Source organism: Callithrix jacchus, chromosome 1 (genome assembly GCF_049354715.1).
Source record: "Callithrix jacchus isolate 240 chromosome 1, calJac240_pri, whole genome shotgun sequence".
Lineage (NCBI taxonomy): Eukaryota > Metazoa > Chordata > Mammalia > Primates > Cebidae > Callithrix > Callithrix jacchus.
The window spans coordinates 2229712-2301800 of NC_133502.1; positions in this window are offsets into that span (position 1 = coordinate 2229712).

Genomic DNA, 72089 nt, shown 5'->3' on the forward strand with positions numbered 1-72089 from the left:
AACACATTAGCTGAGGAATAACACTACATGGATTTAGTTTGAACGTTCCTTCCTCTGCCAGCCACTTTAGGAATTGACCAATTCATCATTCAATCTGGGTTTTGAAATCTTTCTTTTATTATCATCACACTTCATTGTGATTTGTTGACAGTGGTTTAGTCTGAACCACTTTTTGAGTTACCTTTATTTCAACATTTGATTTTCAGGGTTTCTAATACTATCCACCTATCACTTACCACTTTGCCCTGCTCTGTTCTAATAGGTCCATAAAATAATTTTCAAGGAAATCAGATGTTATTCCTGAAATGGACTTCTGCCTTTCCTATTTGTGAACAATTAATATGATTCCACATATAAAGTTAAAAGAACATTTGGAAATAATATTATTTTAATTAGATGCACTACTTACATTTATGCACCTTCCTGAGCTATTAAGACATAAAAATCCAAATTTGAGGCAATAGCATACAAGTAAATGGCAGCGGAATATAAGTCACATAATACAGTCAAGGAATGGTCATAATTTAGCCTAGGTATAGCTTTACATAATTTCTTTGAATTTCTAAGTAATTAAAATACTTATTTACTGCTAGATTATTTCATTAATTGTTTAAAGCATACTCTGTATCAATCCTTGAATAAAGATTTAGAGAAAGTAGGAACTTATGTATTTCAAAAAACACTGATCTAAAAGGATCATGACATGTATTCAGATACAGCAAGTAGAAAATAATACCATTGCCAAAATAAAATATTTAATGAATTATAGCATGGATTTTAGAGACATTATTTCACGAAAAAAGATCTTTGAGGATATAAGTATAACTGGGCTCTTTATCGGGACCATGAAAAGTTGATGACATAGAAAATCACATTATTGTATTATTTTGATAGAATTTAAAGTTGTTCATTTGTTTCTTGACCCTATTCTTTAACATGTCCACCATTGTCCCTTCCATCAATTTATTGAAGATATTTATTTGAATGACTCACAACTTCATACCTACCATGTCATCTGACTTTAGCTGTAGAGATTTTTGAATAGAATAGTTTCAGTGGAATTTACCTCTTTGAACACTGTGTGTATTATTACATATTTTAATCATATATTACAGAAGGTTTTGAAATGAGTGTTCAAATTCTTTAAAGAGATATGCTCATGAGGAGGAAAGAGCTATACACATATACATAAACTTATAACCCAATTTACACACATGTACATTGTAGATGTGTGGTTGAAATTACATATATAATCCCATAGTATTCAGATCATAATTCTTTAGAAAGTCTATTACCCTCATATTAATAAAGCAAATGAATAAATCCAATCCTTTTACATTTATTATGAAAATATAAACATAAAATAATAGAATCTATTCTGAATGTTGTCAGAAGATTTCAATATTTTAATATATTCTAAGCCTAGAATACAACTGCATATGAGACTATCTATGCATTATTGTTATTTATAATAGTTGTGATTTCCATATACTTGACATTTAGGTAGATTTATTGCTTATACTTATTTCCTAAATATTTGAAACAAAGAATACATAATAATTTTGGTAAAACCTCGTTACTAAGTGTCCCTTAGATGTTATTGGAACCCACGTCGATAAATCACTTGGGAGCTCAAATTTGCTCTGATTTTATGAAAGAATCACATTTCTTGAAAAATGTATCTCCATAGATAAAACTGATGATATATTTACACTACTGGTTTACATAAAGAAAACTGAATTTTCATGTGAAAACTTATGTAAGAGAATATTATAATTCAAATTTATTTTATCTGATATATATCAGGTAAATACATATATGTATCAGATGAAATATATATATATATATATCAGATAAAATATATATATATATTTATATTTAGATGAAGTCTCACTCAGTCACCCAGGCTGGAGTGGCATGTCACCATCTCAGCTCACTGCAGCCTCTGCCTCTGATGTTCAAATGATTCTCCTGCCTCAGCCTCCAGAGTATCTGGGATTACAGGTACCCACCACCATGCCCAGCTAATTTTTGTATTTTTAGTAGAGAGGGGGTTTCACCACGTTGGCCTGGCTTGTCTCGAACTCCCGACCACAAGTCATCCACCCAACTACACCTCCCAAAGTGCTTGTATTACAGCTGTGAGTCACTGCACCCGACTTATCTGATTTTCAGTACAATATCTGAAAGATAGACAAGTACATTCATGTTTAACAAAACACATACAGCAAGTCCTCAGCACATCTTTGATAGGTTCTTAGAAACTGACTTCAACCAAACAACATGTAATGAAATCAGTTTAACCGCAAGCTAATTGAGTTAAACAAAAGTTAAATTTCTATGGCAGGTTTCTGATCACAAAAACATCAACAATTTTCTAAATGAAGACCAAAAAAATTCTAATATTAAAAATTAAAATACATGTGAGCTATGCATGCATTTAAAAAAGATTAATAAAAACAAGATAATTATTAACTTAATTATTTCGGTAAAGGTCTTAGGTGATGAGAGGCTATCCTGGGAATTCAGGACACAAGGTGGATAACATTGGACACACACACACACACACACACACACACACTCATTCAGACCTGGACAGTGTAGAAATGACAATTATCCTAATTTGCAAGCTTTGGGATATTGAAGGAAACTACAGTACCCCCCAAAAAACCCATAGACATGGGGAGAACATGCAAACTTCACGCCAACAGTGGCCCCTGGCAGGAATCAATTATTTTCCTCATCAATTTATAACAAAAGTTGTTGAACAAAATGTTACTTGAGGACCTGCTGTATTTATTACTCACCTACTCAATAAATGGCATTCTACTAACTGAACTGGGCTATAAAAATGATTAAACCACAATCTCTATCTGGGAAGTTCAAAATAATCAAAAGTATTTAAAGTGGTTGGGATATGGACAGACAACATGAATTTAATTTGCATAGTTTGTAAAGTTGAAAGGGCTAAATTTAAGGTAAATTTTATCTTCAAAATGTTTTAGGAAATTCAATTCACACTTGGCTTAAATAAAAGAGAGAATTTCCTAGAAGAATGTCACGAATCAATTGCTTATTGAAATGCAGTAGATTTTTTAACAGCTAGAGATGAAGACTATTTTTAAACCCCTATTCTTCTTCACCCTAGATTTAGGAAATATGAGTATAGTAAGCATTTGGCAAAGTCCCCTGATGAAAGTAGGAGCTCAGTATTCATTTGCTTTATGAATAAATGAATTGCCCGTGTTTAGGATACTTGGATTCTTCATCTGGAAGCAAACATAAAAAAATTGTACAAAATGTGGTCAGAAATTTTTTTATTTCTAAAAAAAAATACTCTGCATACATTTCTAAATGAAAATCTTTAAGGTTAATAAATAAGGCTCTTTCCCAATAGCTATAAGTAATTTAATTTTAACAATTTCCTGTGAGATCTTTTCTTTAGGAAGCTACATCCATGAAAAGTGTGTGATTATATTAAGGAAACTGTGAGCTACCATTCCTTTCACCACTTGACAGCCACATTACATCCATGCTGCAAAACAAAGGAAGCAAGCACAATTTGGAAACGTGGTCTGGAAAACTAAACAAAGAGTTAAAATGTAGGTTACATACTCAATTAATGCATACAATAATTGGAGCCTTCAAAATAAGCGTTAGTTAAGAATTATTTCAGTATTTTATTCTGGCATGGTGCAGTGGCTCACACTTGTAATCTCTACAATTTGGGAGGCCCAGGTGGGCAGATCATTTGAGGTCAGGAGTTCACAACCAGCCTGGCCAACATGGCGAAACTCTGTCTCTACTAAAAGTACAAAAATTAGCTGGGCATGGTGATGCACACCTATGACCTCAGCTACTCTGGAGGCTGAGGCAGGAGAATCACTTGAACCTGGGAGGTGGAGGTTGCAGTGAGCTGAGATGGCACCACTGCACTCCAGCCTGGATGACAGAGCAAGACTTCGTCTCTAAGTAAATAAATACACAAATATTTGTTTCTTTTCTAGAGGTAAACAAAAAAGGGACATTGTGACAACATTTGGAAACTTTATTAGGAAGAATAAGAAATTATAATTGCTTAATGTGATGAAACAAGGCTGTTTTCAGATGAAAACTTAAATACATCTTGCAATTTAGTTGCACTTTGCAACTAAATTGGTTATATTGGTTATATCATGAAAAATATTCAACAAGAATTGAGGAGGCAGGTTATGTTTATACTGAAATGCAGGAAAGAGTACAGGAACACCTGGACACTGACTGATCAGTATAGGATCTTGTCGTGGTTAAACACCTAATCAACAAGAAGATACTGATGTTTTAAGTAGTTCCAGTAAAGGGACTACATAAATTGTTGGTATAATTTATCCAGATTGATGATATAACTATGACATCAAATAAAGAATGCTAGTGCAAACATGGGTGTCCTAACTTACTGAAGAACTTGATACATTGATTTCCCAGTTACTCTCTTTTTAATTCCTAACATATGTTATGATACTTCATTCTTTTTTAATGTTCCCTCTTTTTAATTTTTATTTCTATAGATTCAAGGAAGTCTATTTGCAAGTTTGTTACATGGCTACATTGCATAGTGGTGATGTCTTAGCTTTCAGTATACCTATCATCAAAATAGTGAGCATAGGATCGAATAGATAACTTTTCAACCCTCACCTGTCTCTCATCCTCTCCTCTTTTAAAGTTTCTTGTGTCAATTACTCCCCTCTGTATGTATATGTCTACTACTTATAAGTGAGAACATAAAGTATTTGATTTCCTGGTTCTAACTTATTACACTTAGGTTAATCACCTCCAGCTCCATCCATGTTGTTGCAAAGGACATGATTTAATTTGTTTTTATGGCTGCATAGTGTTTTGTGGTATATATATATATATATATATATATATATATATATATATACACACACACATACCATATTTTCTTTATACAGACATCCATTGATGAACACTTAGGTTGATTCCGTGACTTTGCTATTGTGAATAGTTCTGCAATAAACATACCAATGCAGTGTCTTTGGATATAACGATATCGTTTCCTTTGGTTGGTTACCCAGTAGTAGGATTGATGAGTGATGCTTCATTTTTGATTTACTGCTCTCCAGGTACCTTCCACAAAACAATCAAATACTCTGCTCTTTCCCACCTTAGAATTTGCATAACCAGTGGCCTCTTCTAGAAACATTCCTCCCTCCACTATTGATTTGGTGGTTTTTCCAATAATAAGCTATATTTTAAATGTTATATCCTTAGAGGATTCCTATTTGAAAGTCCTGTTTAAATAGATCATATTTTTCAATTGCAACACCTGATTAATGTATATTAAATGCTAACATGGCATCTTGATCTAGTATGGATCTGTGTTCCCACTCAAATCTCATGTCAATTGTAATTCCCAATGTTGGAAGTGGGGCCTGGTAGGAGGTGATTGGATCATGGGGGCTGATTTCCCCCTTGGTGCTGTTCTCATGATAGTGAAAGAGTTCTCATGAGATCTGGTCAACCTCTTCCTCCTGCTCCAGCCATGTAAAAAGTTCCTGCTTCCCTTTCTGTCTTACGCCATGATTGTAAGTTTCCTAAGGCTTCCCCAGAAGCCAATTAAACCTCTTTTCTTTATAAGTTACCCCATCTCAAGTATTTATTTATAGCAGGGTAAGAACAGACTAATACACATACATTGCACAGTAAATTATCACTGTCATCGTTAAGGCCTATAAAGTTATCACAAATACAGATTTTGTCAAGTAACTTACTTTGCATGTTTCTATGGCTTCCACAAGCTCTGATTGAGTTCATATGAAGGCAAGCCCTGATAATGAAGGTTGTAGAGCTTCCAGACATTAGGTTGGTGACAATTTTGTGGCCAGAAAGCTTTGGGAGAGTTCAAACTCATTCTTCCCAATTCAGTGGTTTCAAAGCTGCTTATTTCACAGCTACTATTACCGTAAGATGGTTGGTTTTCAAGACTATCTTGGTTTTGAGAAGACTGATTGGTAATCTGACAAGTGTAAATGTCAGAATATCACTGTTCTTGCAGAGATTAAGCTTTTTCTTTTCCCTTGGTTAAACACCCCTGGATTCTTGCAAGATTTTGCTAATTTCCATAAATGTGAAAAAGTCGATTGTGATTATTTTTGCTGGTTTTCTCATCACTTTTAGAGTAATGCAGACTTTATGATCCTTGTATTTCCAAAGCTAAAGTGTCTTCATGCTTTCAGAAAAGAGAAAATGTAATGTACACTTCTGAAAGATTTTATTTAATTTGTGTATTAAGAATTAAATCATGATATGGTAAATTGGTTCCAAGAACATTGAAGAAAGTTATTATACTGTTGATCAGAAAAGTATTCAGGTATATTTAAATACACTTTTTAAAAAAATATATACAGATGTATTTGAATAAGATTTCTAGCCTAGATACAAATCTTGTTAATCTCCTAAAAGGCAATAAAAAAAGAAAAACAGAGTAAGTGATTTTTGGGTGATCTTTTCCTCGTAAGAATTTTAGCTCACAACAAATTAACTTTGTAACTTGTAACTTAACTGTACTGCACCCTAAATAAATAGTAAATAGAGGCAAACACATACATGGTCTACTGGAAAACTAAAAATAATTCTTAAATTAGCCTCTTACACCTGTATATTTTTAGCCTACTATTTGATCACTTTTTATATTTCTTTCCCTCTGTTTTCTGATTCTCAACAAGAATTAGTTTTCCAGTCTCACTGATAGTCTTTAATAGATTCACATTTACATTATGCAACTTAAAGGCATTTTGAAGAAACAATGTATGTAGAAAATTATTGACATTCAGATTATGGACAAGATTATGTCCTTGCTTAATCAAAATTATTCTTAATATATTTTAATAAGTAAAATGTGTAACACTGTAATGTATGACAATATGTTTTCACTATAATCCACTTATGTCATTATTATATAAACATTTTTCTAAATGACAAGAGTAATTTTTAATACATGACACTAAGTGCTTTTGGCGTGGTGATAATGAATTAACTCACTGGTAATTCTCTGCATTTCTGTTTTACTTGAAATCTACAGTATAAAAAAGATCTCTGAGATTTTAAATGGTGTATCTAAAATGAAATGTAAACAAGTCAATACTTGTAAAAATTGCATTAAATCCAGTTCTAAAATCTGATTTGTAGCATAATAAGGTACTAACCAGAATGTAATCATTTTTGTTTTAAAAATTCTTCAAGTTGTAAAAGGTTTGAACAAAAACATATATATAACAAACATTACATGGAAATAATTGTGAGATGAATTACCACTATTTGACATGTTCAAGTATATTTTACTTTATTTTCAAAAGGGTTAATTTTGCTCTTCTCTCTCTGTCCAGATCTAACTGCATCCTCAGGCAGGTATGTTCCTGTATACTAATTAGGTGCCCCAAGATCTCTATTAAACTTTGACTATATCTCCAGATCTGTCAGATGAATTAACAACTAGGACTGCATTTTACGTATAAAGGAATATAACCTACTTTCCAAAATGTACTCATTCTTGTATTAGTGTGGATAAACCATATTTTTAAAATTTGAGCCCATTAATATAAGAAAAAGTGTCTTTATTTTTCCCTTTAATGCATTGATTACTTAACTAAATATAGAGCTCCAGTAACCAAATTTTCACTAAGCACTATGGACTCTTTTCTCATGATTTCTAGAAACCATACTTTCTTATGAAAGGGTTTTTTTTTAATTGCATTTTAGGTTTGGGGTACATGTGAAGAACATGCAAGATTGTTGCATAGGTACACACATGGCAGTGTGATTTTCTGCCTTCCTCCCCATCACCCATATCTGGCATTTCTCCCCATGCTATGTCTCTCTAACTCCCCACCCCCTGCTGTCCCTCCCCTATTCCCCCCAACAGACCCCAGTGCGTGATGCTCCCCTCACTGTGTCTATGTGTTCTCATTGTTCAACACCCGCCTATGAGTGAGAACATTCGGTGTTTGATTTTTGTTTTTGTGTCAGTTTGCTGAGAATGATGGTTTCCAGGTTCATCCATGTCCCTACAAAGGTCACAAACTCATCGTTTCTGATGACTGCATAATATTCCATGGTGTATATGTGCCACATTTTCCCTGTTCAGGATATCATTGATGGGCATTTGGGTTGGTTCCAGGTCTTTGCTATTGTAAACTGTGCTGCAATGAACATTTGTGTGCATGTGTCCTTATAGTAGAATGATTTATAATCCTTTGGATATATACCCAGTAATGGGATTGCTGGGTCAAATGGAATTTCTATGTCTAGGTCCTTGAGGAATCACCACACTGTCATCCACAATGATTGAACTAATTTACACTCCCACCAACAGTGTAAAAGTGTTCCTACTTTTCCACAACCTCTCCAGCATCTATTGTTTCCTGACTTTTTAATGATCACCATTCTAACTGAAGTGAAATGGTATCTCATTGTGGTTTTGATATGCATTTCTCCAATGACCAGTGATGAACCTCTTTTCATATGTTGGCCGCATAAATATCTTCTTTTGAGAAGTGTATGTTCATATCCTTTACTCACTTTTTGACTTTTTTGTTTGTTTTTGCAAATTTCTTTAAGTTCCTTGTAGATTCTGGATATTATCCCTTTGCCATATGGATAGATTGCAAAAATTCTGCCCCCCCCCTTGTAGGTTTCCTGTTTACTCTGAAGATAGTTTTGTTTTGTTTTTGTTTTTTCTTTTCTTTTCTTTCCTTTTCTTTTTTGTGTGTGGAAGCTCTTTAGTTTAATTATATCCCATTTGTCAATTTTGGCTTTTGTTGGCGTTACTTTTGGCTTTTAAGTCATGAACTCTTTGTTCATGCCTATATTCTGAATGATATTCTGTAGGTTTTCTTCTAGGGTTTTTATGGGTTTTGGTCTTATGTTTAAGTCTCTAATCCATGTTGAGTTGATTTTTGTATAAGGCGTAAGGAAGGGGTTCAGATTCAGTTTTCTGCATATGGCTGGCCAGTTTTCCCAACACCATTTATTAAATAGGGAATCATTTCCCCATTGTTTGTTTTTGTCAGGTTTGTGTAGATGTGTGGTGTGGTTTCTGAAGCCTCTGTTCTGTTCCATTGGCCTATATATCTGTTTTAGTGCCAGTACCATGCTGTTGTGGTTAATGTAGCCTTGTATTATAGTTTGAAGTGAAGTAGCATGATGGCCCCAGCTTTGTGCTTTTTACTTAGGATTATCATGGCTATGTAGGCTCCTTTTTGGTTACATATGAATTTTCAAGTAGTTTTTTCTAATTCTGTGAAGAAAGTCAATGGTAGTTTGATGGGAACCGCATTGAATCTATAAATTACTTTAGGCAGTATGGCCATTTTCAAGACATTGATTCTTCCTATCCATGAAAATAGGAATGTTTCTCCATTTGTTTGTGTTCTCTCTTATTTCCTTGAGCAGGGGTTTGTAGTTCTCCTTGAAGAAATACTTTACATCCTTTGTAAGTTTAATTCCTAGCTTTTTTATTTTCTTTGTAACCATTGTCAAAGGGAGTTCACTTATGATTTGGCTCTCCATCTATATTTGCATTTAGGAATGCTTATAAATTCCGCATATTGATTTAGTATCCTGAGACTTTGCTGAAGTTGCTTATCAGCTAAGGAGATTTTGGGCTGAGAGATGAGGTTTTTTAAATATACAATCATGTCATCTGCAAAAAGAGACAATTTGACTTCCTCTCTTTCCATTTGAATACCCTTTATTTCCTTCTCTTGCCTGATGGCCTTGGCCAGAACTTCTAATACTATGTTGAATAGAAGTGGTGAAAGAGGGCATCCTTGTCTTGTGCCAGTTTTCAAAGAGAATGCTTTCAGCTTTTGCCCATTCAGTGTGATATTGGCAGTGAGTTTGTCATAAATAGCTCTTATTATTTTGAGATACATTCCATAATACCTAGTTTACTGAGAGTTCTTAGCATGAACACATGTTGAATTTTATCAAAGGCTTTTTCGACATCTATTGAGATTATCATGTAGTTTTGGTCATTGGTTTTGTTTATTTGATGGATTATATTTATTGATTTGTGTATGTTAAACCAGCCCTCCATCCCTGGGATGAAGCCAACTTGATTGTGGTGGATAAGCTTTTCAATGTGCTACTAGATTCTGTTTGCCAGTATTTTACTGAGGATTTTCATATCAAAGTTCATCAGGGATATTGGCTGGAAATTTTTGTTGTTGTTGTTGTTCTTGTTGTTGTTGTTGTGTCTCTGCCAGGTTTTGTTATCAGGATGATACAGGCCTCATAAAGTTAGTATGGGAGGAGTCCTTCTTTTTCTATTGTTTGGAGTAATTTCAGAAGGAATGCTACCAGCTCCTCTTTATACTCTGGTAGAATTCTGCTGTGAATCCGTCTGGTCCTGGGCTTTTTTTTTTATTGGTATGCTATTAATTATTGCCTCAATTTTAGAACTTGTTATTTGTCTGTTCATGGATTCAACTTCTTCCTGGTTTAGTCTTGGGAGGCTATATGTGTCTAGGAATTTATCCATTTCTTCTAGATTTTTTTAGTTTATTTGTGTAAAGGTGTTTATAGTAGTCTCTGACGGTGGTATATATTTCTGTGGGATCAGTGGCAATATCCCTTTTATCATTTTTTACTGCATCTGTTTGAGTTTAAACGCATATCTTAACATGAGTTCACAGTAATGTCTCCAACTAGTCTATATGCTATATGTATGTGTGCATATACACATATGGCAACACACACACATACATACACACACATACATATAGGCACAGTGACACACCAATAGCAACAATCCATCCTGTTCCCAAATTTTGTGTTCTAAATACCATTTTCTAATAAAAATACTGTTCTCTCATCTTCAGGGATACCTAAAGAACAGATTATTCTCGAGCTACAGCTCTAGAAAAGTGGAAGGAAAAATACAAGTTAGGCTTGGAGCATTTTAGAGTACCAGAAAGTAAGGAAGTGCTCAAAAAATAAAATGTTTGGGTCAGCAAACAAATAAGAACACCAACAACAAAAGGAGACAAACTGAAAGAGTTCCCAATGGGAAAACATGGAGCAAAATTAACATCTTAATATTAGCTTATAACCCAAGGTATAAAATAAATATCCATGAGCCATACTGATATAAATAAAATATTATATAAAAAATAAATGCTGAAGAAGGGGAAATCTTTTAAGGAAATGCCAACTAATTTATAATTTACACAGAGACTCCAGTGTTAGGAGTCCAATCTCTTGGGTGTACACTCATCTAACTGAATAGGTTTCAAAGAGATATGGATAAAAAGGGAAATATATCTCAACAATAGAGAAATTCAGCAGACACTCTCTTAATGAAGTAATTAAGGTTAATACCTGTATCACCTGAACTGATATAAAGAAAAAATTACTTAATCTCTGTGATATTCTTTTGAAAATCTCAGACCTCTATAATTATTAGAATAATATCAGTCAAGTTCATATATAGAGACATCCAGCAAAATACCTGGCAGGTATTCCCCAAAATCATCAATGTCATGAACAGCAATGAAAAACAGTCACAGGCCACAGCAGACTAAGGAGGTACTGTGATTAAGCATAATGTGGTATCCTAGATTAGATCCTGAAATGGAAGAATGGAATTACTGGAAAAACTGAAGAAATCTGAACAAAATTTTGAATTTAGTTAACAGTGATGTGTCTTTCTTGAATCACAGCAGTAAGATTTTGTTTTTATAAAAGGCTTTGTAATCTTGCAGATGGATATTAATAAAAGCTATGAAAAAGGTGTTGGATATTGGAAAGAAAGGAATTCAAGAGACAAAGATGAATGATTGGGGTTGAACTTGATAAGGCATATGCACAAAAATTTAAAACCAAAACTCCAAAGTTATAACTCAGGAGGCTTGCAGAAATTACAATAATGTCAACAGCACGAATCTGAAAAGCTCACATGTTTGTAAACACAGAAGGGCGGGTTCAGAATAGGAGTAGGTGACAAGAGCAACATCTTATTTGGGACAGGAGTAGAAGTATGAGTGAGCAATATTTAGTTTGGTTTTCTTGTGTTTTAAGACATCATACCTATTTTTAAGTATAAAAATACTTTTTTCATTTGATGGAAAATCTCTAATGTAAAAGAAAAACAAATGGAGAGATGAAAGTGTTTATGATAAACTAAAAATAAACCAGTTTAACCAGTAATAACTTAATATTCTGGTTGGAGAGATTAAGAATAAAATACAGAGCAATTCAGGAAGGCACTTCTTGCCAACCTGAGGAATTTCTATATTGTGCTGAAGCAAACCAAGAATACTGTAATTCCATACCTTTTGATCAATAATTAGAATTGTATTTTAGATTTTAAAGACTGAAGCGGAGAATGTGTAAAATACTGTTAAAATACAGAACGAATTTATGAATTTGAACTAATAGGGATAATTGAAATGCAAAGGAGCAAATCCATTTGAAAGTAATCAAACACATAAAACCAAGCCAGTGTTTTCTATAATTATGTGTTTATATATTGAAAAGAGATAACTGAAGATTTTATCTCAGATTTCTAAGCCAAGGAGAAGAGTGAATAACCTCAAGAGGTGTGAAGGGGTCTAATATTTGGGGGAAAAAATGCTTCGGGTAGGTCCTTGTTTAGACAGTGTAAAGACACACCCAGCCAAATTATCTCCCAACCCCCTTCTTCCTTGCTTTTTATTTCTAGGAATCTAAAACCCTAAGAGGCAGCTGTAGTTGTGTTACAGCCAGTGACATGCAGGTTGAATTTTCATGGAGAGCGTCTCTTCACAAGAAAGGAAGAAAATTTTCAGTGGAGAAAGTATGCATGTCTCTTTTCCCTTTTCCACGTGAAATACTAACAGATAGCTGCACTGGCTCAGCAATTTTATGAAAGTCAGGTAAGAAGCATGAGAAAAATTACAAGATATTTTGTCAGACTATGCAACCAATGCAGCGGCTGCCTTCGCTCCAAAATTATTGTAATATTTAAGCAACGGTTTGTCGGAAAATCTTTATCATTCAATTAAAATGTATTCTATTTTAGAAGAGATATCAAACACAGAACAGAGGAAATGACCATCAAATCACGTACAAGTTGATAAAGATACACACGAATCCATAAAATGGAAAAAAATTACAGGAATGCTAAAGTAGTTTCTGGTGGCAAATAAGAAACGCTAAAACAACTGAGTTATTTCTGTGTTGGTGCCACTTCAGAATCAAGATATTATTCATAATATACACAAAGAAACTGGCTAAATCATATATGATCTTTATTAAATTGTTTTAGGTTATATTTTCTCTCCAAATCTCCACAAATTAGATATAATTTTTGAGTTGTGTAAAAGTTATTTTGTTTGCCAAATCACACAGAAAAAAATGGAATATAACAAAAGCTAAAACAGGAAAAGGTTTGAAATATTATTCTGTAATACATATATTTTTATGAAGAGATAAAGAAAGAATACTGATACTTCAGAATATTGCAAGGTTTCTATAGAAAATAGTTTAAAAACTAAATTTCATCCTAGGTTTTCTACAAATAAATGAGACATTTCATCACAACATCATTAGTGGCAATAAACACAAATTACAAACCAAAACAAGGAAGCCGGTAACTGAGAGAGAAGAAGAAGGTTGAAATTTCATAAAGTTCCTGTAAATATAAATTTTAATTGTTGCTCTAATAAAGTGTAATGTACATCTTTCTCATCATAACATTATTCTTACTTGGCATGATTGAATAAGAGCACTGCTGTGCATTTGAGCACTTGAAGAATATCAATGATAAACACCCCCTACCCCACATTTTCTGTTTCTTTAAGTCGGGGCAAAGGAAAACATTTAACGTTTTCATATGACATGCAAACATTACCTCCTTATTATAAAAAAGACAAGAACATTTGTATAGGGGGATGGGAACTTTAAACTCCTTTCTCCACCAGGGACTGACTCACACTACTCCTTGCTAGTGTTACATCCCAGGTAAAGAGCAGGATGTTTATCTGATCGATACAAAATAAGTAATTGGCCCACAGTAACTACTGTGCATTGCTTCATTTGCCTTAACAGAAGTGAAGTAGAAAGCAGCTTTGAAAAATGTCCTGAACCCTGTTTGTAGCAGAACCCTGTACTTTTAAATTTGAATTTGTTTTTCTTAGTACTTAACACTAGTCGACGAACATTTTGAAAGTGCCCAGAAAAATAATTGGGGATAAACGCAATATGTTGAAGAATATATATTGTAGGATAACAATGTCCCACATAAAGATATACTATTTTACCATTATATTAATATAGCTTTAATTATAAATATTCTTTTTCTGTGTAGAAATAATGCACATGTTACAACTACTATTTGTCTTAACATCTCATGTAATTTTAATGTCATCATATCCACATTTTCTGTAGAAAATTTGAAGTAACTTTGAGATGGATATTGAAATTTGCACTATCAAAATAGAAAGTGGAGAATGATTTTTACAATTATTCTTTGTTTTGGTTAAATGTTTAAGTACTTCATTCAATTCTAAGCTTCCTGCAAGCCAATGACAGCATAAAAATATGATACAGTATATGTGTCTAATTTTCTAAAAAATATAACAACATTATTTAATGAAGACTTAACACTCTTCAACTGAGAAATGTGTGTATGTGTATGTCTGTGTGTGTTTCGTGCATTCCAACAAAATGTTAAATTAAATGCAATGGATTAAGCCTTCGAAAGGCATACTATAAATATACAAAATCATTCAACTTGAGAGTATTCCTTAGGCCCTCAAGAAACAGGCAAAACATTATTTAAAAAAAGATGGTCATTACTCCGTAGGTATCTGTACTGATATTTGTGAATATTATCTTTATATACTAATTGTAAAAGGAATTAGAGGTGAATATTTTGTGGCATAGCTACATCTAGTGTTATTTATAAGATTTGATATTAAACACTATACATTTATTTTTATAATGACAGCATTAAATGTGGCAGCAGAATGTCCGAGCCTACTTTTCATTCCACTAGAACATTGATCTGTGAAAAAGCTGTAGCAGCAATGTTAATCAATGCATAAAGCTAGCACTACCATTCCATAATTCACCGAGATACAGACAAGAAATGGTGAACCCAGCGTTAATATGTGGCTGCACTCATCTGGATTGCAGTCAGTTTAATTTAAGCAGAAGCTGAGTAGATCATTTATCAGGATTGAATGTATTACTGTAATTCATCGCAGTGATTGTAGGGAAACAGCAGTAGTATAGATGTGTGGCTGTAACTCATAATGACACAACCTGGCTGGCTGCTCTCTGTAGTGCTGTTTTCAGCTAGAGCAGCCTTTCTCTCAGAAATTTTGGTACACCATTGACTTATTCAAAAAATAAGTTCAGATAAACAAAGCATCATCTCCCAGAACATATTGAGAAAGATTTAAAGTCTGTCAATTTATTTCAAAATAAAAGAAGCGCTGGTAAGCTAAATACTTTATGCTGATTACTGATCCTCCCAGTTTTTCCAAAACTATTATGTTCTCTATTCCAGGATGAAAAACTCTGGCCTCATACACTTCTTGATATTTTTACAGCTTCTTGCAGAATTTAAACATTTATATCCAGTTGTGTCCATGCTAGTTAACATTTAAATTCTGTACTCTGCTAGTTAATTTCCTTCCCCTACATCACACTGAGTGTCTCCTATCAGTTAAAATAAAAATGATTCAGTTATACAATATGTTTCTTCTTAATTATTTACTTAAAACAAAATTAAATAATAATATAATTATAAATTATGTAAACCCATTGCAAAACCTTGTAAGTTTGCCTAAGCATACACTGAAGATTATTAATTTTTTTTACTTTGGTAATTAAAAAAAACAAATACAGACACTTTACTAGGATTAAGTTAATATGTGTTTTTAAAATCATTTTCATTTTAAAGACTCACACATTTATAAACAGACTTACTGAGAAGTTACCTCACACAAATGTTTTTTAAATTGTGATACAATAGACACAACACAAAATTTATCATTTTAACCAGTTTTACATGCAAAGTTCAACTTTATTAAGTACATTCATATTTTTGTGCCACAGTAAGCACATTTGAAATAGTAATCAATTTCCAATCTATTTATCTTTTTCTGATCTTTTAAGTATTTTCTTCGTTATGAATCTACGGCATCTCTTCATTTTACTGCTCCAGATCCCTATTAACCCAATGTTTGTAACATTATTTTACATGTTCCTATGATTACAGCTTTGCTATAGACACTCTACCAATAAGTGTTTCCTAAAAAGGCTAATCCAATTATATAACAATCCTATTTATAATTTTCCATCAACACATTCATTGTACAAAACCTAAAACTTAAGGTCAACATTTAAGGGGCCATCAGTGATTCTTCTGTTTTTTCTTACATCTCTCCCTCACTCAAACCTCACTTCTCATCCAGACCTATGCACTTGTTATTGTACCTCAGTGTTTTAGGACTCCCTAAATTTGCACAGGCTGTTAATTTTGCAGAAAGAAGCATCTACTCTTTTAAAACCTCGATTCATCTTTAAATGTTTCCCATATCTTCTTTATTGTGAGTACTTCTCTCAATTAAATCCTCTTACCTCTCAAGTACAATATTAGGGTATGTATATACATAGCAGTGGTTCTCTCTTGCAATATATTTGTAATTATATATTTCCATGTCTTTCCCACTAATCTAAATTTATTTAATTTACCTATTTATATATGATCTCACAATCCCTTCATATACTGCAATTTGAAAAGACAAATTTTAAGGATAGTGTTATAATAACAAAGGTAGCACATCCTTTTCCATTCCAGGAGTTTCAAGTTTATTACTGTATGTATGCATGTCAAACACATGATACATCTTAGTCCTAGGTAAATATAAGTTGGATGAGTACATGGATTAATAATTTTAATCCTAAACACGTTGGATATTAATAATGTCAGCAAATTTCTTAGTTGTGTCTTAATTCTAACACAATTATATATATCGATTTTCTGATTGCTTATTTTTTATATACATATTTTTCCAACTGGACACAATAATTTAGCATAATAAAGGGATTTGCATTTGAGGGAATTACTAAGATAATTTAAAGATTTTATCTATATAATATAGGTTGAACATATAAATTCAGACCCTATGTAAATTATGGAGTTGGTAAATTATATATGACTACATTGATCTTTTCTTTACAAAATAGTGTTGAAATTTTTACATCAGAACAATGCTAAAGATTATATTCCTTAAAAATAAGTCACAAACTCAGTATATAATCTTTCAATTTCATATAAACAGTATTGGCATAACAGTATTCTCTTGGAATGAAATATATGACGGCCATTGTGTCATTATTATGAAGATAATCTGTTATTTGATGAGGCTTAACAAAGGAGCCTTTCTTTATTTCTGTACAATATGACAAGCTCCCATCCACTAACAACATGCATGAAGGACACTAATTTTATGAGGTATTGGCAATGTGATATGTGTATTTTCTAATTTAACTTATACTAAGATTTCATTAATTACCATACTGTAGAATATACACGCTATAGGTAGTTAAATTACATTCTAGTCTGTGTTTCAGACTAGATGTGGATATGGATACTAAAATTCCTTAATTTTGTTTATTAAATGTTAGAATTGTCAGAATAAACTTATTTGTAAAGTTAGTGGCTGTTGATTGGAATCATGGATTGTAGAGGTGGCTTTTTATTGAAACAGTGAGTGGCATGTTAGGTAGATTTCATTTATTTTATTACATTACATTACATTATTTATTTATTTAGTTAGTTAGTTATTTAGTTATGCAAGACAGAGTCTCAGTCTGTTGCCCAGGTTGGAATGCGGTGGTGCAATCACAACTCACCATAACCTCAAACTCCTAGGTACAAACAATCCTCTCAGCTGAGAATCCTAAGTAGCTGGGACTACAGTAGTGCAACATCACACCCAGCTAATTTTTTTTTTTTTTTTTTTGTAGAGATGAGGTCTTGCTGCATTGCCCAGGCTGGTCTGGAACTACTGACCTCAAGAAATCTTCCCATCTTGGCCTCCCAATAAATATACCTAAAATTGTGGGTCATATGGTCTCATTGTGTATTACAAGCCAACTACAGGCATTATGAGCCAATGCCTATCATTTCAGCATGAGACAATGTACTCACAATTTGAGGTATTCTTACTGAGTAATATATTTCAGAGACATTCTCTGCTCTTAGAAAACAAGATAAAAGAACTCATTCAACTCTGTTTTCTATTTCCTTAAAAGTGACTCTTTAGGTTTATATATTAAAGGCTTCCGTAGCTAGAAATAAATTTAGAGTACTCATGAGCTGATGCAGTTTGTAAGTTTAACTGAGAGATATCCCTGATATAATGATGGATTTACTGTGAAATAATTTTTTATACAAAATGTAATAGGGCAAGACAGCTCAATCATTGGGCTTTAAAAAATTGTGTGCATTATTTTATGTCACAACTTGCTAAAGTTAAGAAAGAATTATAATATTTAACTTATTTCTAATAATTGTCATCGACTTATCAATTACTTCTTCATGACTAAATCAGCATGTCATTTACCAACACTTAATAATTCTATAATAGGCAGTTTTTTAAATGATTTTTCTAAGGAAAACATTCATTTTCTAAAATAGAACTAATAATTAATGTGTACAGATTATATTCAATACAAAGAATTTATTTAATTACAGTTCACTTCATTGTGGATCCAAAATCCTTATAACATTAACTGTATAGCAAAAATAGTTCTGAGTTTAGAGAAATAAAAAACAAAAACAAATACTAATTAGTTATTTGGCATGCATAATTATTTCTTTCATTTATTTATTGGAAAGATACTCATTAGTTACCAGGTACTGAGGACACAAATGTGCTCACATTAATCAGGCAGAAAATTATTAAGTGAACAATGATGAAGCAATGTGCTAAGCATTCTGATAGAGGTTTAAGTAGAGTTCTGAGCCAGGAGAGGTGGCTCACACCTGCAATCTCAGCACTTGGGGAGACTGAGCTGGGCAGATGGCTTGATCCCACAAGTTGGAAACGATCCTGGTCAACATGGCAAAACTCTTTCTCTGCTAAAAAATACAAAAGTTAGCCAGGTGTGGTGGCGCACATTTGTAGTCCCAGCTACTTGAGAGGCGGAGGTGGGACAATCACTTGAACTTGGTGAATTCAAGGTTGTAGTGAGTGATCGCACCACTGCACTTCAGTCTGAGTGACAGAGCAAAACTGTGTCTGAAAGAAAGAAAGAAAGAAAGAAAGAAAGAAAGAAAGAAAGAAAGAAAGAAAAAGAGAAGGAAGGAAGGAAGGAAGGAAGGAAGGAAGGAAGGAAAGAAAGAAAGAAAGAAAGAAAGAAAGAAAGAAAGAAAGAAAGAAAGAAAGAAAGAAAGAAAGAAAGAGAAAGTTCTGAGTTGGGCACTGTGGCTCACCTCTGTAATCCTGGCACTTTGGGAGGCCAAAGCCGGGAGATCATGAGGTCAGGAGTTTGAGATTAGTCTGGCCAACATAGTGAAACCCCATCTCTACTGAAAATACAAAAAATTAGCCGGGTGTGGTGGCAATGCTTGTAGTCCCAGCTACTTAGGAGGTGGAGGCAGGAGAATCGCCTGAACCAGGAAGGCAAAGGTTGCAGTGAGCCGAGATCATGCCATTGCGCTCCAGCCCGAGTGACAGTCCGAGACTCCTTTTCAAAAAAAAAAAAAAAAAAAAAAGAGTTCCAAAATAGTAATGTGGAGAGAGGAATTAGGTCTGTTTGAGAAGATCAAAGACAAATTCATAGGAAAGGAAACATGTGAGTTAGGCTTCAAAAAACTAGTTGTGCTGCTAATGAGAAAGAGCTAAAGGAAAAAATACATGAGGAAATGTACTGAAGTATAACAACACAGTTATATTTGAGCATGTTTAGAAAGCCATATCATCCTGGTGAATTGGTAGTCTACTGTGTAACGTGGATTTTGTCATTTTCATTCGAATTCATTTTTTAGTTGAGGCTTCTTTTTCTTTGAGACTTAATACTGTCTCAAAATTTTAGTAGGATTCTTTTATTTAATATGATTGCTGTCAACTCTTCATGACAATAATCACAACCATATTTTGTCTTGAGACATTTCCTAGGACAGCTACATTTTTTGGCTTTGCCCTTTTCAAGTAAAAGTGTGTGTATTTGAGGACTTAAATGCCTTGTTGGGAGATACTCACTCTTTATCTGTTATTTGCTATGTGGCTCTCTTGCTAATTGAGAGGTGTTAACAATAGTTGTGAAAGACATACTCTTAATCAATTATTGTTGCAGACTGAATTGAAATTAAAATTTGTACTTTAAGATTTTTTTCAACATTAAAAGCTGTCAGCTTTTTAAATATAGCAAGAATATTAATTTCTGAAACTTGCTATTACCATTCTCTTCTTTTTCCCAAACCAGTTTATTTTTTTCAGAACATGTCTTTTTCATTATATCTTGTGAAGCATAGTCAATAACAACCAATACATGCCACATAATGTTCAAAATTTGAATTTATTCCCTGGGGCCCCAAGTTAGGTATGTGATTAGCCTACAATTACACTGCTTCGATTACAATATCGATTAAAACATAGTTACATTTATATAAAATTATGATTAATATAAAACATTATTTTTTATATTTTGTTATATATTTATTTTTTATTTTACTTTAAGTTTTGGGATACATGTGCAGAACGTGCAGGTTTGTTACATAGGAATACAGGTGTCATGGTGATTTGCCTCACCTATTAACCATCTCGGTTTTAAACCCCACATGCATTAGGTATTTGTCCTAATGCTCTTCCTCCCCTTGGCCCCTATCCTCCAACAGTCCCTGGTGTGTGTTATTCCCTTCCCTGTGTCCATGTGTTCCCATTGTTCAACTCCAACTTATGAGTGAGAACATGCAGTGTTTGGTTTTCTGTTCCTGTGTTACTTTGCTGAGAAAAATGACTTCTAGATTCATCCATGTATCTGCAAAGGATATAAATCATTCTTTTTTATGGCTGCATAGTATTCTATAGTGTATATGTGCCACATAGTCTTTATCCAGTGTATCATTGATGGATATTTGGGTTGGTTCCAAGTCTCTGCTATTGTAAATAGTGCTGTAGTAAACATACATGTGCATGTGTCTTTACAGTAGAAAAATTTATAATTCTTTGGGTATATAGCCAGCAATGGGATTGCTGGATCAAATGGTATTTCTGATTCTAGATCCTTGAAGAGTCATCATACTGTGTTCCTCAATCGTTGAACTAATTTACACTCCCACCAACAGTGTGAAAGTGTTCTTATTTCTCCACAGCCTAGCCAGCATCTGTTGTTTCCTGACTTTTTAAATAATTGCCATTCTAACTGGCATGAGATTGTATCTCATTGTGGGTTTGATTTGCAATTTTTTAAATATAATTTAAATGTCAATTTTTCAGCTCAAAGAATTCATCAGTTTTTCCCACTTAGATAAATTCTGCAGGCCTCCATTGCAAGAGAACCATAACATAAAATTCCTAGTTACTGAAGGAGTAATTCTTACATTCATAGAGTCTCTGATGGAATGTTCTCTCAAGGGTTTGGGTGTTAATATATGTGTATATTTAGTGAATCAGAGTAAGAGACTATAAAATAAAAATGTCTAACAGCATAATGCAGGGGTCCCATCTGTGGAGGAGACTTTAGACCTAGATTAATCCGGAAAAGGCCTATTGAAAAGCCCTGCTAGAGATGTAAACATGTCAAACAGGAAAGCAATGCAGGGTTGCCTGAACGGGATCTTAGAGCCTTTGAGGGGAGAACTTTGCTTTTCTTCTGAAATTGACACTATGAGAGCATAGACACATTTAAACAAGATCCAGAGTTGTAATGATGATTTTAAGAAATATTTGATGTGACAGTTTCAAAACTAAATTGCTCAGCAGACACATGAACGTATCACCAAAAGTAATAACAAGGACTATGTGGTTGTTTATTTTATGTGTTAATTTGGCAAACCATGGTGGTACCCAGTTGGTTGGTCAAACGGTGGTCTAGATGTTACTGTGAAGGTATTTTTAGTTGCAGTTACTATTTAATTCAACAGACTTTGCATAAAGCAAATTACTCTTCATAATGTGGGTGGGCCTCATCCAATCAACTAAAGTTCTGAAGAGCAAAGACTGACTGAGATTTCCTGAAGAATGAGTTTGGACTGGACTGAACCATGAAACCATACTTGAACTTACAGCTGGCCTGCCCCACAATTTGTCAGACAATTCCTTAAAATCAATGTTTCTCTGGATAACCATGGGTAATATAGAGTACATTTACAAAATAAATAAATGACAATCTTTCTCAAGAACCATTTCTTATGAAGAAAATACACCATTTTCAAATTTTGTACCCTTATAGAATTTAACATGTAATGTTCCATTTTCATATAGATTCAAAATTGTAACAAATTACATAAATTGAAATTTTCAAAAGTGCTCCCTTATATAGTTTCTAGTCTGTTTGTCTGCATCTTGTTTTTTTTTTTTTCTCTAACAATCCAAAAAGAGGAAATGCTTCCCAAATCACTTTACGAGACCAACATCATCCTGATACCCAAACCCTGCAGAGACTCAACAAGAAAAGAAAACTTCAGGCCAATATCCATGATAAACATAAATGCAAAAATCTTCAATAAAATACTGGCAAACCAATTACAACAGCACATCAAAAAGCTTATCCATCATGATCAAGTAGGCTTCATTCCAGGGATGCAAGACTGGTTCAACATATGCAAGTCTGTAAACATAATTCACCACATAAACAGAACCAAAGGCAAAAACCACATGATTATCTCAATAGATGCAGAACAGACCTTCGACAAAATTCAAAAGCCCTTTATGCTAAAAACTCTCAATAAACTAGGTATAGATGAAACATAGCTCAAAATAATAAAAGATATTTACGACAAATCCACAGCCAATATCATACTGAATAGGCAAAAACTGGAAGCATTTTTTTTGAAATCTGGCACTAGACAAGGATGCCCTCTCTCACCACTCCTATATAACATAGTATCGGAAGTTCTAGCCAGAGCAATCAGGCAAACAAAAGACATAAAGGGTATTCAGTTAGGAAAGGAGGAAGTCAAATTGTCTCTATTTGCAGATGATATGATTGTATATTTAGAAGACCCCATCTCAGTCTAAAATCTTCTGAAACTGATAAGCAAATTTAGCAAAGTCTCAGGATACAAAATCAATGTGCGAAAATCACAAGCATTCCTATACACCAATAATAGACAAATAGAGAGCAAAATCAAGAACAAACTGCCATTCCCAATTGCTACAAAGAGAATAAAATACCTAGGAATACAACTAACAAAGGATGTAAAGGACCTCTTCAAGGAGAACTACAAACCACTGCTCAACAAAATAAGAGAGGGCACAAACAGATGGAGAAACATTCCCTGCTCATTGGAATTGTGAAAATGGCATTACTGTCCAAGGTAATTTATAGATTCAACACTATCCCCATCAAGCTAACTATGACCCTCTTCACAGAACTGGAAAAAAACTCCTTAAATTTCATATGACACCAAAAGAGAGCCCGCATAGCCAAGTAAATTCTAAGCAAAAAGAACAAAGCTGGAGGCATCAGGCTCCCTGACTTCAAACTATACTACAAGGCTGCAGTAAACAAAACAACATGGTACTGGTACCAAAACAGAGATATAGACCAATGGAACAGAACAGAGGCCTCAGAATCAATGCCACACATCTAAAATAATCTGATCTTTGACAAACCTTACAAAAACAAGCAATGGGGAAAGGACTCCCTGTTTAATAAATGGTGTTGGGAAAACTGGCTAGCCATGTGAAGAAAACAGAAACTGGACCCCTTCCTGACACCTTGCCCTAAAATTAACTCCAGATGGATTAAAGACTTAATCATAAGACCTGACACCATAAAAACCCTAGAAGAAAACCTAAGAAAAACCATTCAGGACATAGGCATAGGCAAGGACATCATGAGTAAAACACCAAAAGCATTGGAAACAAAAGCCAAAATAGACAAATGGGATCTAATGAAACTCCACAGCTTCTGCACAGCAAAAGAAACAACCATTAGAGTGAATTGGCAACCAACAGAATGGGAAAACATTTTTGCAGTCTACCCATCTGACAAAGGGCTGATATCCAGAATCTGCAAAGAACTAAAACAGATTTACAAGAAAAAAACAAACGAGCCCATTCAAAAGGATATGAACAGACACTTTACAAAAGAAGACATACATGAGGCCAACGAACATATGAAAAAATGCTCATCATCACTGGTCATTAGAGAAATGCAAATCAAAACCACATTGAGATATCATCTCACGCCAGTTAGAATGGCGATCATTAAAAAATCTGGAGCAACAGATGCTGGAGAGGATGTGAAGAAATAGGAACACTTTTACACTGTTGGTGGGAGTGTAAATTAGTTCAACCATAGTGGAAGACAGCGTGGAGATTCCTCAAGGACCTAGAAATAGAAATTCTATTTGACCCAGCAATCCTATTACTGGGTATATATCCAAAGGACTATAAATCGTTATACTATAAGGACACATGCACATGAATGTTCATTGCAGCACAGTTTACAATAGCAAAGACCTGGAACCAACCCAAATGCCCATCAATGATATTCTGGACAGGGAAAATGTGGCACATACACACCATAAAATATTATGCAGTCATCAAAAACGATGAGTTTGTGACCTTTGTAGGGACCTGGAAACTGTCATTCTCAACAAACTGACACTAGAACAGAAAATCAAACACCACATGTTCTCACTCATAGGCAGGTGTTGAACAATGAGAACACATGGACACAGGGAGGGGAGCATCACACACTGGGGTCTGTTGTGGGGGACTAGGGGAGGGATATAGGAAGTTCGAGAGGAATAACTTTTGGAGAAATGCCAGATACAGGTTACAGGGATGGAGGCAGCAAAGTACATTGCCATGTATGCACCTATGCAACAGCCCTGCCTGTTCTGCCCATGTAACCCAGAACCTAAAGTGCAATAAAATATATTAAAATAAATAATACTAATAATAAATAAAATCTGGCTTGGCACGGTGGCTCAGGCCTGTAGTCTCAGCACTTTGGGAGTCCTAAGTGGGTGGATCACCTGAGGTCAGGAGTTGGAGACCAGCCTGGCCAACATGGTGAAACCTCCTCTCTACAAATATACAAAAATTAGGTGGGCATGGTGGTGGACCACTGTAATCCCAGCTACTGGGTAGGCTGAGGCAGGAGAATTGCTTGACCCTGGGAAGTGGAGGTTGCAGTGAGCTGAGATGGCACCAAGGCACTCCAGCCTGAGTGACGGAGCAAGACTCTTGTCTCAAAAAAAAAAAAACAAAAAAAAAAACGAAAAGTAAAAACAAAAAAAACAAGCAGTAGACACCAAATATTTTATAAAATGCATTCATTTTTTTCCTTGAATTTAGAGTGCTTAAACTTTATAGTTAACTCTTCAGTAAAGGCTTAGAGAAATCATAGAGCAAGGCTAAAATAAATCAATTTCAGCCTAGGCTGGAAGCTGGTTTCCTCCTTCTTGAATTCTGCTTGAAAAGGGTGTGAACAAATGAAGGGCTCAAGCTGTGAAGAGCATATTATTTTGAAAGGGGGTAATGGTCATTAGACCTAAATTTAATTCATTTTATTAATATAATATGTTTTAAGAACCATTAGAAAACTATATTTTGTTAAGTGCAATAAATATATAATAAATAGTAATGATATTTCAGTAAATGCAATGAAATTATAAATGCATAGTTAATTTAAACAGAGGGGTAAAATAATGTGGTGAGATTGGAGAGATTATTAAAGAATTACGAAGTCACATTGAATGAGAATGAAAGATAAACCAAGTCCAACAAAAAGCAAAAGATATCAATGATACATTGAAATATAAAGAAATATTAATGCTGAAATTTAAAGACAGAATTGGAATGAACTGAATAGATTTTTAAAAGTGACTCCCATTCATTCTTCCATCAGAAATTAACATTGATAGGCAGAAATAACTTGAATTTATGTTTCTGTACAAATAAACTATATAAAATAAAACCTATTTTGTATATTTTGAAAAAGTACAACCACAAAAGGAAAAGAAGGGAAGGCGACATCACCTTAGTGCCTACTGGAAGACTAAAACTTATTATTTGAAAGCAAATATTGCACAGCATTTATGTGAATCAAGAAAATAAATCTTAATCTTAAAGAAAATACTGCATATTTTTATAAATATTATTTATAATAGTAGGCCCTGAAATGAAATCATTCGTGGAACAAAAATGAAAGATGCTCTAAATCTGCCACCTTTTGATTTATCACTCTGAAATCTGATCATATACAAATTAATGCTTTTAATTGCTTCCCTACCCAGTTGAACTTGAAATATGCTGTAGTGGATATATTAATCTTGTGAGACTAACTACAGATTTTTATTGCCTTTACTTTGTAGACAAATTTATCTCTTTGATGTGAAATTAACAAATAACCTACAGCAAAAATGGGAGTTTCACACTGATGTAGTTATGATATACATTGATAATAATGAATCATCACATCCTTTTTTTTTTTAACGCCGGAAACTGAAACTGAATTGTTAGTGAGTGGAGCAGAACTGATAAACTTCAAAGAAGAAGGACCCTTAATTGTAATCTGTTGTAGCAGGTATATATGGCTGCAGATATACTACTTTTAGATCAACAGAAATACAGCTGGTGGCAAAAAGGAGTCCTAATGGGTATTACATTTTCTCATTGGCGTAAAAGTAAATGCAAAAGAAAAAAGATGAAATGTTCTAAATAAAAATTTCTAGAAATGTATCCTGAGATATCACTCTAGGCAGAAATAGAACACTACAAGTGTAGTTATCCACAAACTGAAATTCTTAAGATGTCAATGTTCACATTGTTAAATATTTCAAAATTTCCCATAACAGATCTAGAACTGAATTTTGAAATAAGAAAGAAGATACGCATTCTAGCTTCTCAGAGTAAAGATAATGTGTAAAGCTGGGATAGTAAAAATAATCTCCTTTTATAACGGGCATATCTTGTGCTTTTCCAAAGTTACAACTCTAGTTGCAATTAATATTCCTGGGCTATGGCAAAGAAATTTTCTGTGGCAAAATTAAAGCATTACCTCACCAAATTTATGATATTCCATCTGTTAACATACTTTGTCAATTAAAAGTTACTAAGCAACAGTTTCTCTTTTGAGTTGAAACTGTTGTGAACAATCAAATCAGATTACAGCAATCCCTAAATAAATATACTACCTTCTAGTTCATACAAGTGCCAGCTTTAATGTCAGTCTAATACCTGTTGGGTTTATTTAAAGGAGGCCATTTTATAACATCTCTCCAGCAACCCCATTGGTCCCCCTGTCATTTATATGAAACAGATAATTTAAGCAATGCATATCTAACTACCGTAGAGGAAGATATTTAGTTGCCACAGCAGGTATTTGTAAAGTTATGTTTATGAAGGAAAAAGGGCTTTGAGAATCATATACCATCTGTCTTTTACGTAGAAACCAGTGGAATTTCATTAGAGAAATTTGGAAAATCTGTCAGCCCTCAGAAGCTTTAATGCTGCTGGGATGTTAAAAAAAAATTAAAAGACAACCAAGGGATTATAGCCGGTTTTATTATCTGATGACATGTCATAGATAAAAAATAAAAGTTAATGTATTGGAATGTGGTAAGATTAAAGAAGCCTTGCTATTAACTCCTCTTTCCCATAAGTCTTCATGTTCTGCAAAAGCTAGGGTACTTGTGGCAGAAGAGGATTGGACCTGGGCAAGGTATGGTAAGAGTACGTATAGAAATGAGCAATGCAGTGGTCCAACACAGTGTTAAAATGCACGTTCTATGCATCCCACAGAAAGGCAGCATTTGAGTTCCCCACTAGTCAGGTCATTGTACTACTGTATCATTAGGCACAGACACAGTCTCAACTCAGACTGCAACCTCTTCTGGCCTTGTAAAGAGGACTTTTATATTTTCTCTTCTCCTCCCCTAAACTTATCACTTTATAAAAGGCCAATTTTTTAAAATTCTGAGAGCCAGACATAGCTGCATGTTTTTCTTAGACTTCTATTTAGAAAAAAAGAGTAGAATCAGATATAAATTTTGAAATTTACAAACGCAAATAAGAGTATGTGAATTGAATAAAGCAGTAAAAAAATATATGTAATCTAGGAAAAGGTAGTTAATAGACTCTCTATTCAGGGCCAAACTAAATATATGTATATATCATGGTTGATGGGAAATTTTTGAAAAATAAATATTTTTTATTTATAGTCTCAAATTTGAGATATCTCGATTAAATATATAGATATATATTATTCATATATTTATTTTTATAGTAGAAGTCTTCTTGTTTATACTCAAAGTTGAGATATCTCAGTTACACACAATCACGTATACACACTACTAGTCTTCCATTAATTTTGTTATACTGAAAGTTAATTGGCTTAAGGAGCTACTTGGCTTAATTTTTATTCTACACTGAAGATAATGTAAATAAAATATAACTACAAACTTTTACTACATTATTTCTGTGGTAAACATAGGTTTTTTTTCTTGAACCCTCTAATTATTCAGATAAATAATACAAATCAGTAAAACTTTTACTAATTTATGGTATTATTCTTAAAGCATAGAGATAATATGACTGGAGAGAGGGAGATTTACTCTTTGTTCATTGTTTTGTCTTTTTGAAATTCATAGTAACTGCTTCTCACAATTTTTCATTTTGAATTAGCTGCCAAATGTTTCTGTAACTCCCTTGTGATTGAATGATTCAGAAAATTCTCATGGATCCCAGCATGATTCACTACCCTACTTTTAACCTTCTTGATTTAAATAAGAAACTTAAGATAGGTATAACTATTATCTTTCTATATTTATTACTGCAATTATCAGATAATAGGTAATTACATTCCCTACCATTCACTCGCCACAAATAGCTATTTTTGTAACTTACAAAAAGATGGAAATGGTTTCCTCTATGGTAATTTATTTATCCTAAAATGCCTTATTTGACAAAAGAGAGGAACCAGCATTAATCATAAGTGATATCTCTCTTAATCTTTTTCAGGATTCTGATTATACAGAGTTCAGAGAGGTTTATAAGAGATATTGTAGCCCCATTTGAAAGTGAGAAATTAAGGAGGCTGAAAAAACGTAATCTCTGAAATAAAAATGATCATTTGAATGAAATGTTTTGATTTCACTTCTCTCTTTCAAGATCCTAGGACTAAACACACTGTGGGATTACATCAGAGAGCACAGTGCCTACATATTTTACTCTGTCCTTCCCAGACAACTTGTTATCATCATTTTTATTTATATCAAAAAATATATGCAAGGATCTTGAAGTTCTGTTAACCATAGTCTTTAAAACCTGTCATTGTTCTCAACAGCTGTTTGCAGAAATCATATATATTTTTCACACTTAGACTAGGAACATTTTTATAATATTAGAGCATTAACTACTATCTGTTTATCACTAGGAGATTTTAACTGTTCCATATCAGTATAAAAAATGAAGACTGAATAGATATAACTCAACTTAGCATGATTGCATATTTATGATTTCATTTTTATAACTTCTATCAATAATTGAATTTATGTGACAACAGTGAATATTTGTGAGCCTAATTTGGGCAGGTGATTGTATCTGAATGATTGCTGAGTGAACGAATATTCTTACTGGTTTCAACCTATGGTAATGGACGACATAATTAGACACCATTCTCGATTGCAAATATGCTGCCTATAGATTAGACTTGCAAAGCCATATAGTCTTATTCTTTTGGGTCTATCTTGTGACACATTCACGCTCTTTAGACACCAATGACAACCAGAAAGCATACAGTGACATCTGCTACATAGTTCTTCTTACAGAAATATAGCCTAAATATATTCTGAAACAGATTGAACATAACTATTCTCAAGATAGACATATGACTAATTAAATGAAAATACTTCATGCTATCTCTCCCCCTTGAAAACTTACATTAAGCTAGGAAGGAACAGCAAGATGTTGAAGGGAGAGCTCAAAATTCATTCAAAATAAAGAAAAGTTATTTTAGTATGAAAACTTAAAATTTATTATACAATCTTATTAAATTAAAATCAATAATGATAATATGGGTTACTCTTCAAAATTGGGGCATTTTCTTAGGAGCAACACTTATTACATAAGCTAAAAAATGAAGTCAAAGGAAAACAACTATTTTCAGTGACGCAGGATATACAAGTAATTATAGTGTATTACTTTAGAAAATACTCCTTCAGAGTAGACTAAAGACTGTTAAGATGCATTTCCCAACTCAGCAAATCAAATTAGTTTATGTTCCTACACATATATATTAATTTATATTTATTCTTTCCTGAATGATGCTTCTTTTCAAGATTCAAACATTTAAGTTTTAGCGATTTTGTCAGCTTTTCATCATGAATGAATTAAGACTCAATAATTTTAGGTATTTGTAATTATAGTAAAGACATATAAAACATTTCTAAACTTTAAAGTAAACGTAATGCTGTTATAGGTATTGTGCGTATTATAGGCAAAATTAGAGTAAGCTTAGGATCTAATAAATTATTAAGAAAATGACTTAATGTTTTATTAATTTTTAGTTAAAACTTCTAAATAATTCAAGTATATGTATTAAATAACAACTCTTCTGAAATATTGATTTTTGTACACTGTCTAAAATAATTCTGTAAAATGAAAAAAAATTCTTTTTTTCTTTTATTTTTTAGATGGAATCTCACTCTTTCACCCAGTCTGGAGTGCAGTGGCACTATCTGGGCTCACTGCAACTTCCACCTCCTGGGTCTTAAGTGATTCTCCTGACTCACCCTTCCAAGTAGCCGGGATTTCAGGCACACACCACCACACCCTGCTAATTTTTGTATTTTTAGTAGGGACCAGGTTTCGCCATGTTGATCAGGCTGGTCTCTAACTCCTGACCTCAAGTGATCCACTGGCCTTGGCCTCCCAAAATGTTGGAATTACACGCATGAGCCACTGCTCCCAGCCCGAAAAATATTCTTAAAAGAAATTGAAATACTACAAAAATTTGAATTGAAAGTAATGTGTAGAGTCAATGGTTTTTCCTCTTTGGAATTTCTTAGCCTTGTGATTCATAGCTGTTTGTCCTCAGCTATGCTAAACTAGAATTACAGAATCAATCTCACTTAACAGCTATTAATTGGACACTTACTTTATTAGTTTTTTATAGTTGCTATAACAAATTACTAGAAAATTAATTGCTGAAAACAACACAGATATGTGATATTAAAACAAAATCTTGAACATTAAATGCTCAAAGTGGGTTTTACCAGGCTAAACTCAAGGAGTGGAGAGAGCTGTGTGTCTTTCTGGAATCTGTTAGAGGGAATCCATTCTTTGCCTTTTCCAGTTTTTAGAGAGTGGATCCTTTACTGCACTAGCACATGACCACTACTTCCATTTTCAAATTTTCTTCTCTGACTCTGATTTCATAACTTTCTTTTTATTGAAAATTACCCTTCTGATTACATTGGGCCCATTCACATAATCCAGATAATAACTACGTTCAAACTTCTGTGTAATTTCTTGACCGTGTGAGAAAATACTAACAGATTTTGGAGATTAGAATGTGGACATGTTTGAAGAGGCATTATATTGTCTACCACTTGTATTATAAAAGATGCTTGGTATGTAATCCAAAGTTAAAGTGATATCAACAGTGTTGTCTTGGACCTTGAAAGACAGAGAACATGAAAAACATTGAAAATGTGTTTATGACTAAAAAGAGTATGAAAATATAAACAGAGGGTATAATTACAGACAAAGCAAAGAAGACATATCTTTTTCTCCTTTAGACAAAGTTTCAGTCTTGTTGACCAGGCTGGAGAGCAATGGCACCATCTCAGCTCAATGCAACCTCTGCCTCCCAGGTTTAAGCAATTATTTTGCCTCAGCCTCCCAGGTGGGATTACAGGCATGTGCCACCGTGCCCAGCTTATTTTTTAGTTTGTAGAGGGGTTTTCAACATGTTGGTCAGGCTGGTCTCAAACTCCTGACCTCAGGTGATTCACCTGCCTCAGCCTCCCAAAGTGCTAGGATTACAGGTATGAGTCACCATGCCTGGCTGACATATCTTTGAGAATTACATTTCAATTGGAGTATTAGGAATAGAGATTATATATATGTGACATATGTCCAAATGTAAGGAAAGTTCAGAACTCGAATGGTTATTTAAATCATTTTATTTCAAAAAGTATTTTATCTCCAGGGCGATTATGAACTTTGGAGTAGATATTTAAGTTTTATGAAGAACAACATAACAGAGCTAATACTGTTACACTAGTTAGGACGGTTGTATTTGTATATGCAAGCTTTGACTACAGTATGACCAAGCTTGCTCTCAGTGAAATGATCAGGAAAAATATAATTCAAGGAATGTTAGAAGTGCAAACTGCTTGAAATATTCATTTTTTGGATGTAAGATTGCAAACAAACACACATATTACAAAAGAGCTATCAGATATTATTAAGGATCAGATATGGAATAACCCTGACTTTATAGTAGCAAGTGTTACTAGACTTTCTTCAGTAGCATTGCTACACTAGGAACCTAGTCAGAAGGAGGCAGGTGAGCAGGGCAGGAGAACCAACCCCTGCCAGGAATGTCAGGCAACCGTCAGGTGTTGATCAGGCAGTGATTAAACTGTCTCTCTAAAATAATAATTGGTCACAGCTAGCTCCAAGGAAAGCACACTCCAATAAATAGGAAACACCTGAAACTGGTGATCAACAGATTTTTGATAGGATCTCAGGAGATGGGCAAGTGGGCTACAGCACATGCAGGAGTTTAACTGGTATATGACCTTCTAGGAACATTCGACTAGTCAGGGAAAAATGCAACTGAGTATGTGTACAACTTTACTGTATACACTGGGCATACAGTCCCTCCAAAGTACAGGCGGGCCGCCATGCAGGCAGAGAGCACACCCCAAGGGAAGAATCAAGGGAGAAGTAACACAAGAGCCTGGAAGCATGCCAACATATAAAACCCCAAGGCAAAGCACAAACCACGCACTTGATTCCTTGTCGCCTGCCTCACACTCTTCCAAAGGTACTTTACTTCCTTTTTTTCCCTAATCTAAAACTTTTTAATAAACTTTCAATCCTGCTCTAAAACTTACCTCAGTCTCTCTATTTTATGCCCCTCGGTCAAATTCTTTCTACTGAGAAGGCAAGAATGCAGGTTGCTGCAGACCCATACAGACTTGCCATTGCTAAAACACTTTGCCACTGCACGCCTTGGATAATTTCGCTAGTGGTAAGAGTACCTATCAGCTTAGATTTCAGCATAGCATCAGCTGTTTCCAAGCAGATATGACAGAAAGAATAATTCCGCAAAGAAAAATAAAATGTGTGTATAAAAGTGGTTGAAGTAAAAAGCCTCTGAGGGTTTAGCTGAGTTCAAGGAAGGGAAGACACAAAAGTTTTTAAGGACACAAAAAATAAAATAAGAGAAGCAGTACCTGAGTTCCAGTGAAACTCATGGGCATTTGCATTAGAAGTAACTCATCAAATAATTGGAAACAATAAGAGGCTGTCCTCAAAGAAGACAAATGGGATTAAAATGAGGGTCTTTAGAGATTAAAAAAACAAACCTAACCAAACCAAACAAAGAAACAAACAGAACACACGAAAATAAAAAGTCAGATGGATAAATGCTCAGTGTCTGGCATGAAATGTGTTGCCATCTATATCCCTCTTACTGGTTCTAAAATACCATACAGTCTAAACAATTATGTTTTATTATATCATGTTTTCAGTATCATACATCCTTCATTCTCATTCTGAACGCTCATTCAAAATCTTTCCCTGGCTCCACTGAAAAACGTATTTTATGTAGTGAAATATGTTCATTTAAGTATCTAAGATAAAAAGCTGCTTTTTATCTTGCTTGGATTCTTCTTTTGCCCTTAGTAGCAAATTTAAAATATTGTTACTAAACCATATTCACAGAGGAAGCTGACCTGTTAGGAAGAAGTACAGGACATAATTTGGACTGAAGACCTCTCTCGCTGTTCTCCAATCTTTTACCCATAAAATTTCTGACATATTTCCTTTCATTAGAAAGATTAAAGATAAAAATAAGGTGTGATAAGAAGAAACTGTAAAAGAAAAAGTGTCAGCAAATATCTAGCTTTTTAAAAACTGGTGCTGGGCGCGACATGCCTGTAATCCCAGCACTTGGGAGGCCGAGGTGGGCGGATTGCCTGAGTTCAGGAGTTGGAGACCAGCCTGGGCAACACGGTGAAACCCTGTCTCTACTAAAAGACAAAAAGTGAGCCAGGCATGGCGGCATAAGCCTGTAGTCCTAGCTACTTGGGAGGCTGAGGCAGGAGAATTGCTTCAACCTGGGAGGCATAAGTTGCAGTGAGCTGAGATCACACCACTACATTCCAGCCTAGGTGAGTGAGACTCCATCTCAAAAAAAAAAAAAAAGAAACAACAAACAAAACAATTGACCAGGTAGGCAGATAAGGGAAAAATATTTTATCTAAAGCACAGGATCATTGAAAAAGAGAAAGAAGCCATGGAGGTCAGATGGAGATCAGTAAGAATGGGTAGTAAATTCCAGCAAACAGGGTTAAGGAGCTTTCATCAATCACTGTGAAGAAAGCAAATGGCAAATGATTTGTTAGCATAATAAAGACTACAGGATGTCAGAGGAAGATTTATTATAGTCACAAAAATGTCACAGAGAAAATAGGACCTAAGTACTCTATGGAAGGATGATTACATTTAATGAAATTTTAGTGTGGAAAATAATGTATATGTCATGATTATGCCTTGGTATTTCAGAATTGTTTTTTGAAATTTCCACTAATTAGCACATCATAGGAGGTGAAAAACTGAAAGGTTTATACATCATGTGACTAGATTTTAAATTTTTCCATATCTTTCAGAATTTTCAGGCTATTACTCTTTCAATTTGCATTACATCTTGTATTTTACGTACATTTGCATAGTTTGTACCAGAATTGGTCTTTTTAGCCACGAGGAGAGGAGTTATTTTAAAAGTTTGTACATTTGAAGACTTTCAGTTTATTTATTTAGATGCTCATAATTCCATCTTATAGATGATATAAATAATGTGTGCTATCACCAGATAAGAGGATTGAGAAAGTATGACAGTAATGAACTTGACCAATGTTACCTAGCTAACAGAGCAAGTGCTAAAATCCTAGATTTTTTTTCGATACTGATGAGAATGCCTTTGGAATGAAAGTAATTTTTTTCTATATGAAATAAAAATAATGACTTTTGAAGCATTATCTTCTCTCTATTGGATATAAAACATTTTTAAAATATATTTTTGTATTGTTTGTAAAGACAGGGTTATTCCATGTTGGCCAGGCTGGTCTCAAACTTCTGGTCTCATGTGATTCACCCGCCTTGGCCTCCCAAAGTGCTAGAATTACAGGCATGAGTTACTGTGCCCAGCTGCCCCAAAGAATTTGGTTCATTCTCTAGAACTGTCCTTTAATGGCTTCATAAGCTTAGGTCAGTCATTTATTTTCTCAAAGGCCCAGGATTTTTTCTATTTATATGAAGTCAATAGCAATATGTGACTTCTCAATATTTTTAAAATAAGAAATATAACTTCGATAGAGATTAAATATGCGTATCTACCAGTCAATCGTGGTTTCTCTAGAGGCAAGTAACTGGGTAAAATATTATGATCATAAGACTTCTTGGTAAGCAAAACATAAGAAAGAAGTTGGTTGTAGAATGCTGTCAGTCTAGTATATTTATCTACAACAAATGGAAAGATTTACTACTTTGACCTGACTTTATTTATTGGTCTTTGATAGATAATTGCTAGAAAATCCTCTGTTTGGATAGACATAACTATATATTGTCACACTTTTTCTCATTTCTTTAAAACTTGTAGGATCTTTAAAACTTATAGGATCCATTAAAAAATACTTGGCACCTTCATATTAGAAATAAGGTTTCTGGCTGGGCACGGTGGCTCACACCTGTAATTCTAGAACTTTGGGATGCTGAGGCGGACAGATCACTTGAGGTCAGGAGTTTGAGATCAGCCTGGCCAACATGAAGAAACCCTATGTCTACCAAAAATACAAAACTTAGCTGTGCATGGTGGTGCATGCCTATAGTCCCAGCTACTTGGGAGGCTGATGCAGGAGAATGGCTTGAACCCAAGAGGCGGAGATTGCAGTGAGCCAAGAGTGTGACACTGAACTCCAGCCTGGGTGACAGAGCAAGATTCCATCTCGAAAAAAAAAATAATAAAAAATAAATAAATAAATAATGTTTCTTTAGATCGTAAACTCCTAACCAAATAAATGGACAGCCATAAAAACTAACAGAACATCCTGGAAAAACAAGTCCAAACATGAAGTGCTAACTAGGTCACAGAAAAGGTTACAAAGAATGACATGCTTCAGTATAACAATTTCAACATAAGAGCACATTTAGTAATCAGATTCAGAAATCAGTTGGTCTGTAAATTCTAATCACAGGCCATGGGGTAATAACTTCTGAAGACAGAACTGAGTAATACATTTTAATCAATGAAGTAAAAGGAACATCTGAATAAAGTAGTCTTCAGTTTTAAATAAAACAAGAAAACATATTAATAGTTGTAGGAGTGAACACTAGATAGGTTTGAAATCTGGGTCTTCTGAAAATACACTTAGGATATGATCTTTGCCTTATCCAGCCAGTATTGCAGCAAATGCTCAGATAATGTTTATAAGTAGTTTATACTGATGAGTGCACAAACACATAGCTAATATACCCAAAACTGTCAGAAAGAAGGGATGCCAAGCAGACACCAAAAAGCCGTTCATGAAACTTGAAGGCAGCTCTCACTTGGCAAAATTGTTACTCTGGTAGATATCTATGAGGAACTTGAGTAACCCAAGAAGGCCATAGGTCTGTATATAAAATTATCATCATGAAAGTCTGTCTAGTCCTAAGAAAATTGAATTTGGAAGTTGAATTCTTTCAACTACATCTATTGGCATCTGTCTATGAGTATGTAGATCAAATTAGCAATTACGAATGAAATAATTTTATAAACTCTTATCAAGTAGATTTAGGAAGATGTATAAAATTTAGAACAACTAATAATAATACTAGAGTATCAGAAGACAGACAAACCCTTTTTGTTGTGCTTTCAAAATTTTGTGCCTAGCAAACATGTGTCATGGGGATTTGTTATACAGATTATTTTATTACCCAGGTATTAAGTCTACTATCCATTAACCATTTGTTTGATTCTTACTCTTCTTCCAATCTCCACCGTTTGGTAGGCTCAAGTGTGTGTTGTTTCCCACTATGTGTCCATGTGTTCTCCTCATTTAGCTCCCACTTATAAGTGAGAACATGCTGTATATGCTTTTCTGTTCCTGCATTAGTTTGTTAAAGGTAATGGCCTCCAGCTCCATCCATGTCCCTGCAAAAGAAATGATCTCATTTTTTATGGCTGCATAGTATTCCATAGTGTATATATAACACAGTTTCTTGATGCAATCTATCACTGATGGGCATTTAGATTGATTCTGTCTCTTTGGTTTTGTGAATCATACTGCAATGGACAAATGCATTATACTAGAATGATGTATATTCCTTGGGAATATACCCAGAAATAGGATTTCTGGGTCAAATAGCATTTGTGTCTTTAGGTCTTTGAGGAATAACCACACTGTCTTCCACAATGGTTGAACTAATTTATATTCCAAACAACAGTGTACAAACTTTCCTTTTTCTCCACAACTTTGCTAGCATCTGTTTTTTTTTTTGACATTTATTAATAACCATTCTGATTGGTGTGAGATGGCACCTCATTGTGGCTTTAATTTGCATTTCTCCAATGATCATTTATATTGAGGTTTTTTATATGACTGTCGGCTGCATGTAAGTATTCTTTTGAGAAGTGTCTGCTCATGTCTTTTGCATAGTTTTTAATAAGATTTTTTTATTTTTATAATTTCAATTAAGGTTTTTATAGACGGTGGGTATTAGATCTTTCTCAGTTCTATAGTTTTCAAAAGTTTTATCCCATTTTGTAGGTTGTCTGTTAATTTTGTTGATAGTTTCTTTTGTTATTTGGAAACTTTTTAGTTTAATTAGATCCAATCTGTCAAAATCAATGTGCAAAAATTGCTAGGATTCCTGTACACCAACAATAGTCAAGCTGAGAGCAAAATCATGAAATAATTCCCATTCATGATTGCCACTAAAAGTATAAAATACCTAGAAATAGAACTAACAAGGGAAGTGAAGGATCTCTACAAGGAGAACTAAAAACAACTACTCAAAGAAATCAGATATGTCACAAACAAATGGACAAATATTCCATGCTTAGGATTAGGAAAAATCAATATCATTAAAATGACTATATTGCCCAAAGCAATTTATAGATTTCATACCATTTTCATTAAACTACCAAAGAACTAGATAAATAACTATTTTAAAATTTATATGAAACCAAAAAATGAGCCCAAATAGTGTAGAATCCTAGGCAAAAAAAACAAAGCTGGAGGCATCATGCTACCTTACTTTAAACTATACTACAGGGCTACAGTAACCAAAACAGCATGGCACTGATACAAGAACAGACATGAAAGAGACCATTGGAACAGGATAAAGAACTGATATGACAGAGACTAGTGGAACAGAATAGAGAACCCATAAATAAGACTGCACACCTACAACTATCTGATCTTCAACAAACCTGACAAAAACAAGCAATGGGCAAAGGATTTCATATCTAATAAATGATGCTGGGATAGCTGCCAAATCATATGCAGAAAATTAAAACTGAATCCCTTTCTTACAGCATACAAAAAAATCAACTCAAGATAGATTAAATACTTAAATGTAAAACACAAAACTGTAAAAACCCAGAAGATAACCTAGTCAATGGTGTGCATAACATAGGCATGTACAAAGATATCATTATGAAGATTCTGAAAGCAATTAGTTGAATAATTAATGTAAATCTGTATTCAGTTGTGATATCAGTTTGGGTAAAAATATATATACCTATGTGTGTGTATATATATGCATATATATATATATATATAAACAAATGCAAAAAAACACAATGTATGCTCTAATAGTAATTGCTATTTACAATAATATTCACAATGAAAAGTAACATTATAGTGGTATTATCAACTAATAAAAATCATGGTCTCCATATTGTGCATGTTTTTTTATAATTTTCTGTTTTGAAAGAGTTCTTTCTTTTACAGGATCGATGAAGAAAACTTTTTATACTTGTTAAAGAAAAATACAGACATAAAACCAAAAGAATGGACATTATTTTTCTGTTAAAGATTTGTCATCCTGGCATTGGGTGTGTGGAGGTGATTGTTGTAACTTCCAAAGGTCTTACAACTGCCTGGGTTTTCTTTTTTCCTCTGTCTCTTTTTGATGTGCTTGTTCTTGATCTAAAAGACTGAACCAACTGTTTTAACTGATCAAAGTACACATTCCTTTTAGAGCAGCTAGAACAGCACATGTCAGTTATGTGTGGGCAATGGAGGCAGGCTTTCTATTTCGTTTAAAAGGTCTCTATGTTAATTGCAGCAGCATTTGGAAATTGCTCAAAAAACATTTTGATGAGATGGAAAGATTTTTGGAATTTATCTATCTCAAAACTTTATTAGAATTCTCATAATCATAGAAAAGTTCAAGTTTCCATTGTCTTTAGTCAATAAGTATCTTTTATTTGAGAAAAAGGTTTTTTGTTTTTTTTTTTTTAAATAGAGCACTTACTGTATATGAAGTCATGCTGGTGCCTCCTACTATATATCTTACAACTGTAGGTCCTTCTGTAATTTCAGCTAAGGACTTTGCCACAGAGCCAGGTCAAACCCTGGTCCCAGAGACATTTATTATCATTATCACAAGGAAGTAAAAGTAAACCTGGAATTGTAGTACTTATGCATATTAAATGACTTTGCCTATATAAATACTTACTGAAATTGATTCTCCTGGAAACATGCAATTATTACCAGTGTGGTTATTGCATTGAAAGCATTTCTGAAGTAGATGTGCCTTGCTAGATTTGAGAAAAGTCTTACTATGATAGGGCGATTTATAGGATAAGGAATCTAAAAGACTATTGTCTCAGCCATAATGCCCTGTTCAAAGATGTCAATTGACATGAGGCTATATACATCAGGGTTGTCCTAACACAAACCTGAAGCAATGTTTCACACCCAGCGCAGGACTTTAACCTCAGTATTAGCTGTCTACTTGTCACTGGTGACACTGTACTTTTTTTAGGTACAAGTTGTTTATTCTAAAACAAACTTCAAATAATAACTGTAATAATTAAGTAATGTTAAACAATCAACTTAGAGCAGAAAATTGTTTTCTAAATTTGAAAAAGTCTTCATTGTTATATACTTTCTCACGTTCTACTTAATAGTGTTTGGAGAATTTGGAGGATCTCATCAAAATAAAAAGAAATACATCAGAATGATGGTAAAACTCAGGGCTTTATGAACTCTGAAAATCTAATGGATGCACTTGTTTAAGGCAATATTCTAAATTTGTATAAGGCAAGCTTACTCTCGGCAAATCAGAGGCCTCATAGAATATTTAAGAAAGAAAATTGAAATCAGGACAATAGCTTTTGGGTAGAAACTTTTTCATCAAGAGAGAGAACATGCTAACTAGCAAGAAAAGGTAAGAAAAAAATATAAACAAATGTACAAGTAACCTATATATATATGCACAAAACTACATATATATATATTCTATACATGCATAAATGTATATATGTTTTTGTACAAATATGTATATATGTGCATTTTTCATTTGGGTGCTTATCATTTCATCTAACAAAAACAATTGTTTTACTCTGGAGTTTTCAGTGTCTATAAGACATTCTTAAATAGAAAGCAATTACAAAATTGGCCAGGCATGGTAGCTCACGCCTGTAATCCCAGAACTCTGTGAGACCAAGGTGGGCAGATCAGGAGGTCAAGAGATCAAGACCATCATGGCCCACATAGCAAAGCCCCATCTCCACTAAAAATACAAAAAATTAGCTGGGCTTGGTGGCGCAAGCCTGTAGTCCCAGCTACTCGGGAGGCTGAGGCAGGAGAATTGCTTGAACCCAGGAAGCAGAAGTTGCAGTGAGCTGAGATTGCGCCACTGCACTCCAGCATGGGGACACAGCAAGACTTTGTTAAAAAAAAAAAAACAAAGAAAGGAAAAGAAAGAAATTACAATATTATTATTTGGTTGCTTATTATTTTATATCTAATCACTTTTGTGTTTATTCTTCTTACATTATTTCAAATGTTTTAAGTTAAAACTTGATTTGCATGCTGATATAATTTATTATATACTTTATTGAGTTTTAATGTAAAATTCAAAAATATTTACAAATACTGAAGACCATCTTTAAATTGACCCTTGAATAGATGAATCTACTCAAACACTGGCTTTTTTTTTTAACATGTTAATATTTATATGTTTGCCTCATGACCAAACAAAATTGATTAGTCCTTTGATTCATCGTATGGTTCAGGAAACTTTACGTAGTATCATGTCTTTTCTCAGAGTCGAAGGTCTTGAGATTCCACTGTGATGTAGGTTGAGCAGGTTGAAGAAGTTTCCATCTTTTAAAAATTTGTAGAGTTTTAAAAAATTTTGAAAGAGTGTTGAATTTTATCATTTTTATATCGGGAGGAATGTGAATGTAGTTTTAGTTCTTTATTCTATAAGTATGGTATATTTTGTTTCTTTGATTTTCATAGGTTGAACTGTTCCTGCATCCCTGAGATAAATTCCATTTAATATAATGTTTAATTATTTGTATATGTTGCTAGATTGTTCATTAGTATTTTATTAAGATAAGGAATGTTGGTCATTAGTTCTTTTTCTTTTTCTTTCTTTCTTTTTATTATTTCCTTTAAGTATGAGTTTTGTATCAGGGTAATAAGAACCTCATAGAAGATGTTGAATGAGAAGTATTTCCCACTTTTCTATTATTTGGAAGGGTTCACAGTGTTAATTTTTTTAACTGTTTGGTAGAATTCACCAGTGACTATCTGGGCCTATTTTTTGTCTTTTTTGTCTTTTTAGGAGGTTTTATGACCACTAGTTTAATCCCTTTACTTATTATAAATTTGCTTATAATTCTGTTTTACTTGAGTCAACTTTTTTTCTTTGTGTATATTGTTTGTATATTTCTTGGGACTTTTCCATTTCACCTAGGATATCTAATTTTTTGATATCTGATTGTCCATGGTATTATCTCTCTCTTTCTTTGTTTTTGAGACAGAATTTTGCTCTAGTTGCCCAGGCTGTAGTGCAATGGCACAAACTTGGCTCACTGCAAACTCTGCCTCCCAGCTTCAAGGGATTCTCCTGCCTCAGCCTCCCTAGTAGCTGTGATTAAAGGCGCCCACCACCACATCCAGCTAATTTTTGTATTTTTAGTAGAAAGAGGGTTTTACCACATTGGCCAGGCTGATCTCAGATTCCTGATCTCAGGTGATCCACCTCCCTTGGCCTCCCAAAGTGCTGGGAATACAGGATGATAACTTTTTTTTAATCTGTAAGCTAAGAAATAATGCTTCCTCTTTCATTACTGATTCTGGTTACTTAAATCTTTCTTCTTTTTTCTTTGTCAATCAAGGTAAAATATTGACATTCTGTTGATCCCAAAATACCAACTTTTGGCTTTATTAATTTTCACTATTGTTTACCTATGATCTTTTTATTTACTTCTATTTTAACTTAAATTACTTCTTTCCACCTGCTTGCATTGGCTTAGTTTTCTCTTCTTTTTCCAATTTCCTAAGGTAGAAAGCTTGGTTGCTGATTTAAAACCTTCTTTTTTTTTTTGATGGCAATTATACCTGTATATTTCCCTCTGAGTACTGATTTGGCTACATCTAACAGGTTTTTGTATATAGTATTTTTTGTGTTTATTTATCATAAATTAGCTTTTAATCACCCTCACGATTCATTAATACATTTGTGTATAGGTTGAATCTGTGATTAACATTGTTGCAGTTACAGAAAAGCCCATTTACAGTCTAATGCATACAGTCACTTGCAGTATTAACACAAGTTCTCCATCATATTATTTCATGTTTTCTCTCATTCTCTAGAGAAATCATTCTCAGAGAACAAAGTAAGGAAATTTAAATTTTAAAGTGATATTTCATTTCATTAGACTTACTGATTTCTTCATATACAATAGGTCATTGACTTCAACTGTTATGGTTTTTTGTCATGTGCATCGAGATGTATATAATCATTATAATAAAATTAAAAACCTAAAGGAAAAACACTTTACAATCACAATAGTTATATAATCCTTTGGCCATGGGTTGTTCTGTTTATGAAAAATTGTTTAACAGAATTTAAATAGATTTTCTGTATTAATCTGCGCTTATTAACCTATCAAAATAATTAAACGGAATATTTCACTGAACCTTTACATTTTTCTACATACGTGATAAGTTTTAAAATCAATAGCTTTCAGTTTTAATATTTAGATGGATCCTTTATTTGTACCTTATAATAAGAAAAGCAGGCCGGACGCAGTGGCTCACGCCTGTAATCCCATCACTTTGGGAGGCCGCGGGTGGATCACAAGGTCAAGAGATCGAGACCATCCTGGTCAACATGGTGAAACCCCGTCTCTACTAAAAATACAAAAAATTAGCTGTGCATGGTGGTGCGTGCCTGTAATCCCAGCTACTCGGGAGGCTGAGGCAGGAGAATTGCCTGAACCCAGGAGGCGGAGGTTGCAGTGAGCTGAGATCGCGCCATTGCACTCCAGCCTGGGTAACAAGAGCGAAACTCCGTCTCAAAAAAAAAAAAAAAAAAAAAGCAATTCCAGATAAAACCTAAAATTTTTTACCATGTTTGTAGACTATAGTGTATTATTGAAGCTTTGATGCAATTAGGCTCTCAATATAATTTCAAATGGGTGATTGAATTCTATTTAATTATCGTATGTTTAGTAAAGTTTTATACTTTTATTTCTGTTTGCCTTTTTTCCCTATATTATAAGAGTAATTCCTTAGAGAGCCGGACCTAATTAGTCAGAACCTTCAGGGAATAATGTGAACATTTCATTAAAATTCTGATTCTTCAAAGACTAATTAGAAATTCCTTTTTGTTTCAATGCTCTGAGGGGGAAAAAAAAAAACATCTAAAACAGAGAACATTTCAATGACTAAGAAGAGTATAATTTATTAATTATTTATGATAATTGATTGTTATGTTTTCTTTCTGTGATCAGAACATTACTTTTGTAGAATAAAGGAGTTTAAACTTTGCAAATACTAATGCATATAATGAATTTATTAATAATTAACAAATGCCATTTGATTGTAATAGCAGTTTTCTTAACCTTAAAAGAAACTTTGAATAAATAGCCGACTTAATGAATATTTTCACTTAGATAAATATTTAATTGAAATTTTTTCCTTTTAAAATAATTGTTTTAATACCCTTTATGATTTCAGGTACTTAATTGCACTCAACGAAAGGTAAACCTACAAATTTTAACTTTAAAATATCTGTTGATCTCCCGAAATCATTTTAAATATCTGTACATAAAAATGCCAGAAAGTATCTATTACATTGCAGTGTATCTGGGAATTTTATTAAAAGTAACTATAGAACCTCTTGTGTAAAGGAAAGTTAGTTATAAAGTGTTTTATTTCAAATTATGCCATAGTCACCTATCAGAGTTTTTAATATTTTTGATTTTTATTTTATATGTAATTTTTCTTCACAGTATAAAATCTAAATTGCATACTTCGTATTAAATATTAACTCTTTTGCTTGACTTAAATTTCCCTTTTTGGGTACTGTATTTGTCTGTCTAGTCTGTCATAACAAGATACAATAGAGTGGGTGGTTTAAACAACAGAAATTTACTTCTCACTCTTCTAGAGGCTGGGAAGTTCAATACCAAGGTGCCAGCTGAGTTGGTTTCTGATGAGGAAACTCTGGCTTGCAGATGGCCTCATTGTTCCTGTGCTCTCACATGGCAGCAAAGAAAAGCTCTGGTGTCTTTTCTTCTTATAAGGTCAGAAGCTCTATCAAATTAGATCTTCTCCCTTATGACTTTATTTAACCTTTAATACCTCTCCAAAGGTCCTATTTCTAAATACAGTTACACTGGTGACTAAAGTCTCAGCATATGAATGGGGTGGGGTCACAATTCAGTCCATAGCATGTACCAAAAATAATCTAGGTTCTAGATAAATAAAAATAAATGCATCCCTGTAGGTTTGTCTTGTGTATACATTCAACTCAAGTGTTTTTTAAAAAGTGTTAGAATTCATTTGAAATATGCACATCATCCAGGACTCTACAAAACAAGAATCATTGTTATATAATTCAGGAGACTTAAAATCTGTTATATCTTTCTTAAATTATAGCAAATAAGATTGGTCCACATTATTCTCCAAATATAAAACAAGTGGTTTTTTGCCAATTATTTTAAATTTTTTGACATTAGAGAACTGATCTCCTGATGACACCACTAATTATGTGAAGATAATTAAAATAACAATAAATATGTGCCAAGACTTTTATGTAGAAGTTATATGCAAAACATTCCATATGAATTAATCCAATCTGTATAAAAATTTATAATTTATGTTATTGTATCAATTTTATTAATTTGATGAGTTGCACAAATGAGTCAAAAGCCCCATAGCAAGCAAAATAGAAAAGTTTCTTTTAACATTACTTTCCACCTAAGATTATGTTCTTAACCACTTATAGTGAATATCCAACAAGTTTTCTAGGTTAAAATTGATACCATGAATTACATCATGCTTGTGGATATTGTATATTTTCACTCCAGGAGTATTTGGTGATAACTGCGTAGTTGAGGATAAGCGTGCAAGGATAAGTTAGTTATTAAAATATATAGGTTTCATCTAAGTAAAATATTTATGCATTATACTTAGAAGACAAAGGCAAGATTATTCTATAAATCATTGAAAGAAGGTATATGATTCTTGAAAATTGCAGAAAATTCAACTAGCATGTTAGAATCAAAAGCAAGAAGAGAGTTTCTTTCCACCCATAATGTAGAAAGGTAAGAACAAAATGGGTCCTGCTTTTACAGCAAGAGAAAGTCAAATGCAACTTTTAAACTCATCAGAGAATTGAACTCACACTGCAACCAAGCAGTCTAAATTCTATGGAACATCAAATATGCCCAAGGAAACATGGAACTGGGGCACTGGATTACTTGTGCTGCAGCATGAGATAAATGGATGTCGAGAACCATAGAAGCAGGTAAGAAGAATACAGCTAAACATTTTAACAAATCCTGATAGTGGAATGTGAGATAGTATAGAAAACCCTGGAAGCCACTGAGCAGAAATATTTGATTCTACTGGCAGTCTACTGACACATAAACTGCCACTAGGCACTCACAAGAAAGACTGGAAACAAGGAGAAAAACCAGAGAAAGCCTTTCTCAGTGGTGCAGGCTTGAAGGAGAAAAGTGGCTCCATTCATGAAAGATTGAGGATCTTCTCAATTCTCATGTCCAGACTCTTGTTCCCATAAAACATAAAAGAATAAAGCCACTAGAACAGTATATGGGTGAGAAGTGATTGTCTTCAAAGTGTCAAGAGAAACTTTTGAAGTAGGATAGGATAAAACTCTTCCGTTTTGATACTGGTTATCTTGTCATTGGTGATGGTTACATAATTATTTTCACTTTTCAAATTTAATAGAACTCTACAGTAGGAAGAGAGAATTTACTGTACATAAATGGTACCTAAATCAGCCTATGCTTTTTTCCGAAATTTAAAGCAAGGTGTTATTCTAGTCAATTTAGATTTATGGTAAAAAGCAGATGAACACAATTCTCTTTTGTTCAGTTATATGTGAAATCTAAATCCATAGAAACTTGAGGTAAAAGAGTGGTTACCAGGGTGGGAAGGAAAGAGAATGGCAGGAAATGGGAAGCTATAGGTTTAAGGGTAAAAAGTAGCAGTTATGTAGGATAAAAAAGTCAAGAGATCTAATGTAAAATGTAACTATAGCTAATATTGTATCGTATGCTGGTAATTTGCCAAGAGAGTACATTTTAGGTACTCTTCCCACACACACCTGAATAAGGTAAACTATATGAGATAATGAGTATGTTGCCTGTGCTTTGGGGTCATAGCCAAAAAGTCATTTCCAAGACCAATGTTATGGAAGTTGACATAATTCAGATGTTGTCCCCTCTAAATCTCATATTGAATTGTAATCTACAATGTTGGAAGTGAGGCCTAGTGGGAGGTGATGGGATCCTGGGGGTGTATTTCTCATATATGGTTTAGTGCTATCCTGTGGGTACTGTCTTTATGGTAGTAAGTTCTCATGAGATCTGGCTCTTTAAAAGAATGTAGCATCTTCCCCTCCACTCTCTCTTACTCCCCTTCTCACCATGTGAGATGCAATTCTCCCTTTATCTTCCACCATGATCATAAGCATTTGAGGCCCACGCCAGAAGCAGATTCTGATGCCACACTTTAAAGTCTGCATAACCATGAACCAATTAAACTACTTTTCTTTATAAAGCACCCAGTCTCTGGTATTTCTTTTTATTTTTTTAGAGATGGGGTCTCGCTCTTTCACCCAGGCAGGGGTGCAGCAGTGCAATCTTGACTAACTGTAGCCTCAACTTCTTGGGTGTGGTATTTCTTTACAGCAATGCAAGAACAACAACGGCCTAACATAGACGTTTTCCCTCTGTATTTTTCTCTAATACTCACGTAATTTCATGCCTTACATTTAAGCAGTCTATTGTATTTTGCTACGGCCATCAGAGCTGTTGGTTTCATTTATTCCTATTTTATTTGTAGCTATTGTTAATAGAATTACTTTCTTAGATTTTTTTTTTAATATTGTTAACTGTTGACATTAGAAATGCTACTACTAATTTGTGTATGCTGATTTTGTGACCTGCAACTTTACAGAATTTGTTGATCAGTTCTAACAGTTTTTTTGGTGGAACTTTTAATTGTTTCCAAACATAAGATCATATCATCTGCAAACAAGGATAATTTGTCTTCTTCCTTTCCAATTTGCTTGCCCTTTATAGCTTCCTCTCGTCCGATTGCTCTACTTAGGACTTCTAGTCCTGTGTTGAAGAACAGTGATGAAAATGGGCATATCTGTATTGTTCCAAATCTTACAGAAAAGGCTTTCAGTTTTTTCCCATTCAGCATGATACTAGCTGTGGGTCCATCATACATGGTGTTTATTGTGTAGAGGAATATTTCTTTTATAACCAGTTTTGGAGGGTTTTTTTGTTTTTGTTTTTGTTTTTTTGAGATGGAGTTTCGCTCTTGTTACCCAGGCTGGAGTGCAATGGCGCGATCTCTGCTCACTGCAACCTCCGCCTCCTGGGCTCAGGCAATTCTCCTGCCTCAGCCTCCCGAGTAGCTGGGATTACAGGCACACGCCACCATGCCCAGCTAATTTTTTGTAATTTTTAGTAGAGACGGGGTTTCACCATGTTGACCAGGATGGTCTCGATCTCTTGACCTCGTGATCCACCCGCCTCGGCCTCCCAAAGTGCTGGGATTACAGGCGTGAGCCACCGCGCCCGGCTGGGTGTTTTTTTATCATGAAAGAATACTGCATTTTATCAAGTGCATTTTCAGCATCAATTGAAGTGATTGCGTTTTTGTCTTTTATTTTGTTGATATGATGTATCACATTGGTTGATTTTCATATTTTTAACCATCTTTGCATTCCCAGGATAAATACAATTTGGTTATGATGAATGACCTTTTGATGCGTTGTTGAATTTTTTCATTGGTATTTTGTTGAGGATTTTTGCATCAATGTTCCTCCAGAATACTGGCCTCTGTCTTCTTGTACTGAGGTGTCTTTGTCTGGTTTTAGTGTCTGAGTAATACTGGGATTGTAGAAGGAGATTAAAATTATCGCCTCCTCTTCTATTTTAAGGAATACTTTGAATAGTATTAATAGTCATCGTTCTTTAAGTTTTTGCCAAATCCTGCCATGAATCCGGGCTTTTCTTTGCTGGAAAGCTTTTTTGTATAGCTTTGATTTTATTATATATTATTGGTCTGTTCAGGTTGTGGTTTTCTTTGTGATTCAAACATGTATTTAGGAATTTACATTTTTATTGTAAGTTTTCCAATTAAGTGACATTCAGTTGCTCATAGTAATAGTCTATAATGAATCTTTGAAATTCTGAAGTATCTGTTGTAATTTTTTTGTTCATCTCTGACTTTATTTCAATCCACTCTCTTTTTTCTTCATCTGTCTAAAGGTTTAACGATTTAGTTTATCTTCTCAAAAAAGCAGCTTTTCATTCCCATTGCTTTCTCATTTCAATTTATAACTGCTCTGATATTTATTATTTATTTTTTCCACTAATTTTGGCTTTAGTTTACTTTTGCTTAGCTAATTCTTTAAAATGAATTGTTAAGTTTTTCATTTAAAGTTTGTCTGCTTTATTGATGTAAGCACTTATTGCTATAAAGTTTCTTTTTAGTATTTTTCTCACTGCGTCCCGTAAGTTTTGGTGTGTTGTGCTTTCATTATCATTTGTATTAAGAAATTAAAATATTTTCCTCTTAATTTCATCATTGATCCAATGGTCATTGGGAAGCTTATTGTTTAATTTTCATGTGCTTTACAGTTCCCAAAATTTCTTTTGTTATTTGTTTCTAGATTTTTTGAATATGATCAGAGAAGATACTTGATAGTTTCAATTTCTTTGAATTTTTTAAGACTTATTTTGTATCCTCACATATAGTTAATTTTTGAGAATGTTACATATGTTGAGCAGATGTATATTCTGCAGCTGTTGAATAAAATGCTCTGTAAATATCAATCAAGTCCATTTGATCTATAGTGCAGATTAAGCTTGAACTTTCTTTGTTAATTCTCTCTGTGGATTACTTATCCAATGCTGAAAGCTGTGTGTATCTAGCTAAAGTATGTAACTATTATGGTATTGGGGTCTTTCTTTTGAACTATAATAATAGTGCTCTGTATAACTGGCTGCTCATGCTAGGTGCATATATATTTACAATTGTTATACCTTCTTGCTGAATTGACCATTTTATTATTATATGGTGACCATCATCTGTTCTTATAATTTTTGTCATGAAATATATTTAGTATCATATAAAAGTACAGTACTTCTGCTTTTTTTTTTGTTTGGGATATATTTTTCTATCTCTTTCTTTTCAGTATCTGTGTATCTTTATAGGTGAAATGTTTTTCTTCTAACCAATAGTTTGTCAGGTCTTTAAAAAAAAATCCATTTAGCCACTCTGTTTCTTTTGATTGGAGAATGTATCCATTTACATTAAAGATTATTATTGGTAAATAAGGACTTACCCCTGCCATTTGTTTATTTGTTTGTTTTCTTGTTCTCCTGTGTGTGATTCTTTCTTCCTTCTTTTCTTCCTTCCTCTTTTTCTTTTAGTGAACAAGATTTTTTTTCTGGTTGTATGCTTTAATTTCTTTTAATTTATATTTTGTGTATCTGTTGTATAATTTTGATTTAACCTTATCATGAATCTTGCAAATAATATCTTACAACCTGTTGTTTTAAATTGATCACAACAATGATTGTATAAACAAACTCACAAACAAGCAAAAATAAAACAAATAAAAATACTATATCCTTTCCACTTTTTTACTTTTTGTTGTTTTTATTTATGTGGTTTTATGCTGTCTATGTTTTGAAAACTTTTTGTAGTTATTGTTTTTGTTAGGTTCATCTTTTATTTTTTCTACTCAAAATATAATACATTTACAATTTACAATTACAGTACTATAATATTCTGTGTTTTTCTTACCAGGAAGTTTTATACTTTCAGATATTTCTTATTGCTCTGTAATGTACTTTTCTTTCAGATTGAAGAGCTCCTTTGAACATGTGTAGTAGGAAAGATCTGATGTTGATGAAATTCCGCAGCTTTTGTTTGTCTGAGTAGGTTTTTATTTCTCTTTTATCTTTTAAGGATACTTTTTACTGGGTATACCATCGTAGGATAGAAGTTTTTATTCTTTGGCACCTTAAATATGTTATGTCACTCTCTCCTGGCCCATAAGATTTCCACTGAGAAGCCTTCTTCCAGACATATTAGAGCTCCTTTATGGGTTACTTATTCTTGTTCTCTTACTGCTCTTAGGGTCATTTCTTTATCTTTCACCTTTGGGAGTTTAGTTATCATATGTCTTGAAGTACTCTTATTTAGGTTAAATCTTTTCGGTGCTCTATAGTTTTTTCTTACTTGCACACTGATACTTTTCGTAGGTTTTGGAAGTTCTCTGTTATTATCCCTTTGAATAACCTTTCTATCCCTATGTCTCTCTCTACCTCCTTTAGAAGGCTAACAACTCTTAGATTTGCCCTTTTTAGGTATTTCCTAGATCTTGTTCTGGCGTTCCTTTTGTTTTGTTTTTCAGATAGGGTATCACTTTGTCACCCGGCTGGAGTACAATGACATGATAATGGCCCACCACAGCCTTGCCACGCACCCACCACCCCACTGGGTTCAAGCAGTGCTCCCACCTTAGCTTCCTGAGTAGCTGGGACTACAGACATACACCACCATACCCAGCTACTTTTTTCTGTTTATTTGTGGAGATGTGGTCTCAACATGTTGCTCAGGCTCTTCTCAAACTCCTTGGCTGGGCTCAAGATATCCACTCTCCTTGGCCTCCCAAAGTGCTGGGGTTAGGCATGAGCTGTCACACACCACCCTATTTTCTAGATCTTGCAAGCATGCTTCATTCTTTATTATTTTCTTTTTGTCTCCTCTGACTGCATATTTTGAAGTAGGCTGTCTTCAAGCTCACTAATCCTTTCTTCTGCTCTGTCAGTTTTGCTATTAAAAGTCTCTGATGCATTCTTTAGTACGTCATTTGCATTTTTTCTGCTCTAGAATTTCTGCTTGATTCTTTTTATTTTAAACTTTTTGTGAAATATATCTGAGGATTCTGAATTCCTTCTCTGTGTTATCTTGAATTCCATTGAGCTTTCTGTAAGCAGCTGTCTTGAATTCTCTGTCTGAAAGGTCACATATATCTGTCACTCTGGGGTGGATCACTGGTGACTTACGGTTTGATTAGTCCAGAAATTACATTCAGGAACCAAGTCCTGGGATCAGTGACCATAGGAAACTGTTTGGTTCCCTACACCACTGTAGTTCTCTACACCAAGGTAGTACCCAACTACAAGACAGAGTCCTGTTTCCTCTCTTTCCCTCAAGCAAAAGCTATGCCTGCCCATGGCCACTACATCAGGGAATATGTGGGGCCACATTTGATTCTGGCATGGTTCTGAGTGTCATCCAAGGCCTTTGGGGAGTACTACCTGGCTTCCAATGCTGATTGTTTAGGACCCAGATACTCTTTAGTCAATAGGTGATTAATCCCGTCAGGATTTTGTTCTTCCTTTCAAGGGAAGTGGGTTCTCTTCTGGCCCAGGTTGTGTTTATAAATATGTGAAATCTAGTTCCTGGAATGATGGCCTGAGCACTCTGCCTGGTACCCTATTGCAGTGTGGCTGAGCTGGTATCTAAGTTGCAAGACAAAGTCTCCTTAACTCTCCCTTCTTTTCTCCTCAAGTGGAGTGAAGGAGTCTCTTTTGGGGCTACAAGCTGTGCTTCCTGGGGTTGGCAGAGGGTGGTACAAACACTTCCTTAGCCATGCCAGCTGGTGTCTCACTAGATCATATTCCCTACAAGTCCACTTGCCCTGAGTCAAGCAGAGCCCAGGACTTGCCTAAGAATTGCAGTCCTTGTGGTCTAGGTTGCCTTTCAAGTTTATTTAGAACCCCAGAGTCATTTTGCACGCCATGGTGGAACTTGCCAGAAATCAGGTCTGACTGCTAGAATGAGAGGTTCACCTCTAGTTAGGACTGGTCTAGATGCTCCCTTTATGGTCAGAAACTGATGTCTACCTAATGTTGCTTTCCACTGTGACAGTGCAGTCCTGAATTCTAATGAAAATTCTCATACTGACTGCTCTGTCCTTCACCCAAGGGCACAGATTCTCACTCTGCACCATGCAGCCACAACCAGTAGATGAGGCAGGGTCGTGTTGGCAATTTGAGACTATCTTTTCTATATTTTTCAGTTCCCCCTTCCTTAACATAATGTTAAAAAACAGATACTGTGATTTCTCAACTGATTTTCAGTTCTTATAAAGAACCAAGTGCTTTCATTGTATGCATAGTTGTTTAAGTTGGTGTTTCTCAGGGGGAATGGTCACTGGAAGCCTCTATTCAGTTATCTTGGTTGGAATATGTGTTTATCTTTTTGTGTAGCTGACATAAGTGTCTATTGAATTGCCTTGCAAAGTTAAGATTATAGATAAACATCTTTTGGTATTGCATCGTGTTCAGTTTCCTCATTTGTGACATCTTGACATTGGATTAGATTTTCACTAAGTTAATTGTATAATTTATTGTATGACTACTTATGCCCTGTTGTTTTTTATTTAAAATGTATTTAGGCATATAAATATATGTTACTATTTTAAGTTTGCCAATATTTTATAAATTTGTGATGTTTATTTCTGAATAAAATGATAAGGTAAATAGATTTTTTAAACTGCCACTTTTCTACAGGCAAAAATAAAAACCAACAAAACAAGAGATATCTCTTGAATACTCAATTTCCATCTTTGTGTAGGATGATTAGAATGAGAATAATTTCATACTGTAATGTCATTCACCTGCATTTAACATCTATCTGTTGATGTATCTATTGTCTATCATCCATTTATCTATCTGTCTATCCATCCATCCATTTATCAATATATCTTCCTTAATTCAAGTTATGTGATGGTTAATACTGAATGTCAACTTGACTGGATTGAAGGATGCAAAATTTGTTCCTGGGTGTGTCTGTGATGGCATTGCCTAAAAAGATTAACATTTGAGTCAGTGGCCTGGGAGAGTTAGACCCACCCTCAATCTGGGTGAGCACTATCTAATAAGCTACCAGCATGGCTAGAATAAAGTGGGCAGTAGAAGAATAAAGAGCAACTTGCTGAGTCTTCTGGTCTTCATCTTTCACCCATGAGGGATGCTTCCTGCCCTCAAACACAGGACTCCAAATTCAGCTGTTGGACTCTTGGACTTATGCCAGCACTTTGCCAGGGACTCTGGCCTTCAGCTACAGGCTGAAAGCTTCACTTTTGGCTTTTCTACTTTTGAGGTTTTGGGACTCTGACTGGCTTTCATGTTCTTCGGCTTATAGAGGACCTATTGTGGGACTTCACCTTATGATAGTGTGAGTCAATACTTGTTAATAAACTCCCATTTACATAGGCATCTATTTTATTAGTTCTGTCCTTCTAGAGAATTCTAATATAGGTTGCTATAACAAAAAATCATACACTGCTAAAACTTGTTTTCAAACTGTAAAAACTATTAGAGAAAACACGTATGGCAAAAGCTTCAAACATTGACCTGGGCACTTTATTTATTTATTCTTTTTAATATATGTCTCCAAAAGCACAGACAGTAAGAGCAAAAATGACAAGTGGAAATCCATAAAGCTGAAATGCTTCTCCACGGCAAAGGAAACAATCAACGTGTGAAGGGACAGTCTATGAAATGGGAGAACATATTTGCAAAACATACATATGATAATAGGTAATATCTAAAACATCTAAGAAAATTAAATACCTGAACAGCGAGAAAACAAATAATCCTAATAAAAAATAGGCAATGAACTTGAATAAATATTTCTTAAAAGAAGAAATACAAATAGCTAATAGTTATATGAAAAAATTCTCAACATCATTAATCATCAGAGAAATGCAAATTAATATCACAATGAGATATCACCTCAGGCCTGTTAGAATGACAATTTCAAAAAGACAAGATGACAAGTGCTGGCAATGACGTGGAGAAAAATGATCCCCACCACACTATTAGTGGGAATGTAAATTATTTGAACCATAACGGAAAATGATATGAATGTTACTTAAAAAAATAAAAACAGAACAACAACATAATCTGACAATCCCACTATTGGGTACATATCCAAAGGGAAGAAAATTAGCATATCAAAGAGATAACCACACTCCCATGTTCATTGCATCATTAGTCAAAATAGCCAAGCTCAGCTGGAAACGACTTAAGTGTCTATCATTACATGAATGAATATAGAAAATGTGGTAAATACACACAATAGAGTACTATTCAGCCTTTAAAATAAAGGAAATTCTTCATCTGCAATAAGATAGGTGAATCTGAAGGACATTATGCTAAGTGAAATAAGCCAGGCAGAGAAAGGCAAATACTGCATAATCTCATTTATATGTGGAATCTAAGAAAAGACAGATTAATGGAAACAGAGTAGAATAGTAGTTACCAATGGATTGGGAAAGTACACGAAATTTCACTTAGAAAGAATAAGCTCAAGAGATTGAGTGTATAAACATGGTGATCACAGTTAACAACAAGGTATTTTATACTTGAATATTGCCAAGAAAGTATTTGTTGTATAACTGTAAATAAATAAAAGTTTGTGTAAACAGTACGATAGAGACTGGATGTCTTAAACAAAAGAAATTTATGCTCTTACAGATCTGAAGACTTAGAAGTACAAGATTAAGGTGCCAGACAATTCTGTTTTCTGGTGAAATCGCACTACCAGACTTGAAGACTGTTCTCTTCTCACTATGTCCACACATGGTAGCTCAAAGGGAAAGAGACAGCCATTGTCTTTCTTCCTTTTGTTATAAGAACACTAATTCCATCATTGGACCCCACTTGTATAACCTAATTTAAATCTAAACTACCTCCCACATACCTCATCTCTAAATACATTTCATTTAGGGTTAAGCCTTCAACATAGTATCTATCTATCTATCTATCTATCTATCTATCTATCTATCAATCTATCTTTCCATCTGCGAATCTGTCTATCTACATATCTATCTATCCACCCTATCTATCTACTACCATCTTATGTGCCTTGACCTGGTACTTCTGTCAATCATATTCTTTCTTCTAAATTTATTTACAGCAAATGATCTCAATAAAAGCCATATGCATTCTTGTTTTTATTTTCTACCTTCATTCACTTATGAATAAAATCAGAATTCTGTCTTTATATCCTTTGCATGCATATTTTACATTTAATATTCAGTGTTTTACATATACTCAGTGGAGAAATTTTTTAAAAGTTTGTCTATTACATAATCCCCAAAAGGGAGGGCCAATCCTTTTTTTTGAAAAGAATAGTCTTAATTTTTCAGAGCAATCTTAGTTTGCAGTAGAACTGAGTTGAAAATAGATTTCGTACATACATATGCCTTGTTGTACATATGCAATCTCCCCATTATAGAGATTCCATAGAAGAGTGGTACATTTGTTACAATTGAAAAACCAAGTTTGATAAATCATTACTATCCAAATTTCCTATGCATCCTTGTATTTATTTTCTACCTTCATTCATTTATGAATAAAATCAGAATTCTGTCTCCATACCCTTTGCATGTGTACTTGATACTTAATATTCACTGTTTTAGTTATGCTCAGTGCAGAAATAGAAAAATATTTGTCTATTACATAATCTTCAAAAGGGAAGTTCAATCCTTTTTTGAGAAGAATAGTCTTTAGTCCTTATTTTTCACAGCTATTTTAGTTTGCAGCAGAACTGAATTGAAAATAGAGTTCTTATATACACACGCCTGTTGTACATATGCAAGCTCTCTACCGTAGAGATGCCGTAGAAGAATGGTACATTTGTTACAATTGGTAAACCTAGTTTGATAAATTATTATTATCCAAACTTCATAGTTTACATTAGGGGTCACTCATGGTGCTATACAATGTATAAGTTTCAACAAATGTGTAACAACATATATCTACGATTATAGTAGCTGCCATTCACCATTATAGTAACTATGGAATCGTTTCACTGCCCTAAAATTCCTCTGTGCTCCGGCTATTTATCCCTTCCTTCCCCTTAATCTCTGCAAACCGTTGTCTCCATAGTTTTCCCTTTTCCAGAGTATCATATATTTAAAATAATACAGGATGCAGTATTTTTTTATTGTCATCTTTCACTAAGTAACATGCATTTAAGGTTCCTTTATGGCTTTTCATGGTTTCATAGTTCATTTATTTTTAGCACTGATCAATATTCAATTTTCTGGATGTGATAAAGTTTGTTTATTCATTCATCTATTGAAAGACATCTTGGTTGCTTCCCAGTTTTTGAAGTTTTGAATAAAGCTGCTATAAACATCTGTGTGCAGATTTTTATATGGACATAAGCTTTCAACTCATTTGAGTAATTACAAAAGAGTGCTGGATTATATGGTAAGAATATCTCTAGTTTTCTAAGAAACTGCCAAACTGTCTTTGAAAGTGGCCGTACCATTTTGCATTCCCAAGAACAATGAATAATAATACTTTTTGTTCCACACCATCATCGCCATTTGGCCATTTAGGATTGTTACAGTTGTCTTGTTTTAATATGTATTTTTTTATCACAGAGATATTTAATCCAATTATTAGTGTTTGATAAAAATGTAAACTTATTTTTCCAAAACTCACATCTAACACAGTTTTATCTATTTCTGCATACCAAACCATCACACATCACAGAAGTTTTATTTTTTCTCTTATAACAAAATGCATTGAATATGTTCCTGATTCTGTGAGTGAAATATTTTCTCTTGTCTTAGTTGGGTGGTTCTCCTGAAGATCCTGCCTGAGATAAACTATGAAGCTATAGGTTACTGGTGCTTTGTAATTGGGCACGTGATAAGCATTCAGTTTGGGAGGCTGAGGTGGGTGGATCACGAGGTCAAAAGATCTAGACCATCCTGGTCAACATGGTGAAACCCCGTCTCTACTAAAAATACAAAAAATTAGCTGGGCAAAGTGGTGTGTGCCTGTAATCCCAGCTACTCAGGAGGCTGAGGCAGGAGAATTGTCTCAACCCAGGAGGCAGAGATTGCAGTGAGCCGAGATCACACCATTGCATTCCAGCCTAGGTAACGAGCGAAACTCCGTCTCAAAAAAAAGCTCATCTTTCCACATCTTTACTCTCCATTAGTATATAGCCTTCAATTGGTCAGATGGTAGACTTATTGAAGAAAGTAATCATGAGCCCCTTTACTCAGGAGCTTTCCAAATATCTCTTTGCATCATGTTTATCAGTCTCCACTTGAATAAAGCAATTCACATTATAATGACAGAATCAGTGTGGGAGGAGACTATAATGAATCAATAGGCCTAATTTATAGGGCAATTATTATAATAGTATATTGTTGGGGTTCACTCAGAGTGGCTGGCAAAATATTAGGGAAATATTAGGGAACGTTAGAAGATTATAGTCTCAAATCTTTTGGAAGGCTGAAAGGTTTCATGCTGAAGGCAGCCAGTTCATTACGTTAGAATTTTAAGTCATAGGGTAAAGAAGGAGCAATAAAGTTGCCCCAGTTAAGTCTGTTTACCCTACATCCCTTTGTCTCTAATTTATTTGCTCATGTGAACTTTGTGATGGATGACTGTCTCAGGGGGAGGTCAAAAGAGAATTTCCCGTTAATAGTGTTTACTCTGGGCCCTGGAACCAAAAGCTTTTATCATTTGTAAAACCACTCTTTTAACCATGTTAATTGTCCACAAACATGTTCACTTAGAACCTCTGCTATGAAATTTATACTGAATAAATGTGAGGATGTAGAGAGGGAGTCTTGGTCCATTGGCTACAGTCACCCTCTGAAAGCAGCTGGCGACCATCCCTAGCCCACTTGAAACTCTGTAATGGGTGTGAGAGTGCATTCATTCATCCGTCCTTGAGTCAGGGTCTGCAGGACAGACCTCAGCAGGTGGTGATGGATGTCTCAGTATACCACCAACTAACTTATTTTTAGAGTCCAATTAGGTATACAACATTTTAAATTATATATCCAATAAAAATTTCAAAATTGGCATCATAACAACTGACTTCTTGTCCTCATGTCCCCAGATGTATTTCTTTCCCCTTGTTTCTCACCTTGGTAAGTGGCACACTGTGAACCCATTGCTCAAGCACAATTAAAGGAGTTCAGTCTCTCTACCTATGGTTTTCCACCTACACTGTAGTCTAATTGTTCAAAATCATCATTCTGTATTACCGTTGTGTCTTAAATTGTTTCCTTATTATACTTGCTCTGAATATTCACAGGCTACTACTTTTCATAGTACACTTTATTTTTTAAAACAGTTTTTGATTTATAGCAAAACTGAGGACCCCTGACAAGTCACAGGTGCTCTATAAATATGGGTGAAATTAATTAGCATATAATACACACATGCTCTGATGTTCAATTTTATTGTCAACTTTATTAGGTAAGAGTACCCATACATTCAGTCAAGCACTAATGTAGGTGTTCTGTAAAGGTACTTTGTGGATATCATTAAAATCTACACCATTTGACTATAAAGAACAGGAGATTATATTGGATGATATGAATAGATGGACCTCTGTCAATAAGTTTAAATTCCTCAGGATCATAACTGAGTTTTTCTAAAGAAGAAGAGAAATTCCACCAGCTTAAAAGTTTCTAGCCTTCCTGTCTTGGTGGTCTTATCTATGTGTTTCAGGTTTACCTGGCCATCTTCCACAATTATCAATTGAATAAGCCAGTTTCTCACAGTAAATATCTCTCCTAGCTCTCTCTTCCTCTCTCTCTCTCTCTCTCTCTCTCTCTCTCTCTCTCTCTCTCTCTCTCTCTCTCTCTCTCTCTTTCTCTGTGTCTTTCATAGTTTGAACCAAAAGACCTTCTGTTGGCAGAATTTTCTCTTCTTCTAGGGAGGCTCACCTTTTAGTATTAAGGCCTTCAACTAATTAGATGAGACCTACACCACTATGGAAGGTAATCTATTTTCTTCAAAGTCCACTGACTTAAACGTTAATCTCATCTAACAAATACTTTTACAGAAGCATCTAGAATAATGTGTTACTAAATACCTGAGTCTTATGGCCTAGTCATGTTGAAAAAAAAATTAACTACCGAAAGACAACTTCTTGTCAACTTGACACCAATATGCATCTCCTTTAATTATTCTAAATCTCAAAATAAAGACAATTACAAGGCCATACTTGTGCCTGAAATAATACAACTAACCAACATATAACCAAAAACACAGTAATTGTTTCCCCTGAAAAGGATACAAAGTTTTTGGGAGATGTTCACTTTTCTCCTTAATATTTTGTTCACAGCTTAAATACTATTAAATGTTATGGGGTAAAACTGGTTAAGTGTCACAATGCAAATGCTATGTGTGTAAGTGTATTAAACAAGGTTCTTCAGTTACAAATATATATTGATGCATGAGAGGGGATTTTTTTGGCGGAATTGGCTTATACAATTATGGAGGCTGAGAATTTCCATGAGAGTTTGCTAGCTAGCGAAACAGATAAAGCCATGGTTCAGTCCATATTTGAAGGCCTGAGAACCACGACAAATAATAGTGAAACTCTCCCTCCAAGGCCAAAGGCTTGGGAACCTGGGGGTCAGGATGCTGGTGCAAGTTCTTGAGCTGAAGGCTAGAGAACCTGGAGTTCCAGTTCCAAGGGCAGGAGAAAAAGAGTGCTCCAACTCCAGTAGAGAGAGAAAGAGAATGCATCTATCTTCTGCCTTTTGGCTCTATCATGATCCTCAGCTTATTAAATGGAGACTCCTCACATTGGATGGGGGCAGAGCTTCATTACTACTCAGTTAGCTGATTCAAATGCCAATCTCTTTTGGAAACACCCTCACAGAAAAACCCAAAAGGAATGCCTTACCAGCTGTGTGGGTATCCCTTAATCCAGTCACAATATGTTCAACCCTATGACATAAAGTTAACAATATTTATATATTCTGAGACATAAATTCAATGCATCTTTTGTTACATGATGAGGCAATAAAAGAGGAACAAAAACAAAATATATTTGCTGCACACACAAATACAAATATTCTTAATAAAATAAAGAAGAAATACTCATGACAATTATAGTCCTCATTTCTGTGAATGGTCAACTGGTATTGACCAGAGGTATATATATATAATCAGAGGTATAGCTGCCTCCTTCTGCTAACCATTTCATATGCCCTGTCCCTTTGGCAATCAACTAAACTAGTCATGGTTCTTTACTTGATGGGATAATTCAGTCTGTCATTCCTGCAACATCTGTGTCGCTCATAGTTTTACCTGAATTGGGCTTTTGTAATTTTCCATTAACTTTAAACATAGCCGGGCACAGTGGCTCCAGCCTGTAATCCTAGCACTTTGGGAGGCCGAGGCGGGTGGATCACGAGGTCAAGAGATCGAGACCATCCTGGTCAACATGGTGAAACCCCGTCTCTACTAAAAATACAAAAAATTAGCTGGGCATGGTGGCATGTGCCTGTAATCCCGGCTACTCAGGAGGCTGAGGAGGGAGAATTGCTTGAACCCAGGAGGCGGAGGTCGCGGTGAGCCGAGATCGTGCCACTGCACTCCAGCCTGGGTAACAAGAGTGAAACTTTGACTCAAAAAAAAAAAAAAAAAAAAAAAACCAAAAAAAAATCATAGGATATGGTAATGCTAAGAGATGCACTAAGGGTTCTCCAACATTCCAGACATTGTCTTTCTTGCCTTGATTGTAGAATAGTAGTCCAATTTCCCTCAGGTAGTCAGAAAGCCCCAGGCAGCAAAATAATACCTTGTTTGCCTCTGATTCAGGGGCATGACGAGTCTGAAGTTGCTAGGTAACAGGCTTAAGTTCCAGTTTAATGGCATTGTTGCTGGATCTCCTGATGTAAACAGCTCTTCCTTTGGAACTAAGACTTTGGAGCCAGCAAAGCATAAGCTCATGGATACAGCAAGGAAACATTTTGCTAGTAGTTTATTTGGAGTAACAGTGGTGTCATTCCCTATCACCCTATCACTTGATAGTACAGAGAGTGTGTAGAATACATTTCTCTGCATTATTTTTTATTATCCATTAAAAAATATAAAAATATAATAAACTGGTTAAAAACTACAGGGTTGACTCTGACAGGTTTAATAAAAATCATTTGTTTAATCCTCCTAGACTTGGTATAGAATTATTGGGCATACCAAGGGCAGGTAACTAACATACCACTGTCAGCACCAACATGACTTCCTCATGAGATATCAATATTGTACTTCCTCATGAGATATCAATATTGTACCCATTGGTACATTCCTCGCATTTCTTCCTTAACCACTGAAACATAGACACTTCCATCACCACCTGAAACAGTAAAATGGCTCCTATATGCGGAATCCTGACTTTGATATTTTTATTTCTAGACCAATTCTGCGGGTTGTGTTAAAGCTGGAACTATATCTTCCTGTCTTAGTTCTGTCCTCTAAGTTAGAACTGTGCATGAATTTCCCCAAATGTAGCAGTATGTTTCAGTGTATTTCAGAAAGTCATAAATGTGACAGATTTCTTCTTAGGCCCAGCCCACACCATGGGTGGCCAACATCAATATACACCAGTTTTGTATATACACATTCAATTTGTCAACGTTAGATTTAAACACCAAATAACAGCCTTTCAGAGGAAAAAGCAACTACTCTTAGCTTATACTCAGAAGGAGAGCATTCGGAATATTTCCTGTTATTGCACCCATTTATAAGTCCATGCTTATTTGACGTCTGTTTTTCCATGAGGTTGTCATAACCCTATATTGACATTCTCTCATATTCAATTGTAATATTAACAACCAATAGCACGCTAGGATAAAAGAGTACAAACAACTATCTAGAGAAATTAGAGTAAATTAAAGTATTTTGTGCCGGATCATGAGACTATAGTTGTCACTTTTCACAATTACCCTGCATTGTCCATTCCATGTTTCCTTGACCTCTCAGATCTCATCTGATTTTGTTTTCCTTTCTGTCTATTCCAATTAATTATCTGAATGTTCATCGTCCTAGAAAAGCATTTTTTAACAAGAATTTGGCCATTTAAATTAATTCAATTTTAAAATGGTATTTGAAAAATAATATCAGTACTTTCATATGGCTGTAATACATAATTTAAGCCAATATTTTGCACAAAGCAAAATTCCATTTTGTGGAATTTATTATTAAACAGCTGTATGAACAGTTTGATAGCCACAGAGTTTACTAAATCATGGATTGAACATTCTAATGTAGAGTATTCCCATGTTTTTATTCATTCATTTATTTTTTAGACAATTTTACTTTCATTAGTGAAATAGAATTCAGTTACTATTTGAAATTTTGTATTGCCTGAGGTAACTTAAAAGCAAAGGGATTATTGTGCTGATAGCACTGTGTTGAGAACGAATGATCAAACTCTACATGACAGAGTGTAAAGAAATATTAGTAAGCTATCCAGAGTACAGGACCATTTCGGGCAATACAAGTATCTTCTCCTAAAGTGATATGAATTTTCTGCAGTAGAAATTGTCCTAACCCTTCATTCTTTCCATTAAGAATAGCTTCATTGCTAGGTGCAGTGGCTCATACCTATAATCATAGTACTTTGGGAAACACAGGCAGGCAGACCACTTGAGGTCAGGAGTGCAAGACCATCCTGGCCAACATGGTGAGACCCCATCTCATCTAAAAATATAGAAAAATTATCCTGGTGTGGTGGAGGGTGCCTGTAATCCCAGCTACTCTGGAGGCTGAGGCAGGAGAATCACTTGAACCCGAAGACGGAGGTTGCAGCAAGCCAAGGTCAGGCCACTGCACTCCAGCCTGGGCAACAGAATGTCACACACACACACACACACACACACACACACACACACAAAAGAATAGCTTCATTTATTTTCACTCATTTAGTTTCCTACATTCTCCTCTGTATATGATGTAGTATACCAAATAGCCCTACAACTTATCAGGGTCCTGGTCATGATCACTGATTAGCACGCTAAAGTATGGAAAAAATACTCAGGACAGAGAAACTGAACTAAGAAAGCTGCCAAAAGCTGTCTGCATCGTGAATATTTGATGGGTGAGAGTGACTTTTTTCTTTGTAAGCATGGTCATGGACACTAGCGCAGATCATTGGATTTTCAGTGGTCTTGCCTGAGGCTTCGTAGTCAAGCCTTTAGCCACTGCAAAGGATGCACACTGAATAAGGAGGTCCCAATGGCAAAGGCAATGAAAACGACCATGCATGTCGGTAAGACACTGAGCCCTGGGCAAATCTGCACTAGCACCTGTGCATAGAGAACTTCCTCAGGGCCCTTCAGAAATTAGTAGTGCATCCTCATGAGAGGGCCAGACTTTGTAAGCCTGTCATACAGAGAAAACTAATTCTTAACAAATGTTATACATACGTCTCATTTCATTTATGCTGCTTTAACAAACTATCTGGGACTGGGTAATTTATAAAGGATAGGAATTTATTTCTCCTAATTCTGGAAGCTTAGAAGGTCAAGGCACCAGAGGTTTCAGTTGCATTCTACAGACAGGAAGAAAGCTATGTGTGGGTTTGGCCAAAGGGCAAGAGAACAAAAGTTACATGAAGCCTTTTCTTTAGCAACTGTAATCCCATTTGGGAGAAAGGAGCCCTCCTGACCCGATCACCTCCTAAAGGCCACACCTCCTAAATCTACCACTTTGGCAACACCTCAATTTTGGAGCGGACGCACTCAAGCCATAGCAACGTTGAAGCAGCAAATCAACAGATGACCGCGAATTCTTATGCTAAGAAAACAAACAAACCAAAACATTTCTTTTTCAGAGCAGCTGAGGAACAGAAGACAAAGACGGTGATGACAACACATAATATGTTTCTTTTACTTCACCTATAGCTTTCGAGACCAGAATTCTGGTCTTCCCGTAAAGGAAGAGTGAAAAAAGTTAGGTAATTGGTTAACATTTTACATAGATAGTATTAAACCTTATTACCATAAACTAAAATCTCTTACTAATCAAAATTATATAAACAATTACTGGAATCAGACTAAGATAGCAATAAAAAGACCCATTAAGATTTATCAGAAAAAGAGTGATTTAACAGAGCATGACTGGTAATTATTAACTGCAAAAATAAAACCAAATCGTATCTATATCAAGTTGACTTTTTGGAACAAATTTACTTTTTGATTTATTGGCTTTGTGGATATATATGTACATAGATGTGTAAGTTAACCTTCTTGTTTTGTTTCTTTTTTGAGACAGAGTCACTCTTCGCAGGCTGACATGCAATGGAGTGATCTCAGCTCACTGCAGCCTCCACCTCTTGGGTTCAAGTGATTTACCTGCCTCAGCCTCCAGAGTAGGTGGGGCTACTGGCTCCTGCCACCATACCCAAATAATATTTGTATTTTTAGCAGAGATGGGTTTTCACCATGTTGGCTAGGCTGATTGCAAACTCCTGACCTCACGTGATTCACTCACATCGGCCTCTCAAAGTGCTGGGATTACAGGCATGAGCCCTGCACCTGGTCAGTTAACCTTTTATTCTGTCTGCTCTATAAAAGTTTGCTACTGATATTAGGATAGATATAATAGAAATTCTAATTTGTTTAATATATTAAATTATAACACATATATAATTTTTACTGTCTATAACCTGAATTTAATATTTTTAAATTATGAATTTACTATGCTAAAATGTCTGTGAAAATGTAGTCACATATATTGTTCCTTATTCTACTCTATTTTATTGTCACTTGAATGACAAATGGTCATGGCATCATTCCGTAATATCGGACATGTTTAACCTTCCTTAGCACCACACATAAATTTGCCGTGGGAACACATGACCAGACAAAGAGAACAAAACTCTAAATGTTTTAAATCCCCGTAGTTTTTATCAGTTTTCTCCTCTCCTGCAAGGTCATCCTTATTCTGAAAATTAAGAAATATATTACATAAGGGATGGATAGAGATCATATAGTCTAGTCACTTTAATACTAAAAGGTTTAATTTCTTATGAAATTAGAAACTCTCACAAAGACTAAAACCAACAGAAGAGATATACTCAAGCTAAGTTAATAAAAATGCCCTACAGCTATGATCTGTGAGATGGTCTGATGGGAATGAAATATGTCACTTTACACTATATTGCAGTACTCATATCCTTTGAATTTTTAAAGTTAAAACAAAACCTAACCTGAAACTTCACATTTGAATGTCAGTAGGAGACATTTGAAATCTTTTATAAATAATACATAATTTCTGATTTCCAAATAGAGTTAAAGCTTTTAAATACAATAACTTTCAGCAAATTTATTACTAAGCTATTGTTTTCATCAGAGTTACCAGGAAACATAAACCACTGATTTGGCTCTGATGAGCGTAGGAACACCAGGGTTCTTGGTCCTCATCCAGTTTAGCTAAAACGACAGGGACACACACGGAGTAGTTTTAAGGAGTGGAGAGTTTAATAGGTAAGAAGGGGAAAGAAGGAAGGGAGAAGGAAGAAGCTCCCCTGTACAAAGACAGAGGGAGGGGCGCTACAAAGCCAGAGATGGAACCCCAAGTTGGGTGGAAACCAGGTGTATATCGAGAGGCTGGAGGAGGTGGTGTCTGATTTGCATAGGGCTCAGGGGATTGCTTTGACCAGGCATGCCATTCACGTAGCCGCAAAAAAGCTGGCCCTCCCACCTGAGGCTTTTCATACGAAAAAGGAGGTCACCATGAAGTTTTACTCATATTGGGGGATATGTGGGAGTGGTCATGTTGCCAGGAACATGTGGGGCAGGGGCAAGAAGGCCGCGGGGATGGCCATGTTGGGTGGAACCAGTTTCTAATGGCCTGCGTTTGCCTATCAAAGGTTGCCAGCTTGCCTCTAACACCAGGGGTTTTATAAGAAACTTTTCCGAAGAGCCTTTGAAAAATGAAAACTTCCCAAGGACACTTTTTCCTCCCAAGGACCCTTTTTCTACTCTATTTGCCTAAAATAATTTCACAATAACTCCTACGACACCACTACATTCAACCTTAAATTGCCATTACTCCTTAAAACTGACATCTATTTATTATGAACTATTCCAGTAATGGCATTGTAGGGACCCTTGAAGATGCAAACATGTAATTTCCAAGGAATTTTTTAAAAAATGTTAAGTTCTATTATCCAGTTTACAAGTATATTCTGATTGCTCACTACAAATGGCCAACGTTCCAACGGATGTGATCATGGCACTAGTTGGGAAAAATTGTACTTCTTTGGGATGTAAAAACTGATGGGGAAAAATTCATAATAAAAATATAAATTATACGCCATCTATCATTAAGCAATATAAATATGACTAGTGTAAGTTAAAAAGCTAGAAAATAAAAGAGAGAGTGAGGCGAGACCATGGCTTCGTGTGTGTGACTTTTGCAGTCACACAGGCCCACATTCAGGAAGTCCTCCTTGGTTTATGGCTCCACTTTCACTGCCCCCTAGTTATTTTGTGCTGCTGTTATAAACTAAAACATTTATTAACAACAGAAATTTGTTTCTCACAGTTCTGGAGGCTAGGAAGTCCAAGATGAGCGTGCCAGTGGATTCCGTGTCAAATGAGAAACAGCTCTCTGGTTCATAGATGGTGCCTTGTAGCTGTGTCCTTACACGATGAAAGGAACAACTGAGCTCCTTTGGTACTCTTTCATAGGGTACTAATTGCATTCCTGAGGGATCTGCCCTCATGATCTAATCCCTCCCCAAAATCCATGTCCTAATAACAGCACATTGGTAATTAAGTTTCAACAAATTTTGTGGGGAAATAAGCATTCATATTCAATTCATTGCACACTCTCCTAATAATACTAGTTTTGGGGGAAGGATCTCACTCTGTCACCCAGGCTGGAGTGCAGTGGTGCAATCACACCTCACTGTAACCTTCATCTCTTGGGCTCAAGCCATCTTCCCACCTAAGGTACTGGGATTACAGGCATGAGTCACGATCCAGTATTATTTGTTCTTTGGTTTGTTTTGTGTTTTGTTGTTGTTGGTGGTGGTTTAAAAAAAATAATGGGAATGTAAATATTATATTTATCTATTCATTTATTTTAAACTTTTATTTTAAGTTCAAGGGTAGATGTGCAGGTTTATAATATAGGTAAACGTGTGTCATGGAGGTTTGTTGTACAGATTATTTCATCAAATATTAACCCTAATACCCAGATATTAAGCCTAATACCCATTAGGTGTTTTTCTTGTTCCTCTCCCTCCTCCAACCCTCTCCCCTCTGATGTGCTACAGGGTGTGTTGATCCCCTCCATGTGTCCATGTGTTCTCATCATTTAACTTCCACTTATAAGTGAGAACATGTGGTATTCAGTTTTCTGTTCCTGTGTTAGTTCACTATAGATAATGGCCTTTAGTTCCATCTATGTCCCTGCAAAGGAGATGATCTTGTTCTTTTTTATGGCTGTATAGTATTCCATGATGTATATATACCACATTTGCTTTATCCAGTCTATCATTGATGGGCATTTAGGTTGATTCCATGTCTGTGCTATTGTGAATAGTGCTGCAATGAACATATGTGTGCATGTGTTTTTACAATAGAATGATTTATATTCCTATAGGTATATACCTAGTAATGAGATTGCTGGGTTGAATGGTATTTCCGTCTTTAGGTCTTTGAGGAATCATCACATTGTCTTTCACAGTGATTGAACTAATTTACACACACACAAACAGTGTATAAGCATTCCTTTTTTTCTCCAAAACTTCACCAGCATCTGCTGTTTTTTTACTTTTTTTAGCCAAGTTTCATGTATTTTTATTTTTTGCTGGATTCTAAAAATTATATAGCTAGTGCTAGATAAGACTATTCTAGACACTGTGGCTCAGGGAAGGCATGAGGCAGTATCTTCATCAAAACCTACAGGAAAGACCTTATAGAGGAAATAAGTGAAACACCATGTAAAATTTAAAGGAATAATAGGAAGGTTAGTGTTTATGAAGGAGAGAGAGCAATGTGGTAGCATATTCAAAGCAGGGAGTAGGGGCCAGTCATGTAAGGCCTTCTGATTCAATACAAAGACTTGCTGTTGTACTCTGAGTGAGATGGAAATCTTTGGAAGCTTCTGAGGAGAGTAATATGATCTGACATTTTTGTAAGTATTTGCTTAGCTATATTGAGATTATTCTACTAATCCAAAAAAAGTTGATATTTAAAGTATAATGGAATAAACATGAAAACAGGAGGAGAAGCAACTGCTAAGGCCTAAGGAAATTAAAACAAATAGAAATAGATATACAAGTTGAAATAGAAAACAAGTTGAAATTCAGTTTCTGCAATCATGCTACAAATAAGTATAGAATGTCCAGGACACATCTGGTGGGAGAAAGTGAATGTTTTTGTTGTATTTGAGGTAGAGTGGAATGATAGCCAACAGTAGGCATAACCCATGAAAGATCTCACACCCTGTCTTTAGGATACTGGATAAGAGAGATCCCTTTCTACAACACCACCTGATCGAGAATCTACATGCTATTTTTTGCCAGCCCTGCATAACATTATCCACCAAAAAATATTACTTTAACTAAGCTTCAGTTTATAGGCACCTGCACAAATATTTCTTATCAGTATCCACAGGGAAGTAAAAGAAAAATTGATTTAGGAAGCTTGACTTGGACTTATGTATACAGAATCCTTAGGGGCTAGACTGCAGAAACTCATATATTTATACAGAGCATTTCCAGTGGTGCTTTTCTTCATGGCATTACTTGAAAGACTTTTTGAATTTCAGCAAATTACATACATGAGGGCCTACTTTTGGATGCTATAATCTGTTCCATTGACACGTTCTATAAACAGTAGTAACCTCTTATTTATCAGCTAATCACAATAGCTTAGTGTGCTGCTAAATTAAACTCACTAGAAAGAAGTCAGTTGATCCTATAAGAAGTTGGTTCCGATTTCTATTGAGAAAAGTGATCAAAGACACTAGGTTTCCCATTCATGCAGAGGCACTTTGGAGAGATAATTTAGTGACTGGGGAAAAGAAAAGACTTGGGTCTTTAATGAAAGGAGGAAAAACAAAGAACAAAGAAAATAACTGAAAAAAAAAAACTGAACACTAGTTTCCTGTTCTAGCTTCCATGCTTGTTCACAGGATGAACTTATACTTTACTAGTTAACATAAATCAATACAAGATTTTTTTAAGTCACCTAGCAAGAGCCAAGCCATAGCTCTGAAGGAGTGAATCCCACCATATCTACGGCTCGCAACCAGGGAAACAAACACTTGAATATTCTACTTTGAAAACCCTGTCTTGTACATGAGGACTCATTTGTCTTTTTATGTCTATCCACTGAACCCCTGGATATGCCATTCTCATTTTTTTAAAGCGTGAATTCAAAAAATTCCAATTTTGGGTGGCAGATATGATGCATAACAAAGTATTCTGAAAATTTCTTGTTTTTAATCAGAAAAGTAGTTCTCACAAGAAGTCACTAAGCAATAGAAAATCACATTGAGTGTGTTTAAGCTATGATGTATTTAATCAAACCGACAAAATATACCATGTTGCAACCCTAAGAATACTGAACTGAAATATTCAGGCTTAAGATTTGATGCTGGACTGTGACTAAGTACTGGGCGAGAGGGATAAATGCACTTCTAGATTATCCTGTGTAGTTGAACTTTTCCTAACTTTCCAACTTCTAGATTATCCTGTGTAGTTGAACTTTTCCTAACTTTCCAACTTCTAGATTATCCTGTGTAGTTGAACTTTTCCTAACTTTCCAACTTCTAGATTATCCTGTGTAGTTGAACTTTTCCTAACTTTCCAACTTCTAGATTATCCTGTGTAGTTGAACTTTTCCTAACTTTCCAATCTGAAATTTTACCAATAGTTTATTGCCACCTCTTTCTGAACTTCAGCTGACCCATACAGTTCTGTAGGCAACCTTACAATTAACTGACCAAGGAAATTCACAACTCTAAAAGTTCACAGTTTTGTGAAGGCATTTGTGCTCTCCTGAGGTGAAAAAGTCTTTGGAAGAAAGAGTGCTAAGAAGACATTTCAATCATGCTGAGAGAAGCTCTGAATAGATGTTTATATTTTAGTCTGTGAGAAGCACAGAATTATTTATCATTATTTGTGTGTTGTGTTTATGCTCTGATATTTTGATATTTTTCCTATTTGTTGATTCATTTAATGCTGAAGGTGTACAATCTCAGCTCACTGCAACCTCTGCCTCCCAGGTTGAAGCAATTCTCCTGCCTCAGCCTCCCAAGTAGCTGGGATTACAGGTGCATGCCACCACAGCCAGCTAATATTTGTGCTTTTAGTAGAGACGGGATTTCACCATGTTGGCAAGGCTGGTCTTGAACTTCTGACCTTGTGATCCACCTGCCTCTGCTTTTCAAAGTGCTGGGATTACAGGTGTGAGCCACCACACCCAGCCTTTAATTATAATTTTTTTATAGTTCACATTAGAAATAATAAAATCCTCTGAGATGGCCCAAATTCCTATCTTCTTTCAAGGCTGTATATCTGAGATTTTGCTATGCAATGATACTCAAGGTCATTCATGTCATCAAATAAGACCTTCTTCTAGAGATTTTCAGGGTTCTTTAAAATAAAAGTAGTTTAGTTTGTTTGAAATTTAATTGCCACTGTGATCATATTAAGAGGTGGAACCTTTAAGATACTTTTTGGTCATGAGAACTCTGCCCTTATGAAAGGATCCTCATGCAATTGTAGGGAGAGCTGGTAGTCCTGGTAGTGGGTATTTGAAAACAAATGAAGTTTGGCCTCTTTCTCTCTCCGTTGCTTTCATTTGCTGCCATTTTACCTTCCACCATGGAATGACACAGCATGTTGTTTAGGAGATGCTTAAATCATGGTCTTAGACTTCCCAGCCTCCAAAACCGTAAGCCAACTAAACTTCTATTGTTTATAATTACCCACTTTACATTATTCTGTTATAGCAACATAAAATAAATTAAGACCAAAATAGTATCAAGTAGTAGGGCTGTTGCTA